Here is a 72,089-nt window from a genome sequence, read left to right on the forward strand (position 1 = left end):
TTGGCACAGGTGCAGGGCACAGTTAAGTTATAGGGGCTAAGGCACAGACTGTATATATTTCTCCGGTAGTACAGTGGTTAGCATTGTTGCTAAACAGCTCCGGGGTCTCAGGTTCGATTCCCGGCTTGGGTCACTGTCTGTGCGGAGTCTGCATGTTCTCCCCGTGTCTGCTTGGGTTTCCTCCGGGTGTTCCGTTTCCTCGCACAGTCCAAAGATGTGCAGGGTAGGTGGATTGGCCATGATAAATTGTCCTTAGTGTCCAAAAAGGTGAGATGGGATGGGCTTAAGTGGGGTGTTCTTTCCAAGGGCCGGTGCAGACTCGATGGGCCAAATGGCCTCCTTCTGCACTGTAAATTCTAAGATTCTATGATTCTCCACAATAAACACCTGTCAACACCCTTGAAACCTGCCTCGGTGCTTTGTTTGCTGTGTGTGGGGTGAGCTGGTCAGTACTGGCCTGTGTGATCCCTGACAGGTCCCCACTCAGCACCTGGAAGGACCCCATAGCATAAAGGTTGAGGGTCACCATGTGGTAAACAACGTTATTGTATTATATTCACTGTGCTGTATCGTGTATGCCTGGGCTTGTCCAGGCTGGCTCCGCCTGTGGCTCCTCCCCTCGGGGCTTCTGTATAAAAGTGGCAAGTCTCTGCCTCCAGACCCAGTTTGGGTCCAGAGGCAGGAGGCTTGCTGTTTAGTGTATTAAAGCCTCAGTTACGTTTATCACTCGTCGTGTATTATTGATGGTGTATCAATTTAATACACTAAACTTTTAAAGATGGACTCTTCACTCAAGATGAACTCCTCACTCAAGCCTGATTGCTTGGAACTGGACCCACAAGCAGCCAACGGTATAGAAACGTTTGAACACTGGCTAAGCTGCTTCGAGGCGTACCTCGCATCCTTCAACGAAGACTTCACAGACCTCCAGAAGAAGCAGGTCCTCCTCGCACGGGTGAGCCCAAGAGTCTTTAACCTCATCAGGGACGCCCCCTCGTACGCGGAGGCAATAACGCTGCTAAAAGGACAATACGTGAAATCCGTTAACCAGGTATATGCCAGGCACCTCCTCGCCACGAGACAGCAACGCCCTGGGGAATCACTCGCAGAATTCCTGTGTGCCTTGCGCATCCTCTGCCGGAACTGTGACTGCCGGGCGATATCGGCTACCCAGCACGAGGAGTTGCTGGTCAGGGACGCTTATGTCGCGGGCATGAACTATAACGATATCCGCCAGCGATTATTAGAAGGGGGGACACTCGGCCTCCCAGAGACAGTACAACTCTCCAGCTGACAGGAGGTTGTCTCCCAGAACATGGGGGCCTACACCTCCGACCGCGTGGCACCCTCATGGGCCTCGTAGGTGCAACCATCAGCCGGCCCGGGTGCGACGCAAGCCTGCGCTGCGCAGCGGCCCGCCAACGCTGGAGGCCCGAAGTGCTACTTCTGCAGCCAGAGTAATCACCCCCGACAACACTGCCTGGCACGGAACTTGGAACGGCTGTGGGAAAAAGGGCCATTTTTCAAAAGCCTGCCAGGCACGAGCTTTCCCTAAATCTTCTAGGCCCAACAGCGCTGCCTGCTGCCTGTCGGGGCCACCCCCGGCTGCCGCGCCACCCGCCGTGAGTGACCCGTGGGTGCCGCCACCTTTAATTCTGGCCGACACGTGCGACCCATGCGGGCCGCCATCTTGGACGCCATCTTGCACCTCACCCGACACGTGCGACTCATGGGGGCCGCCATCTTGGGACCAATCCGCAGCCTCCCGGGAGCCCAGCTCACCCGACCAAACGCTGGCCGCCGCTACCTCCGACCGCCTTGCGACACTAGCCTCCGTTACGCTCGACCAGTCCCGGCCGCACCACCTCGCGAAGTCCACGATGACCGTCCGGATCAATGAGCATGAGACGGCCTGCCTTTTCGACTCCGGGAGCACAGACAGCTTCATACACCCAGATACGGTAAGGCACTGCTCCCTCCCCATCCTACCCCCGTCCCAGAAAATCTCCCTGGCTTCCGGATCCCACGCAGTAGAAATCTGGGGGTACTGTGTCGCGGCCCTCACTGTGCAAGGCATAGTGTACACCAACTTTAGGCTCTACGTCCTCCCCCATCTCTGCGCTGCCCTATTACTGGGGCTCGACTTCCAGTGCCATCTCCAGAGCCTTACTTTAAAGTTCGGCGGACCCCTGCCCCCCCTCACCGTCTGTAGCCTCGCAACCCTTAAGGTTGCCCCACCCTCCCTCTTCGCAAACCTCACCCCGGACTGTAAGCCCGTCGCTACCAAAAGCAGACGCTACTGTGCCCAGGACAGGACCTTCATCAGGTCGGAGGTCCAGCGACTCCTGCGAGAGGGGATCATTGAGGCTAGTACCAGCCCCTGAAGAGCCCAAGTGGTGGTCGTCAAGACTGGGGAGAAGCACCGGATGGTCATCGATTACAGTCAGACCATCAACCGGTACACGCAGCTCGATGCGTATCCCCTCCCCCACATATCTGATATGGTCAATCAGATTGCACAGTACCGAGTCTTCTCTACAGTCGACTTGAAGTCTGCATACCATCAGCTCCCTACCCGCCGGAGGACCGCCAATACACTGCCTTCGAGGCAGATGGCCGCCTCTACCACTTCCTTAGGGTTCCCTTCGGCGTCACCAACGGGGTCTCGGTCTTGGAAATGGACCGAATGGTTGACCAGTACGGGCTGCGGGCCACGTTCCAGTACCTAGACAACGTCACCATCTGCCGCCGTGACCAGCAGGACCATGACGAGAACCTCCAGCGCTTCCTCCACACCACTAAACTCCTGAACCTAACTTACAATAGAGAGAAATGCGTCTTCCGCACAACTCGCCTGGCCATCCTCGGCTACGTCGAGGAACACGGAATCCTGGGGCCCGACCCCGACCGCATGCGCCCCTCCTGGACCTCCCCCTCCCCCACTGCCCCAAGGCCCTGAAGAGATGCCTGGGGTTCTTCTCGTACTATGCCCAGTGGGTCCCCAATTATGCGGACAAGGCCCGTCCACTGACCAAATCCACCGTTTTTCCCCTGACGGCTGAGGCCCGACTGGCCTTCAACCACATCAAGGCAGATATTGCCAAAGCCGCGATGCACTCTGTGGACGAGTCCACCCCTTTCCAAGTGGAGAGCGATGCGTCGGACTTTGCTCTGGCCGCCACCCTCAACCAGGCGGGCAGGCCCGTGGCTTTCTTCTCCCGTACCCTCCATGCCTCCGTCGAAAAGGAAGCCCAAGCCATCGTAGAAGCTGTGCGGCATTGGAGGCATTACCCGGCCGGGAGGCGATTCTCTCTCCTCACTGACCAACGGTCGGTTGCCTTCATGTTCAATAACACACAGCGGGGCAAGATCAAGAACGACAAAACCCTGAGGTGGAGGATCGAGTTCTCCACCTCCAGCTATGATATCTTGTATCGACCCTGGAAGCTCAATGAGCCCCCAGATGCCCTCTCCCGCGGTACATGTGCCAGCGCACAAGAAGACCGACTCCGGGCCCTCAACAATGACCTCTCTCGCCTGGGGGTCACCCAGGTTTTCCACTTCATCAAGGCTCGCAACCTGCCCTACTCCATCGAGGAGGTCAGGACCGTGACCAGGGACTGCCAGATCTGCGCGGAATGCAAACCGCACTTCTATCAGCCAGACAGAGCACATCTGGTAAAGGCCGCCCGCCCCTTTGAGCGCCTCAGCATGGACTTCAAAGGGACCCTCCCCTCCACTGACCGTAACGTGTACTTCCTCAACATCGTTGACGAGTACTCCAGATTCCCCGTCGCCATCCCCTGCTCTGACATGATCTCTGCCTCCATTATCAAGGCCCTGCACAGTCTTTTCACCCTGTTCGGGTTTCCCGCCTACATCCACAGTGATCGGGGCTCCTCCTTTATGAGCGACGAGTTGCGTCAGTTCCTGCTCAGCAAGGGCATCGCCTCCAGCAGGACGACCAGCTATAACCCCGGGGAAATGGACAGGTGGAGAGGGAGAACGCGACGGTCTGGAAGGCCGTCCTCCTGGCCCTACGGTCAAAAAGTCTCCCAGTCTCCCGCTGGTAGGAGGTCCTCCCCGACGCGCTTCACTCTATCCTGTCGCTCCCATGTACAGCCACTAACGAGACTCCTCATGAACGTATGTTTGCCTTACCCAGGAAGTCCAACTCCGGGGTCTCGCTTCCGTCCTGGCTGACAGTTCCGGGGCCCGTCCTTCTCCGCAAACATGCAAGGAGCCATAAAACCGACCTCCACGTCGAGAAGGTCCATGCAAACCCCCAACATGCCAACGTGACACACCAGGACAGATGGCAGGACATGGGTGTCCCTTCGGGATTTGGCTCCTGCAGGCTCCCCGGCGACCATCAGGTTGCGCAGGTCTCAACGCCAGCGCCCACACCACAGCCGGGACTGAGGCGATTGTAGTGGAAGGTCAATGCCCCCGACAGACTTGACCTTTAAGACCACTTCACCTCCGCCGGACTCTTTTTTAAACAGGGGGTGAATGTGGTAAACCACGTTATTGGTGTGGTAAACCACTGTGTTCTGATATTAGAGGTTATACAGTAGAACCTGCACTGCAGGTTCACCTGTGGTCCCTGCATGCTAGCTCCGCCCAGGAGGCAGGGTATAAATATGCGTGGCCTCCAGCTCGCAGCCATTTCACCAGCTGCTGTGGGAGGCCACGCATCTGATACTGATAAAGCCTCAGTTTGGATTCAACTTCGTCTCCATACCCCTCCGGTGCCAGGTGTCATCTGGCAGATGTGTCGCACAGTCCCTATGCTCATCTGCAGTCTCCATCGGCATATCCGGTCCGGCAGGTCCTCGAATGACATCGGCGCCGGTACATGCAGCGCCTCCTCCTCAATCTGTTGGGCGGCACGCCCTCCAGCCTGTGCGGCCGCCACCTGCCCCTCTGCAGCCCGGTCCTCTGCAGCCCGGCCCTCTGCAGCCCGGTCCTCTGCAGCCCGGCCCTCTGCAGCCCGGTCCTCTGCAGCCCGGTCCTCTGCAGCCCGGTCCTCTGCAGCCCGGTCCTCTGCAGCCCGGTCCTCTGCAGCCCGGTCCTCTGCAGCCCGGTCCTCTGCAGCCCGGCCCTCTGCAGCCCATTCCTCTGCAGCCCGGTCCTCTGCAGCCCGGTCCTCTGCAGCCCGGTCCTCTGCAGCCCGGCCCTCTGCAGCCCATTTCTCTGCAGCCCGGTCCTCTGCAGCCCGGTCCTCTGCAGCCTGGTCCTCTGCAGCCCGGTCCTCTGCAGCCCGGCCCTCTGCAGCCCATTCCTCTGCAGCCCGGTCCTCTGCAGCCCGGTCCTCTGCAGCCCGGTCCTCTGCAGCCCGGTCCTCTGCAGCCCGGTCCTCTGCAGCCCGGTCCTCTGCAGCTCATTCCTCTGCAGCCCGGTCCTCTGCAGCCCGGTCCTCTGCAGCCCGGTCCTCTGCAGCTCATTCCTTTGCAGCCCGGCCATCTGCAGCCCGGTCCTCTGCAGCCCGGCCCTCTGCAGCCCATTCCTCTGCAGCCCGGTCCTCTGCAGCCCGGTCCTCTGCAGCCCGGCCCTCTGCAGCCCATTCCTCTGCAGCCCGGTCCTCTGCAGCCCATTCCTCTGCAGCTCATTCCTCTGCAGCCCGGTCCTCTGCAGCCCGGTCCTCTGCAGCCCATTCCTCTGCAGCTCATTCCTCTGCAGCCCGGTCCTCTGCAGCCCGGCCCTCTGCAGCCCATTCCTCTGCAGCCCGGTCCTCTGCAGCCCATTCCTCTGCAGCTCATTCCTCTGCAGCCCGGCCCTCTGCAGCCCGGTCCTCTGCAGCCCGGTCCTCTGCAGCCCGGTCCTCTGCAGCCCGGCCCTCTGCTGCCCATTCCTCTGCAGCCCGGTCCTCTGCAGCCCGGCCATCTGCAGCCCGGCCCTCTGCAGCCCATTCCTCTGCAGCTCATTCCTCTGCAGCCCGGTCCTCTGCAACCCATTCCTCTGCAGCCCGGTCCTCTGCAGCCCGGTCCTCTGCAGCCCATTCCTCTGCAGCCCGGTCCTCTGCAGCCCGGTCCTCTGCAGCTCATTCCTCTGCAGCCTGGTCCCCTGCAGCCCGGTCCTCTGCAGCCCGGTCCTCTGCAGCCCGGTCCTCTGCAGCTCATTCCTCTGCAGCCCAGTCCCCTGCAGCCCGGTCCTCTGCAGCCCGGTCCCCTGCAGCCCGGTCCCCTGCAGCCCGGTCCTCTGCAGCCCGGTCCTCTGCAGCCCGGTCCTCTGCAGCCCGGTCCTCTGCAGCCCGTTCCTCTGCTGCAGCTTCCCCCTCCACTCTGAGCAGCCCTCGCTCACGTGGCTGCAGGATATCTCGCAGGGCTGCGGCCATCACCACAGAGGTCAGCATCGCCGTGTCTGCAGGGCGTGAAAGGCGAACATGTTAGCATGGCGCATACTCCCGTGCCGATCCATGTACCATGGGCTATATGGTGGCCCCGGATGGCACTGCAGGCCCCGCCCACACATGCCCCCCCCCCTCCCCCCCCATGCACCCCTGCCCCATCGGTATCTGACCCTGGTCCTGGCACCTGTCCCTGCTGCCAGGGGCATCGTTGGCCATGGGTATGGCCCTGGGTGGACCCCCAGTGGGCGGCTGCTGGTTTGGTTGGGTGCACGGGGCCTGGGGGCAGGGAGGGTGGGGTGCACTATGGCGGGGTGGAGTGCGGGGCTGGGCGCATCCATACGGCCGGTGCCACTGTGTAGAACCAGGGGCCGTATTGGGTGTGTAGCAAGATGGTGGTCGGTGCCTGGCTCTGCCCCAGTTGTGTGGGGGGGCACTTCGGCTGCTCGGCCCACCCTCCCCCTCCCCCTCTCCCTCTCCCCCTCTTCCTCCCCTCCCCCGGCCATGGTTGGGGTCCTACCCCACGGCAGCCAGCACGGCTGGTGTCCGGGCCGGCAGCCCACAGTCACTCCATGTCAGTTCCTACCTCCTCTCTCTCGATCAGCAGCCAGGACACCGGTTCACAATTTTTAAAATCACAATGCTGTCGGTAAATTGGTCCATCGGAGGCGGTGAATCCCGGATGCCCCGGAGCATAGGGTGTCAGGCCCGTTAATGATATGCCTACTGTACTTTCTCCCCGTGCAGCGAACGAAGCATTTACGCCATTTTTAGGATGCCAGAGTAAATCGATTTGGCGTCAAACCGGCACCTACCGGGGCTGGTTTAGCAGAGTGGGCTAAACAGCTGGCTTGTAATGCAGAACAAGGCCAGCAGCGTAGGTTCAATTCCCGTACTGGCCTCCCCGAACAGGCGCCGGAATGTGGCGACTAGGGGCTTTTCACAGTAACTTCATTGAAGCCGACTTGTGACAATAAGCGATTATTATTATAACCGTGATTTCGGCGTCGGAAGCTGTTCTCCGTCCAATCACGTTTTGGGATTTCGGCGCCGGCAAGCGGAGAATCCCGCCCTCGGTAAGTTGCTGTTGCAGAGACCCGGCATGGACAAAAATGGGAAGAAAAGCCTCCTCCTGTTTTGTAACCATTCTATGACGCAACTCCATGGGTGATGACTGAGGAACACACCTCAGAAAGGTAGACAAGCAATAGCTCAACCAACTGATTGAATCCTTATACCTGGGTAAACCTTTAAAAGGGCTTTGCAATAAAAACATTCGACTGGACATCATTATAAAATATATTACTCCCAAATGTTACGCCGACAGATTAGATGAATGTAAACAGTGATAATTGAAACCCTTGGCTTGATGCCCAAATCTGCATTGTCTGTGCACTAATTATAAGTGTAAACTACTTTTATTATATGTATATATATTTAATTTTACAGATTTTGATTCAGCTCTGGAATATGTAAAATAATCCTAGAACAATTCTTGTCTTTTGTGGACCAATATGACACAAATGTTTTATAAATTATGCAAGCTGGATGATCTGAACTCTTTTAAGTTCTTCATTATGGGAGTTTATTTATATCTGTTAGATTGACATAATAAAGATAACTTTACATATATTTAACTAATAGACCAGTACGACAAGCTGTCTCTTTTGATACTTCTATTTAATGAAAAATGTCACAAGATGTTTAATAGAAGTATTTTAAAAATGGATGTGACTTCCGGAGGCGACCATGGAGTGAGTGGTCGCACATTTGATGGCTCCCGCTCGTGGCGGATTTTTGGACCTTTTGCCCGGTTAACAGGTGGATGTGAGGCAGAATATAGATGCAGGACAGTGAGGGAAAGAGATTGACCCTCTGGTGTATGGAGCTGAGGGCCAGATGCGGTCAAAAAAGAGGGAATCAGCCGGTTGGGGCTGGTGCGGCGCCTGTGACGCACATGAGATGGCGGAGGGGCAGGGAGCGATATTTAGGTATCCAGGTGGCACGGGAGTGGGAACAGCTGCATAAACTGAATTTGGAGCGACTGGTAGAACAGATGAGGGGGAACTTTCGGAGGTGGGATGTGTTGGCGGGGCGGGTACAGATAGTGAAAATAACCGTCCTCTCGAGGTTTTTGTTTTCCAGAGCCTCCCAAATTTTATTCCCAAGACGTCTTCAAAAAGGTGAATGCAGAGATCTCGGGAATTGTTTGGGCGGGTATAACCCCGCAGGCGAAAAAGGTGCTGCTGGAGCGGGGGCGTGGTGGGGGGTGGGGCGCTGGCTCTTCCGAATTTTATTAACTACGACTGGCCAGCAAACACTGCGATGGTCAGGAGGTGGGTAGTGGGGGAGGAGTAGGTATGGGAGCGGGTGGAGCTGGCCCCATGTAAGGACACAAGTTTAGGGGCACTGCCACGCTCGCCGGCTCGGTACGCCACATGCCCGGTAGTAGTGGCAGCCCTGAGGGTGTGGGGACAGTGGAGGCAACACATGGGGTTAGAGGGGGGGGCGGGGTCGGTGAGGGCACCGATATTCGATAACCACCAGTTCGCTCCGGAGTGGGCTGGACGGGGGTTTTTGGAGATGGCAGCGGGCAGGGATCGAGAGATTTGGGGATCTCTTTATTGATGAGTGTTGCCCAAGCTTGGAGGAGCTGGAGGAGGAGTTTGAGGTGCCAGGTGGGAATGGGTTCCAGTATCTATAGGTGAGGGATTTTGTGCGGAAGAAGGTTTTGACCTTCCCGCACCAGCCACTCCAGGGCCTACAGGATAAGGTGGTGTCGAGAACAAGAGTAGGAGATGGGCAGGTCTCAGAGATCTATACAAGAGCTGATGGAGTGGTGGGGGGGGGGGGGGGGGGGTGCCCCATTAAGAGAAAGTGGGAAGAGGAGCTGGGTGGGGAGTTGGAGGCCACGTCATGGGAGGAGGCCCTTAGGAGAATTAATGCATCCTCGTCATGCACCAGGCTCAGCCTGATACAGTTTAAGATGGTCCATAGGGCACACATGACTGTGGCCCGGATGAGCAGGTGCTTTGAGGAGGTGGAGGATAGGTGTGGGTGCTGTGCGGGGGTCCTACGAACCATGTCCATATGTTTTGGGCGTGTCTGAGGCTGAGGGTTTCTGTCAGGAGTTTTCTGATGTCATGTCAGAGGTCTTAAAGGTGAGGGTGGTTCCGAGTCCATAGGTGCCGATTTTTGGTGTGTCGGAAGACCTGGGAGCCCAGTGGGTGAGAGAAGCCGACGTCGTGGCCTTTGGCTCCCTGGTGGCCCGGAGACGGATCTTACTAGGATGGAGGGACTCGGAGCCCCAAGGCGGGAGTGTAGGTTCGTGACATGGCGGGGTTTCTCAGACTTCAGACACAAAAAAATGTAATTTGTCTTGAGAGGTTCATTGCAGGGGTTTGTAGTGGAGGTGGTAGCCATTCTTTTGAGGAAAATTAAGCTGTCAGCAGGCAGGGGAGAGGGGGGGGGGGGGGGGGGGGAGGGAGGGGGAAAGGGGAGGCATGGGAGAGATAAGTACGGAAAGAAGAACCAACGGAGGGGGGATTGGGGAAGGTGACATTGTTTGTTTAAGCCATGAGTCTGTGCCTGGGCGGTTTGTTGGTTATATTGTTGTGTTTTTATTTTTGTTGAAATTTGATGTTTAAAACTGTTAAGATTATAAATTCCACAATAAAATATTTTCTTTAAAAAAAATGGATGCACTGCCAATGAAAGAAAAACTATGAGGGCCAAAAACTTAGGCACAGATGGATTTCAAGGAGTGTACACAAAGCGAAGGTAATCCCATGCCTGCAGATAATGTCACAGAGCAAGTTGGCGGCATCGTGGCACAGTGGTATCATAGAGTCTATGGCACGGAGACAAGCCCTTCCGCTCAAACTGGTCTATGCGAAACCACCACAGATGTTAGGCTTACCGGTCTTTAATTCCCAGGTTTTTCTTTGCAGCACTTTTTAAATGAGGGCACAACATTTGCTACCCTCCTGTCTTCTGGTGCCTCACCCGTGGCTAACAATGATGCAAATATCTCAGCCGGGGCGCCCGCAATTTCTTCTCTAGCCTCACGCAGTGTTCTTGGATATACCTGGTCAGGGCCAGGAGATTTATCGACATTCATACATTTTACTACGTCCATCACCTCCTCTTCTATAATGCGAACTGTCCCAAATATATCGCCACTAACTTTCCCTGGTTCCCAAGTCTTCATGTCTTCCTCCACGGTAAACACAGAGGAGAAATATTCATTCAGAACCTCGGCCATCTCCTGCGGTTCCACACATATGTGTCCACTTTGGTCTTTGAGGGTGCTATTCTCTCTCATTATTCTTTTTCCTTTAATATACTTAAAGAATCCCTTTAGATTCACCTTAATCCTCTTAGCCAAAGTTACCTCATACACCCTTTTTTCCCTCCTAACTTCCTTCTCGAGTATACCCCTGTAACCCCTGAACACCTCCAGGGAATCCCTTGATTCCAGTTCCTTGTACCTGAGCCATGCCTCCTTTTTCCTGGCCAAAACCTCAATATGTTTTGTCTTCCAGGGTTCCCTACTCCTGCCAGCCTTGCCCTTCACCCTAGCAGGAACATATGGACCCTGAACTCTAGCTATTTCACTTTTAAAAGCCTCCCACTTGCCGGAGGTCCTTTTGCCCTCAAACAAGCTGCTCCAATCAACCCCTGCAAGCTCCTGTCTAATTCCATCAAAATTTGCCTTGTTCCAATTTAGAACTTGCACCTGTGGACCAGTTTGTCCCCTTCCATAACGATTTTAAAATTAATAGAGCTATGGTCACTGGTCCCAAAGCAGTCCCCCACTGTCACCTCAATCACTTCCCCTGCCCTATTTCCCAAGAGTAAGTCAAGTTTTGTCCTTTCCCGAGTAGGACCCTGCCTGAGGAAGCTTTCCTGAATGCACTTAACAAATTCCACCCCATCTAAGCCCTTAACACGATGGCAGTCCTAGTCTATGTTAAGAAAATTAAATTCCCCTACTATGACAACCCTATTACTCCTGCAAGTCTCCCCAATCTCCCTGCATATTTGTTCTTCTAATTCCCATTAACTATTTGGGGGCCTATAGTACAACCACAATAAGGTCACCATCCCCTTCTTATTTCTTAGTTCCACCCACAAAGTCTTGCTGGATAATCCCTCGGTTATTTCATCTTTGACTACTCCGTGATGCTTCCCTTAATCAAAAATGCAACTCCCTCCTCTCTTTCCTCCATCTCTTACTGTTCAAAAATCTATATTTCTTTGCCTTAAAATCATTTAATGAAGGAGCCTCAACTGCTTCACTGGCAGAGAATTCCACAGATTCACAACCCTTTGGGTGAAGAAGTTCCTCCTCAACTCAGTCCTAAATCTGCTTCCCCTTATTTTGAGGCCATGCCCCCTAGTTCTAGTTTGACCCACCAGTGGAAACAATCTCCCTGCTTCTCTCTGATCTATTCCCTTCATAATTTTAAATGTTTCTGAAAGATCCCCCCTCATTCTTCTAAATTCCAATGAGTACAGTCCCAGTCTACTCAGTCTCTCCTCATAAGCCAATCCTCTCAACTCCGGAATCAACCTAGTGAATCTCCTCTGCACACCCCTCCAGTGCCAGGACATCCATTCTCAAGTAAGCAGACCAAAACTGTACACAGTACTCCAGGTGTGGTCCCACCAGCACCCTATACAGCTGCAACATAACCTCCCTGTTTTTAAACTCCATCCCTCTAGCAATGAAGGACAAAATTCCATTTGCCTTCTTAATTACCTACTGCACCTGCAAACCAACATTTTGCGAGTCATGCACAAGGACACCCAGGTCCCTCTGCACAGCAGCATGCAGCAATTTTTTACCATTTAAATAATAGTCCAATTTGCTATTATTCCGACCAAAATGGATGACCTCACATTTACCAAAGTTGTATTCCATCTGCTAGACCCTTGCCAACTCATTTAAACTATCTATATCCTGCTACAGACTTTCAGTGTCCTCTGCAAACTTTGCTCTGCCACTTATCTTAGTGTCATCTGCGAACTTTGGCACATTACACTTGGTCCCCAACTCCAAATCATCGATGTTAATTGAAAACAATTGCAGCGCCAACACTGACCCCTGAGGCACACCACTAGCCACTGATCTGATCGCCAACCAGAAAAACACCCATTTATCCCCACTCTTTGCTTTCTGTTAGCATGGAGGTTCTACCCTTAATGCTGTGCATCTTTATCTGATGCAGCAGCCTTTTGTATGGCACCTTGTCGAATGCCTTCTGGAAATCCACATACACTACATCCACTGGTCCCTGTTGTCCATCAAATGTCCATCACATTGTTCATAATGTCCTCAAAGAATTCCAATAAATTAGTTAAACATGACCTGCCTTTCATGAATCCATGCTGCGTCTGCCCAATGGGACAATTGCTATCCAGATGTCTCGCTATTTCTTCTGTGATGGTAGATTCAAGCATTTTCCCCACTTCAGAAGTTTAGCTAGCTAGTTACCCACCCTTTGTTTAACTCCTTTTTTAAACAGTGGTGTCGCACTTGCTGTTTTCCAATCTGCCGGAGCCGCTCCAGAGTCCAGCAAATTTTGGTAAATTATCACAAGCACATTTGGTATTTCCCTCACCATCTCTTTTAGTACCCTGGGATGTATTCTATCAGGGCCCAGGAGACTTGTCTATCTTTAGCCCCATTAGTTTGCCCGACACCACCTCCTTAGTAATAATGATCACTTCTGGGTCCTCACCTCTCGTAAACAGTTCCCACCTAATTATCCCTCCTATTCTACTCCAATCTACCTGCGCACCCGCCCCCCCCCCCCCCCCCCCACACCGCACCCCCTCCCTGCTGACATTTGATTCCCCGCGAAGAAGTCGATGAATAGTTGCCACCTTCGGGGGAACCCTAATACAGATTCTCTTAAGGCGAACTTAATTTTTTCCAGCCCCAAAAAGCTCGACATGTCCGAGAGCAATGCTTCGGTCTTCGGGGGCTTTGAGTCCCTCCATGCCAGCAATATACGTCGCCGGGCTACCAGGGAAGCAAAGGCCAAGACGTCGGCCGCCCTCTCCTCCCGGACCCCCGGGTCTTCCGAAACCCCAAATATTGCCACCACTGGACTCATCACCACCCTAGTTTTCAGTACCTGGGACATGACGTCCGCAAATCCCTCCCAGTAAGTTTTGGGCATGCCCAGAACATGTGGACGTGATTCGCTGGCCCTCCCGCACACCTACCGCAATTGTCCTCCACCCCAAAAAATGTACTCATCCGGGCCACCGTCATGTGGGCCCGGTGGACGACCTGGAACTAAATCAGGCTGAGCCTAGCACATGTTGCAGTTGAATTTACCCGAATTTCCACCCATACCCCCTCCTCCATCTCCTCGCCGAGTTCCTCCTCCCACTTGAGCTTCAGTTCCTCTGTCTGGGACTCCTCCCCTTTCATTATTTCACGGTAAATATCCAAGACTTTCCCCTCTCCAACCTCTCCCCTAGAGACTACTCTGTCCTGGATCCCATTTGGCGGGAGATGTGGGAAGGATGGGACCGGTCTACGTATGAAGTCACGCGCTTGTGAAAGTCATTCCCCCTTGCTAGCCCGAATTTCTCTTCCAAGGCCCTCATGCTTGAGAAGCTCCCCCCAAGAACATATCGCCCATCCTTCCCACCCCCGCCCACCGCCACGCTCGGAATCCACCATCCATACTCCCAGGGGCGAATCGGTGGTTGTCGCATATTGGAGACCAGACCGATGCTCCCACCTCCCCTACATGCTTCCTCCACTGGCCCCAGATCCGCGGGGCTGGCACCACTACCGGGCTGGTGGAGTACCTGGCAGGTGGGAGCGATAGGGGGGCCATGACCAGGGCTGCCAAACTGGTGCCCCTGCACAAAGCCGCCTCCACTCGCCCCCAAATAGACCCCGTACCCACCATCCAACTCCTTACCATGGCTATGTTCGCCACCCAGTAGCAGTTGCTGAGATTCGGCAGCGCCATCCCCCCCCTCGCTAAGGTTCCTCTCGAGCATCGCTTTCTTCACCCGCGGGGACTTCCCCGCCCAGACAAAGCCCATAATAATCTTGTTGACCCTTTTGAAGAAGGACCACAGGATGAAAATCGGGAGGCACTGAAAAATAAACAGGAATCTTGGGAGGATTGTCATCTTTACCGTCTGCACTCTCCCCGCAAGTGATAGTGGGAGTGCATCCCATCTCCTGAACTCGCTCTTCATTTGCTCCACCACTCTAGTCAAATTTAGCTTATGCAGCCTGCCCCAGTCTCATGCCATCTGTAACCCTAAGTATCGGAACCTTTCTCCCACCATCCTAAATGGCAGCCCCTTCAACCTGTTCTCCTGGCCCCTCACCTGCACTACAAACATCTCACTCTTAGCCATGTTCAGTTTGTACCCTGAAAACCTGCCAAATTCTCTCAATATTCCTAGTATACTGTCCACCCCAGCCAGCGGGTCCGATGCGTACAGGAGCAGGTCATCCGCGTACAGCGATACCCTGTGCTCCACCCCTCCCCAAATCATTCCCTTCCACCCCCTCGCAGCTCTCAGGGCAATCGCCAGAGGTTCTATGGTCAGTGCAAACAGCAACGGGGAGAGTGGACATCCCTGTCTGGTCCCCCGGTGTCGTCTAAAGTACTCTGATGTTGTCCTATTCGTCCTCACGCTAGCTTTTGGGGCCTGGTACAATAGTCTAACCCAGTCAACAAAGCTCTCTCCGAACCCAAACCGTCCGAGAACCTCCCACAAATAGTCCCACTCCACCCGGTCAAAGGCCTTCTCGGCATCCATTGCCACCACTGCCTCTACCTCTCTGCCCGCCGGGGGCATCATGATCACATTGAGTAGATTTCTCAAGTTGGCTACCAGCTGTCTGCCTTTAACAAACCCTGTTTGGTCCTCCCCGATCACCTCCGGGACACAGTCCTCAATTCTAAGCGCCAAGACCTTAGCCAGGAGCTTGGCGTCGACGTTGATCAGGGAGATTGGTCTGTATGACCCGCACGCTTCCGGGTCTTTATCCCGTTTTAATATCAGCGAAATGATAGCCTGTGACATTGTCGGGGGTAGTGTACCTCTGTCCCTCGCCTCGTTAAATATCCTAGTCAGCACCGGCCCCACTATCTCCGAGAACTTTTTGTAGAACTCCACTGGGTATCCATCCGGCTCCGGGGATTTACCCGACTGCATGGCCTTCAAGCCCCCCAGTACTTCCTCAGCTCTGATCGGGGCCCCCAGTCCGTCTACCAGCCCCCTACCCACTTTTGGGAAGGTCAGTCCGTCTAAGAAACGCTTCATCTCCTCCGGCTCCCCAGGGGAATCCAAGGTACAGAGCTTGCTGTAAAACTCCCAAAACACCCTGTTCAGTCCTGACGGGTCATCCAATCTGTTCCCCATACCGTCCACTACCCTGCCTATGTCTCTGGCTGCCTCCTTCCTCCTGAGTTGCTGCGCAAGCATTCTACTCGCTTTCTCCCCATGCTCATAGACCACACCCTTTGCCTTCCTGAGTTGTTCCACTGCTTTGCTCGTGGACAACACTCCCAACCCGGCCTGCAGTCTCCGTCTATCTTTAAGTAGGTCCTCCCTCGGGGCCTCTGCGTGTTCCCTGTCTGTCCGGTGGATCTCCTTGACCAGTCTGTCCATTTCCGCTCTGTCCGTTCTATCTCTGTGGGCCTGAATTGAAATTAGCTCCCCCTTACCACCACCTTCAGCGCCTCCTACAGGGTCGCTGCTGAGACTTCCTCTGTGTCATTAACCTGCAGGTAGTCCTGCATGCACTTCCGCAGTCTCTCGCACACACCCTCCTCCGCTAGCAATCCTACGTCCAACCTCCATTGCAGTCGCTGGTAGCTCCCTTTGCAGACCTGCAGATCAACCCAGTGTGGGGCATGATCCGAGATGGTGATCGCCGAGTACTCCATGCTTTTTACCCCGCCTACACAGTCCCTGCTCATGATGAAACAATCGATTCTAGAGTATACTTTATGAACATGCGAGTAGAACGAATATTCCCTTCCCGTCGGCCGTCTGGCTCTCCATGGGTCGACCCCTCCATCTGCTCCATGAACCCCCTCAGTTCCCTTGCATCGCTGGGAGCCTACCCGTTCTGGAGCATGACCTGTCTAGTCCGGGGTCGAGGACCGTGTTGAAGTCCCCACCCATGATCAGCTTGCGTGAATCTAAGGCTGGGATTTTCCCCAGCACCCTTTTAATGAAGTCCGCATCATCCCAGTTTGGAGCATATACATTCACCAGGACTACCCTCGCCCCCTCAAGCGTACCCCGGACCATAGGAAATCTACCCCCTCCGTCTGCAATTGTGCCCTCCGCCTCAAATTGAACCCATTTATTGATCATGATTGCCACCCCCCTGGACTTAGAGTCCAAGCCCGAGTGGAAGACCCGGCTGATCCAGTCCTTCCTTAGTCTGGTCTGGTCAGTCACTTTCAGATGTGTCTCCTGCAGCATGAATACGTCCGCCTTCAGAGCCCGCAAATGCGCGAACACACGTGCCCTCTTGACTGGCCCGTTCAGTCCCCTGACATTCCAGGTGATCAGCCTGGTTGGAGGGCACATGCCCTCCCCCCCCTTTCCGTCAACCATCCCTTCTTGGGCCCGCCCCCAGTCCATGTACCGCGCCCCTCCCAATTCGCCTCCTGGTAGTTCCCACCCCCGGCCTCCGCTCTGTTACCTACTTTAGATCCCTCCCATGTCAGCAAAATAACTTCCCCCCCCCCCCCCTCCTCCCCCCAACAAAAACACCCCTCTGTAACCCGACCTCTGCTATATACTGGCTGTATGCATCCCCCCCCACCTGACTCCCTTGACTAGCTTCCCGTTAGCCCGGTGACTCATCCCTCCGGCGCCCACTTGTCTCGCTCCCATTGTTCCCCAGAGCCCATCCCCCCACCCATCCACACCCATCCCCCTGATGTGTCCTGCTCGAGCAGTCTCTCTCTCTCTGCAACAAAAAACAAGGACAATCAAACAAAGAGCCCAGCCCGCTCCAGCTGTAATGCTGTTCCCTTTGTGCAAGCAGATGAGTGATACCGATCACCCCTTTCTGCGCATTAGTAATAAAAACACACAGCAACACAGTACCCGCGTCACCCCCCTACATCCAATACCTTTAACCCCCATTGCTTCCCGGCCAAATTTCTGTTCCGTTGGAAGATCCAAAAAGAAAAAAACACAAAGAAAAAGCAAAAAGAAAACCCAAAAGAGAGGGGGGGCACGCCCCCCCCCACACCCACACCCCCCACCCCACCCCCCACCCCCACCCCCCACCCCCACCCCCACACCCCCTCGTCCATTGTACCCATAGGCAGCGGAAACGGAAAACAGAAACCACAAAGTACCTGTGAAGCAGCAAAAAAAATAGAAAGTCAGTCCAAGGAAACTAGAAGTCTCACAAACAATAGTATACCGACTCTGACTCTGGCCCGTGAGCCCTCAGTTCGGCACCAGTCCCTGATCCTTGGCGAACTCTATCGCCTCATCAGGGTCCATAAAGTAGTAATGGGGGGGGTCGCGGCTGCCTCACCTGCACTCTGTGTGCCCCATCCAGCTCCAGAGGTCGCGGAAAGGTGTTAGCCCCCATCAGCTGCTGCAACAGGTCTGCCACAAACGTTGTGGCATCCGCACCTTCGGCTCCCTCTGGAAGGCCAATAACTCTCAAATTTTGTCTGCGAGCTCTGTTTTCCAGGTCTTCAAGCCTGTCAAGCAGCCTTCTCTGTCGCTCCTTCAACCCATCCATCTCTATTGCAGCGATCGTCTGTGTGTCCGCCTGTTCCTCCACCGCTTGCTCCAGCTCCTTGACCTTTTTGTCCTGGGCCTCTAGCCTTTGGTTCACTTGCTCCACCGCTTTCTGCAGCGGTTCTAAGTTATCCCGCTTCATATCTTCAAAACTTCCTTTTTTGACCTGCAGCATATTGTCCAGTACTGCTTGGATCGTCTGGTCCGCGATCCGTACATCAGCCATCTTTGGTCCCGGGTCAGCTCCCACACCACTTTGTCTTGTTTCCATACATCTCCACACTCTTCAATCAGCAACTTTGTGGCCATCTTTTCTAGCGCTCAAAAGTTCCGAAAAGTCTGGAAACCGGGTCCAAAAAGCCAGTCGGAGTGAGAGCCGCCGAATGTGCGACTCACTCCCTCATAGCCACCACCAGAAGTCCTAGTTTCCCACTAACCTTTGCCACTTTTCAGGCCTTTTTTTTCAATTTAATACCCTCCTTTATTTACATAAATATCCATGGCTGATTGTCCTTTTCCTCGTTCTTCCTTTTCACTGGCATATACTTTTTCTGAGCACTATGAAAATCTCTTTGAAAGGCCTCCACTGTTCCTCAATTGTCCCACCATAAAGTCTTTGCTCCCAATCTACCTTAGCCAAATCCTCCCTCATCTCATTGTAATCTCCTTTGTTTAAGCACAAGATACTGTGCTTAAATACAGTTTGGTATTGGATTTTACCTTCTCACCCTCCATCTGTATTTTAAAATCAACCATACTGTGATCGCTCCTTCCGAGAGGATATCTAACTATGAGATCATTAATTATTCCTGTCTCATTACACAGGACCAGATCTAGGCTAGCTTGCTCCCTCGTAGGTTCCATTACATATTGTTAAAGGAAACTATCGTGGATACATTCTATGAAACAAGGCTGCCTTGACGGACCTGGTTTGACCAATCGACATGTAGATTAAAATCCCCCATGATAATTGCCATACCATTTTTACATGCATCAGTTATTTCTTTGTTTATTGCCCGTCCCACCATGATGTTATTATTTGGTGGCTGATAGACTATGTCTATCAGTGACCTTTTCTCCTTACTATTTCTAATTTCCACCCAAATGGATTCAAGCTTTTTCTCCAGAGAATCTATATGTCCGTCCGAATAGTCTGATACTCCTGGATATTTAACTCCCAGTCATGACCACCCTGAACCATGTCTCTGTAATGGCCACTAAATCATGCTCATTTACGATGATTTGTGCCGTCAACTCATTTACTTAGTTTCAAATGATACGAGCATACAGGTAAAGTGCCCTTATGCTAGTATTTATATGTTCATTTTGAATCCTAACACCTCCATTAATACCATCGCCTGACTTCTTCCCTTTAACTTTTTTCATAATTTTCCATGTAGTGGAACCCACCTTCCCATGTGTTAACCTGCTGCTTTGCTTTGCATTAACCATTATCATAGAATTTACAGTGCAGAAGGAGGCCATTCGGCCCATCGAGTCTGCACCGGCTCTTGGAAAGAGCACCCTACCCAAGATCAACACCTCCACCCTATCCCCATAACCCAGTGACACCACCCAACACTAAGGGCAATTTTGGACACTAAGGGCAATTTATCATGGCCAATCCACCTAACCTGCACATCTTTGGACTGTGGGAGGAAACCGGAGCACCTGGAGGAAACCCACGCACACACGGGGAGGATGTGCAGACTCCACACAGATAGTGACCCAAGCCGGAATCGAACCTGGGACCCTGGAGCTGTGAAGCAATTGTGCTATCCACAATGCTACCATCCTGCCCTAATTATACTTCCCGTAGTTTTACCCTTCCCTCCCACCCCACCCCCACCCGCCCACTTGCTCGTTTAAAGTCCTTGTGACCACCCTATTTATCCTTTCCGCGAGAACTTGTCCCAGATCGGTTCAGGTGAAGACTGTCCCAACTGTAAAGATCCCTCCTGTTCCAATACTGATGCCAATGCCTCACACCTCTTCCCCACACCACTCCTTGAGCCACATGTTTACTTCCCTAATTTCTCATCCCTATGCCAATTCACACATGGCTCGGGTAATAATCCTGATATTATAATCCTTGAGTACCTGTTCTTTCATTTAGTTCATAGTGCCTGATAATCCCCCGACAAGTCCTCTTTCGTAATCTTGTCTATGTTATTTTTCCCTACGTGGACCACAACTGGATCCTCCCCCTCCCACTCCAATATCCTTTCCAGCTGGTCAGAGCTGTCCCTCACCCTGATACCGGGCAGGCAACATAACATCCGGGACTCTCGATCCTGCTTACAAAAGATACTATGAATCCCCCTAATTATAGAATCCCCTATAGGGGCTGTTTAGCACAGGGCTAAATCGCTGGCTTTGAATGCAGACCAAGGCAGGCCAGCAGCATGGTTCAATTCCCGTAACAGCCTCCCCGAACAGGCGCCGGAATGTGGCGACTAGGGGCTTTTCACAGTAACTTCATTGAAGCCTACTTGTGACAATAAGCGATTTTCATTTCATTTCATTTTTCATAACTACCACTTGTCTTTTTGCTTCCCCCCCGCTTGAATGGCCTCCTGTACCATAGTGCAGTGGTCGGCTAGCTCATCGTCCCTACAGACTGGAGACTAGGCCACAAATTCTTGAGATAAGTTACTTCATACTCACCGAATTCAATTCTCCGCCCTCCGAGACTGCTCCCTGGAGACTAGGCCATGAATCCCTGAGGTAAGTTACTTTATACTCACCCAGTTCGATGCTCTGCCCGCTGAGACTGCTCCCTGGTGACTTAGCCACATCCTGGTCTACTGGATTGGATTGGATTTGTTTATTATCCCGTGTACCGAGGTACAGTGAAAAGTATTTTTCTGCGAGCAGCTCAAACAGATCATTCCATTCATGAAAAGAAAAGAAAATACATAATAAGGCAACACAAGGTACACAATGTGAATACATAGACACCAGCATCGCGTGAAGCATACAGGAGTGTAGTATTAATCTGGTCAGCCCATAAGAGGGTCGTTCAGGAGTCTGGTAACAGCGGGGGAGAAGCTGTTTTTGAATCTGTTTGTGCGTGTTCTCAGGTTTTTCTATCTCCTGGCCGATGGAAGAAGTTGGAAGAGTGAGTAAGCCGGTTAGGAGGGGTCTTTGATTATGCTGACTGCTTTCCCCAGGAGGTGTAGATAGAGTCAATGGATGGGAGGCAGCTTCGTGTAATGGACTGGGCTGTGTTCATGACTCTGTAGTTTCTTGCAGTCTTGGGCCGAGCAGTTGCCATACCAGGCTGTGATGCAGCCAGATAGGATGCTTTCTATAGTGCAGCTGTAAAAGTTGGTAAGAGTAAGTGTGGACATGAAATGATATGAAATGAAATGAAAATCGCTTATTGTCACAAGTAGGCTTCAAATGAAGTTACTGTGAAAAGCCCCCAGTCGCCACATTCCGGCGCCTGTTCGGGGAGGCTGGAACGGGAATTGAACCGTGCTGCTGGCCTGCTTTGGTCTGCTTTAAAAGCCAGCGATTTAGCCCAGTGTAAACCAGCCCCACCCCGAATTTCCTTAGTTTCCTGAGGAAGTATAGGCGCTGTTGTGCTTTCGTGGTGGTAGCGTCGACGTGGGTGGACCAGGACAGATTTTTGGTGATGTGCACGCCTAGAAATTTGAAGCTGTCAACCATCTCCACCTCAGCCCCGTTGTTGCAGATGGGGTGTATACAGTACTTTGCTTTCTGAAGTCAATGACCAGCTCTTTAGTTTTGCTGGCATTGAGGGAGAGATTGTTGTCGCTACACCACTCCACTAGGGTCTCTAGCTCCCGCCTTTATTCTGACTTGTCGTTTTTCGAGATCCGACCCACTATGTTCGTTTCGTCAGCAAACTTGTAGATGGAGTTGGAACTGTTTGTGAACATGAAGACAATCAGCCTGTTTGTTTCAGGGGGAAAAAACAGGAATGTCTTGAAGGACTCAGTATTGGTCTACTTAGTCTAGAATGTATCTCTTTATCCTTGTGAGACAGTGATCAGGTAGTTTTTGAAAACACAATCCAGGTCACCTGACCTTTAACAGCTAACTTTACACACATTTACTTCTTGTATAAAAGAAAAGTCAATTTCAAAGAGTCCACATTAGAAATAAGTTCATAACTTGAAAGCTAGGAATATAGTATGTCATTACTGAGCATAACAGGAGGCTCAGGAGAGACCGTATTGAAGTGTATTAAATTACCACGGGTCTGAATAAGAAAACTTTGTTTGAGAGATTACTTTGTTGACTTGGGGTAAGAGGTAGGAGGTTTAGAGGAGTTTAAAAGGAAATCTGCGGGATTCGCCGTCGGTGAAATCCTCCGCTTCCCCGGCAATGTACCCATACCTGTGGGTTTCACGATGACGTGGGGTGGCCACAATGGGAAACCGCATTGGCCGATTGCGGAAACGGAGAATCCCACACCGGAAAACGGGGCTGGCAGGACGGAGAATACCACCAATATTTTTCATCCAGCTGATTCTGGGAATCTGAGACTCTGCCTGAGAGGGGGTTGGGGGCTGAAATCCTCATAACAATTAAAAGGTACTTGGTTATGCACTTGAAGCGTTGTAACCTGTAGGGCGACCTACTAAAGATGGAAAGCGGGATTATCTGGATTGCTCCTTGTCAGCTGATTCAAACAGGATGGACTAAATGTATCCTTCCACACAAATGTTTATTAAATGTCTGTAAATGTCTTACTGAGACAATGGCCAGGTGGATTAGGGCGGTGGAGATTTTTTTTTTTAGTGGTCAACACTGTCCTTATCAGTAATCAAGACTGTGGTAGTACATAGTACATGAGAAATGGCCAGACCAAGGGAGTGAATATAACTTGATGAATTTTATATGGAGGACAATGTTTGAGGAGAGCAGCATATTCCGAGGACAGAGGGTAAGGGACATTGAGATGATATTAAAACCACTGAGGATGAAGGATGGGAAGCATCGGTGGCTTTGGTGGTTCTCATGTGTTTAATCTGCTCCAGGGATCCTCCCTTTCTGAGACGAAGGGTTGGATGCTCCGATTTTGCGGCAATGTCCGGAGAAAGTGTCTGGTTTTACGCCCGATGAGGAGCTAGCAGCCGCACCACGTAAAGCCCGGCTTTACCTGCAGATACGGACGGAGAATGGCCGTGTCTGTGGTGGCGCATGCTGGCAACCTGCAGCAGTCCCCTGTAACCACCCTCGCCTCACCCGGACCACCCCCCACCAGTCGTCCAGCCCCCGCCGAAGCCCTCCTGCCAGCGGAATGGCTCCCCCCGTTCCCCCACCCGACTGTGGCAGCCCCCACCACCCGACTTTGGCAGCGCTGGACACAGTCCGCAGCCGCCACGCGAGGTCCCCGAAGACTGAGAGGACACTCGACCGATGCCGTCGGGAAGTCGGCCCATCGAGGAGAGCTTCAGGTGACGTCCTGAGACCGTCCCAATGGCGTGCGGCGTACTCAGCGATTACGGCATTTTTGATGGGTCGGAGCATCCAAAAAACTCAGCCGCCGTCCCCGATTTTGGCGTAAAAACGGATTCTCCGGCAAATCGGCGAACGCGATTTCGGCAATCGGCAATTGAAAAATCCAGCCCTAAGTGTTGACACCAACGCAGAATTCTTGGACTTCTACGACACCAAAACTGGCGCCTCACCCGGACCGATTTCATTACCGCTGAGGTGCTAGCACCGGCGCCATGTGGAGCACAATCAATTCCAATGAAAAATGGTGCCGGATTCGCTGGGTCCACAATTGACACTTGGGAGGCTGACAAGCTGGAGCCACACATACACACATTACACTCCTCACACACTCAACCCAGCCAACAAGGTGGCACTGGTTGTGCTGGGGCATGTCCATACAGCTGATGAGTCGGCTGGAGCCAGAGGGCACCCAGAGGGGTTGCCAGGGGAGATATCTGTACAACCCGGAGCACTAAGTTCAAAGTGGGCAGTCAGCAGCATGCACAGCTGCATGGCTGCCTTGCCGGCTGCGACAATGGTGTTCCATGCCTGTCCACCCTGACCGCACAGTCCACCTCCTGGCCACCCTCCGCTAATCCCCCTGCCTTGGCAGAAGCACCCGGCGAGCAACGCAACTGTCAGCAAACTATGTCGACGTTGGACACTTTCCATACCCCCCTCCCTCTCCTTCAGCAGCCATGACGCTGATTTCCATACCCCTCCCTCTCCTTCAGCAGCCATGACGCTGATTTCCATATCCCCTCCCTCTCCTTCAGCAGCCATGACGCTGATTTCCATACCCCTCCCTCTCCTTCAGCAGCCATGATGCTGATTTCCATACCCCCTCCCTCTCCTTCAGCATCCATGACGCTGATTTCCATACCCCCTCTCCTTCAGCAGCCATGACGCTGATTTCCATACCCCCTCCCTCTCATTCAGCAGCCATGACGCTGATTTCCATACCCCCTCTCTCTCCTTCAGCAGCCATGACGCTGATTTCCATACCCCCTCTCCTTCAGCAGCCATGACGCTGATTTCCATACCCCCTCTCCTTCAGCAGCCATGACGCTGATTTCCATACCCCCTCCCTCTCCTTCAGCAGCCATGACGCTGATTTCCATATCCCCTCCCTCTCCTTCAGCAGCCATGACGCTGATTTCCATACCCCTCCCTCTCCTTCAGCAGCCATGACGCTGATTTCCATACCCCCTCCCTCTCCTTCAGCAGCCATGACGCTGATTTCCATACCCCCTCCCTCTCCTTCAGCAGCCATGACGCTGATTTCCATACCCCCTCCCTCTCCTTCAGCAGCCATGATGCTGATTTCCATACCCCCTCCCTCTCCTTCAGCAGCCATGATGCTGATTTCCATACCCCCTCTCTCTCCTTCAGCAGCCATGACGCTGATTTCCATATCCCCTCTCTCTCCTTCAGCACCATGACACTGATTTCCATACCCCCTCTCCTTCAGCAGCCATGACGCTGATTTCCATACCCCCTCCCTCTCCTTCAGCAGCCATGACGCTGATTTCCATACCCCCTCTCTCTCCTTCAGCAGCCATGACGCTGATTTCCATACCCCCTCTCCTTCAGCAGCCATGACGCTGATTTCCATACCCCCTCTCCTTCAGCAGCCATGACGCTGATTTCCATACCCCCTCCCTCTCCTTCAGCAGCCATGACGCTGATTTCCATACCCCCTCCCTCTCCTTCAGCAGCCATGACGCTGATTTCCATACCCCCTCTCTCTCCTTCAGCAGCCATGATGCTGATTTTCATACCCCCTCTCTCTCCTTCAGCAGCCATGACGCTGATTTCCATATCCCCTCTCTCTCCTTCAGCAGCCATGACGCTGATTTCCATACCCCCTCCCTCTCCTTCAGCAGCCATGATGCTGATTTCCATACCCCTCCCTCTCCTTCAGCAGCCATGACGCTGATTTCCATACCCCCTCCCTCTCCTTCAGCAGCCATGACGCTGATTTCCATACCCCCTCCCTCTCCTTCAGCAGCCATGACGCTGATTTCCATACCCCCTCCCTCTCCTTCAGCAGCCATGACGCTGATTTCCATACCCCCTCCCTCTCCTTCAGCAGCCATGACGCTGATTTCCATACCCCCTCCCTCTCCTTCAGCAGCCATGACGCTGATTTCACGATTTTTAAAAACACAAGTGAACTGCGCCATGTAGCCATCTGGGATGGCCACTTCCAACTAGGTACAGAGAAACCCGCATACCCTAGTGGGTAAAATGGACAAGCCAAGACTCAGGCAGGCTCAGAGCCTGAAATGTATATTTGCAAGCAAGAAGTCCAGACGATATTGAAACTCCGACCAATTAGCATTTTGATGGGCCGATTAGCATTTGATGGCCCATCTCCACCAAGACAAAGGACTGGTAGTCGTGCGACCGGGACAGTCCCAGACATTTCGGCGCCACTCCCTGTTCAAGGGAAAGGCAAACAACGGAGTCTGTGACCGCTTGGGACACGCCCAGCCATCCAGATCCCCGCCCACCTATTGGCTAAAGAACCGAACAGAGTGATCAGGGATCACCCAATTAGTAAGGCCCAAATCGAAGGACTGCCCAAAAGAGCGCGAAAACCCCTAAGTATAAGAAGAAGAGCCCGCCACATGTTCCTCCTCTCTTGGTCCTGGTACCCCGGTCACGGTCATCTCCAAGTGCAGCAACACCAGAAGCAAGTACAAGTTCAACGCTCACTACCAGATGGATGAGCCCAGCTGAGCAGAATTTACTCCTTCGGACCCGAGAAGATCAAGAATCGAACAGCGGCCACTGTTTTCTGACCTAAGCCGGGTGCCCGAAGTTAAGTACAGGGTGTCTTAGGCGATAGGTGTAGTTAACGAGTAGTGTTTATGTTGCATCACTAATTGTGTGTAAATAAAGTACCCTTGACCTTGAAATGACTAACTGGTATTTGGCTTTTTGATCGATAGCCGGTTGAAACTTGTGGTGGTATCATTTGATACCTGGCGACTGTAAGCATTAGGACATAGGTAACATAGAAAGAAGGGCAAATTCACTGAATGCCATAATTGGAACAGAGCCACAGAAAAGACAAGTAAAAGAAACTCGCAACTGTTATTGGCGACATCTGATGGGACTCGACCCAGAAGTGACCGTGTCACTCCGAGAGAACCCACAAAAGCATTTGAATTAGAATCCAAATTTGCAAAGTAAAAGAAACCACAAGCGAAACCAGTATCGATCAAACCCCCAAAATTCGGAAGTGTGTGATTTGCATGCGTACTAACAAAGGCATATAAGGTAACCTCGATAGATTTTGTTGTGTGAAACTTTCGGGAGTTGCGTAAACCGGAAAATAGCTTGAACTGTACCCATGTTTGCACCACCGCTTTATTCCTCCTTGTCCCAAATTCCCGGCAGACAGAAGTAATTGTAGGGATGGCCATGAAGGCAATGGAACACCTTATGCATCCACAAGAGCCCAAGGTCGCAGCGACCAATAGATCAGAATAGTGTCCCGTATGGGAAGAAGAGATTAGGAGATACCTAAAGGGGAAAGGATGGCCCCTATGGTCGGAATTTTGCTCAAATGAAGAGACAGGTCCTGGCAGCATAGGACAGACTTGGTGGGACAGCCTGACCGAGATCCATAAAAAGAGTTTGACTAAGGTTCGTAAGCCGATGGCAATCGTGTCCTGTCTGCCACAATTGTGAGGCACAGAGGAGGTCGTGAGGACGCTCCGCAAGCAGCTTGAGGAGAAGGAGAAAAGTAGAGAGGAAGATTTAAGTAAAAGCGAGAGATTAAATGTACAGCTCCGGGAGCAGTTAGCGGCGAAGGACAAGGAAATGGATGATGTCAAGAGGGCACATCAATCCTCTCTTGCCCATCTTAGCAGCTTCCAAATCCAGTACTATAAGGCCTACCAGGGCACACAACGTCCTGCAATGGTAAGAGAAGAGACAGAGAATCAGGTACAACAGTTAAAGAAACAGTGCGATGATCTAAAGGCAGCCCTCCGAGCACTCCGCAATTCCACCACTGATATGCCATCAATGAACACACGCCGAGTGGTGAACGTAACTGAGGCTTTAATACACTAAACAGAAAGCCTCCTGGCCTCTGATCACGAACTGGATCAGAGGAGGAGACCGGCCACCTTTATACATGAGTCTGAGGGGAGGAGTAACAGGCGGAGCCAGCATGGACAAGCCCAGGCATGTAACAATACAACAGTACAATACAATACAATACCATACATTGGTTTACCACAGCCATAGAACAGAGGCAACGTTCGGTGGATCATGCCAAATGCAGGCAGCAAATTGCAAAGTTGCAATCACTGCTATCAGTTCAAAATGTGTTTAGAGACACCTTTGGCCCACAGCTAGACCAGGAAGACGGCCCCGATTGGCAGGAACGCAGTGAAACGGTCCAACGGTACGTAAGCGAGACCGAGAATCAAAATCGAGCCCCCCAGGCCCCGAAGAGAAAAGCACCCGCATCACCGACAGCACAAGCAGCACCCAACCCAATGAACCCCATCACCACACAGCGCAGGGTTACCACGGAAGGCCAACCCGATTTTGTGTACACCACCCCATTATCTATCACCCAGTTACGAGATGCCCGTGAGAAGATAGGTACTTTCCACCCCACATCGGACCCACATCACTTTTTCGAGTTAGTGAAACAACAAACCCTCATGTATGGGTTAGACGAGCCGGAACAGGTAAAGCTCATAGTTATGTGCTTAGGCCCCTCAGTTAGTTCAGCCCTTCCTGACCCACAAAATGTAGGAGGAGGTAGCCTCCAAGAAATGAAAACGGCCATTTTAGACGCCATAGGATATAACAGAGGAGATCCGGTAGACGGACTCAACCGGTGCAGGCAGAAAAAGGGAGAGCATCCAACAGCGTTTGCTGGACGCCTTTAGATTTGTTTTACTGCGGTATTCGGTGAGTTAGCTCGCGCCCATTTATCAGCAGACAATACGGCCAAATGGACCCGTACGTTAGTATCCCAGCAGGACAGAAAGCATGTGCCAGTTACGACCCCGCGGACCCAGCACACAATGAAGTGTGGGTTCTAAAGCGATTGTCCAGAGCTTGGGAACAGTCTGTACAGAAAAAGACAGAGTAGGAGAGAGTAAACGCCACAATGAATGAAGGGCACACCAAGACCCCGCATGGGTAAATGAAGGCAGAGGTACAGCGCAACACCCCAAGACACAAGAATGTTATAACTGTGGACAGAAAGGACATTACGCCCGAGTATGTCAAGCCCCATCTGAAGCAGCAAAGGAATCAGCACCCAAACCCCCCCCCCCCCCCCCAGAAACAATACCCAACTCATACACAGTGTTAGCGCCCGACAAGATAATTCGGCCATGAATGGCACCGACCTACGATGTTTGGGCGCCGCAACTTGGGTCTGCGATACCCTTTGGGATAAGTCTGGAAGACCGGTCATTGCAGGCACAGTCCGGGGACACCCCGTAGAGTTCCTTTGGGACACAGGAGGGTCCTGAACCATGTTAAACTCCTCCATCATGTACCAGAAAGAGATATGGCCCACTACAGATACCATTATCCTTAGTGGCTTTAAGGTCACCTCCAGCAGGGACACATCACAGTCCCTGTGGATGCTCAGCTCGGTAATATCAGAGCAAAACACTCGGTCGTTTTAGTAGATCTACCCCAGGCAGCGGAGTACATCCTAGGCATCGATTTCATGAGCGCACACAACCTTTCACTCGAGCCAATCAACCGATGGATAGGGAAAATGGCTAGAGCAGCGCGAGCCCCTGCCACGCTCACAGTAGGAGATTATGCCCACAGAATCAGCTCAGTAGGAGAGTACTGGTTTGATCCACAAACCATTACCACAGACAAAGCGGTTAGAGAGGTCTTGAAAAGACATAAGACAGCATTTGTCCAGCACAAGTACGACTGCGGCAAAATCCCAGGTGTAGTAAACATTACAGTTCCCAATCCCAAGCTCCAGAAACAGTACGGCTTCCCCCAGCAAGCCGAGGGAGAGATAGCCAAGGTAATTCAAAGTTTATTGAATCAAGCCGTGATTCGTCCCGTTGCATTAACAAATAATGCCCCGATTTGGCCAGTAACAAAACCCGATGGATCATGGCGACTGACCATCGACTACAGAGAATTGAACAAAGTGAGTCCCCTAGCAGCCCCCACCGTTGCCATGAGCCCCGAGACCATGTTGAGACAGGGACTCCAGTTGCAATTTTTTACAGTATTGGATATCAGTAATGGCTTTTGGTCCATACCACTGGACAAAGCAGGCCAGTATAAATTTGAGTTTACCTTCCAGGGTCAGCAGTACACGTGGGCGTGCCTTCCACAACTCCCCCTGCATTTTTCACAGACAATTGGCAAACGGATTATCTAAATTTTCCCGCCCTGAATGCCTTCTTCAGTATGTGGACGACTTGCTCCTACAGACGGACACTAAGGAGGAGCACATTTCATTTCTTTCTGAGTTATTACAACTGCGCACAATGATTGGATACAAAATTAACTCCAAGAAAGCCCAAATCCTCCAGGAAAAAGTCACATATTTAGGCACGGTCATCACGCATGGGAAGCGTGAAATAGAACTCAAACACTTTGATTCCATTGTAAATTTGCCCTTGCTCCAAAACGTTACAGCACTCCAGTCATTTTTAGGACTGGTTGGACATTGTAGGAACCACATAGATGGATTCGCCACAAAAGCAGCCCCACTTTCTGAGCTCCTAAAGAAACAGGCCCCATGGAAATGGCTTCCACAGCACACGGATGCCGTGGGTACATTGAACCGTGCCCTGAGCACAGCCCTAGCTTTGCAAGCCCCAGATCACACTCCCCATTCGCAATAGAGGTAGCGACCACAGACCGAACCTTTTCGGCTGTACTCCTACAGGAAAGGCACGATCGTTTAGGACTCGTAGCCTATGCCTCGTGAGTCTTAGATCCTGTGGAACAGGGATTTTCAGCCTGCAAGAGGCACCTGTTAGCAGTTTTCTGGGCGGTACAGTACTTCTCGTACATAACCGGACTCAACCTAGTAACCATTTTGACCGAGCACACCCCGACACAGCTTTTATTGGACGGCAGACTAAAAGACGGCACAGTAAGCCAAATTCGAGCAGCACGATGGACCCTACTCCTACAGGGACGCGACATCACTGTAAAATGGACAAAAACGCACACGTTTCTGGCCGATAATTTGCACTATGCAGGGACCCCACATGAGTGCGAGATCATAGCCCCAAAGCATACCACAGGACCCTTTGTTCCCAAGTCGGTTCCAAGAAAGACAGGTATCGGACCCCAGCCCACAGACAAAGCACTGAGAAGAGCTTTAGAAGAGATAGCTTTAAAGTTGCCTGAACACATGGGTTCACAGGCAGCCGAGTTAGCAGCCATTGCTTACATTGTCCAGCGCCCCGATTCGTTCCCGACTTCTGCAGACATATATTCGGACAGTTTCTACTGCAACAGCCTAACAGAATTCCCTCCCCTGTGGGAATCTAGAGGATTTATTTCCGCCGATGGAAAACCTCTACCCTCAGCCTCACTGCTCAAACATATCCTTCAGACAGTTAAGGCAGGAAATATGGCATAGTTAAAGTAAGAAGTCACCATCGTTCCTCCCCACCCGGTAACGTGAAAGCTGACGCCCTAGCGAAGGCAGGCTCACAACATGACCACTTTTGGCAACCCCCCGAGAGTGCCCCAGTACACGCAGTTCAGGTCCCACAGACCAACATTCAAGACTTAGCCCAAGCACAGAAAGAAGACGAAGCATAAAAAGAAATTTTAAAAGGAAACTTCCCAGCTCCCTACGAAAAGTTTCAGAATTCTATGACGGTCCATGAGGGAATCGTTTTAAAAGATGGAATTTATGTAGTTCCCACCCAGGACAGAAATGAGATAATTCATAAGTTCCATGACGGACATGGACCCCAAGGGATTGAATCAATCCTTGCCCACCTCAGACCCCTCTGCTGGTGGCCTGATTTGAAAACCAACGTGTCCCATTATGTCGAAAACTGTTTAATTTGTGCTCAAAACAACCCCGAAAGGTATGCGAAAAAAGCCCAACTACGACACACCCATGTAAATGGCCCGTGGACAAACCTTCAATTAGATTATATTGGTCCCCTCCCCCCCCCCCCCCCCCTGCAGAAATGGATTCAGGTATGTGGTAGTGGTGATAGACACATTTACAAAATGGGTCGAGGCGTCCCCCTCAAGAACAAATACAGCCAAGTCGACGGCGAAGATCTTAACAGAGCAAATTTTTACCAGATGGGGACTCCCCCGTAGTATTGAGTCAGATCAAGGTTCCCACTTTACGGGAAGGGTCATGAAAAATGTGATGACAATATTTGGGATTAAACAAAAGTTTCACGTTGCCTATCTCCCGCAGTCCAGCGGCATTGTGGAGCGCATGAATTGGACACTAAAGGCCACACTTAGAAAAATGGTGCAGCAGCACAACACAACATGGAACACATTCGCACTGATGTTTATTAGGAACACAATGTCGAGCTCAACAGGATATACTCCCCCATACCCTCATGACCGGACGACCCACGAAGGGTACCGAATACTTATTCGGACTTCATTTGGCGAGCCCCGCAATCACCACCCTGACCCATGAGAAAGCAGTCCAGCACATGGTAGAAATTATTAAAGCAGCACAGCTCGCTGCAGCTGTTCGACTAGGCGCTAAACGAAAGCAGAGTAAGGCCTGCTTTGATAAGACAGTATACCCGACAGAGTATACAGCCGGACAGCAAGTAATGATCACCTTACACAGCCCCAGCTCATTCCTCGTCCCTAAATTCGCAGGACCCTATTCAATATCGGACAAAGTAAGCCCGTCAGTTTATAAAATCACATATCCTAATGGAAAATCTGGATGGTTCCATGTAAATCAGCTTAAGAGTTATGGAACGCAGTGCAGCCACTCACACCACCACTCATTGGCGATGGCAGACAATGAGGACCCGCCCACTGACAACCCAAGTTCCTCCTCCCCCAGCAGCAGCAGCACGTCCACAGACACGACCTTGACCACGCCCCCAGAATCAAATTTCACCCTGACGCTTGATTCGGCTGCTAGTGACAGCGACAGCAACAGCGACAGCACAACTGAAGCCCCTGAGAGACCAGAACAAAGATCCCACGAACCAGGCCCCAGTCACTACAGGCCCAGAGACCCCGACCACGATACGCTCAGCCTCTTTGAAACAATTTATTTGCCCACACCGGAACCTGACCCGCCACCCGATGATAGCGACACCCCCCTTGCAACCTCCCTACGGAACATGAAACACTGGCACCGTGATAATTCCTGTCGCCTGACAAGGAATGATGAAATGGACCCCACATCGGCACACGCCGCGTTAGCACGCAAACTCCATGAGCGAGTTTGGCATCCGGGAGATGGTGATGACTCCGAGTCTGACTCCCACCATGGTAACCCCTTTGAAAATCTTTTTGGAATGGAACCTTGAGGTGTCCAGATGATGAGAGTCAGGAACCGATTGAGATTTACTGTGTCCTACACTCTGATGGAACCTGCCCGCTTTTATGTTTAGTTTGTTTTAAATGTTGTTCATTCTCTCTTGTACGATTTTGTGTGTCGTCCTCACGGGCGCTTTCTTGATGCAGTCATAATTACTCTTCCGACACCACATGGCAGTTAAAGAAACACGTTTGGCTGGAGCCCATATATTTACAAATTCTTACCGCTCTTGGAAGGTCACTCAGGCAGTGGAGTAACGGCACTGATCCCCGCCCTGCCTGGGGACCCCCTATACATTTGGTCAGCCAAGCTCAGGTAGTGGAGCAACGGCACTGACCACCGCCCAGCCCGGGGACTCCACCCATTCTTGCCCTTCTGCGGATCATACGCACCACCCCATTCGGATACTTGTTTTCAAAACTCTTTTGCTGTTCTTTTCTAGTCCTGTGGTTTAAAGAATGGTTTTTGCCACAACTTTTGCCCTTTCCAGCAACACGTGTACCCAACACAACACCCACAGCCCGGACACTACACCACACATACACCCAGCCACCGATATCCCCACATGGTGTGAGAATCTCGTTAAGTGGTATTCACTGTCCTACACAGTGGAAGCCTTACTAGTGATAGCCATATTGTACAGTGTCAGTCAGACAGTTAGATTGCGGAAGTGGAGAAGGAGAGCCTCCCACCTCCAGTATACACCTTTAGAGCCCCCTTCCTCGGACTCCAGCAAACCCCACACTCTCTCTGAACCTTCCTCTTTAATAAATTCCGCGGTTGTTGTTTTGTTAATAAAGCTTATTTTTCTGCGTATGAATGTTAGTAATAAGAAGAAATGTGATGCTGCTATCGGAATTTTGTAATGTAAGATAAGTTCTTTGATTGTTAAAAAGCAGCATGAGTGTAGTCTAGTTAGAGACAGTTACTGAATGTTAAATGGCCCCTTTAGGCATTTTTAGATATGTGTTGTTTAGGGAAAATTAGGTAAATGTTTTGGACCCATAGGACAGAGTAGAGTAGAACCTGTCCTTGGTTAAGGGTACCAGGCATTTCTGAGAACAAAGAAGACCCAGGATTGTGATCCTTCACGCTTCGCGTTGAGGATCAAGAGGACGGAGTGTAGCCATCTGGGATGGCTACTTCCAACTAGGTACAGAGAAACTCGCAAAGCCTAACGGGTAAAATGGACAAGCCAAGACTCAGGCAGGCTCAGAGCCTGAAATGCATATTTGCAAGCAAGAAGTCCAGACGGTATCGAAACTCTGTCCAATGCGCATTTTAATGGGGCTGATTAGCATTTGATGGCCCATCTTCACCAAAACAAAAGACTGGCAGTCGAGCGACCGGGACAGTCCCAGACATTTCGGCGCCACTCCCTGTTCAAGGGAAACGTAAACAACAACAGTGACCGCTTGGGACACGCCCAGCCATCCAGATCCCCGCCCACTTATTGGCTAAGGAATCGAACGGAGTGATCAAGGATCACCCAATTAGTAAGGCCCAAATCGAAGGACCACCCAAAAGAGCGCGAAAATCCCTAAGTATAAGAAGAAGAGTTCGCCACATGTTCGCTCTCCCTTGGACCTGGTACCCCGGTCATGGCCATCTCCAAGTGCAGCAACACCAGAAGCAAGCACAAGTTCAACGCTCGCTACCAGACGGATGAGCCCAGCTGAGCAGAAGTTACTCCTTCGAACCCAATAGATCCAGAAGCGAACAGCGGCCACTGTTTTCTGACCTAGGCCGGGTGCCCAAAGTTGAGTACAGGTTGTCTTAGTCAATAGGTGTAGTTAACGAGTAGTGTTATGTTGCATGACTAATTGTGTGTGAATAAAGTACCCTTGACCTTGAACTGACTAACTGGTATTTGGCTTTTTGATCGATAGCCGGTTGAAACTTGTGGTGGTATCATTTGATACCTGGCGACTCTAAGCATTCGGACATAGATAACATAGAAAGAAGGGCAAATTCACTGAATGCCATAATTGAAACAGAGCCACAGAAAAGACAAGTAAAAGAAACTCGCAACAGCCATCAGAAACGTGGGCCATCGGAGGAGGAGGATCGCGGAGGATCCGGAGAATACCAGGTCGGGGCCCCTAACGATATGCAAGTTGTGTTTGCTGTACGTGTGTTCTGGAACGCATTGACGCCGCTGTCGAGGTGACGGAGAATGCAATTTGGCGTCAAATCTGTGCCCACTGCGATTTTGGCGTTGATTTCTATTCTCCAACCAATCATGTTTCGCGATTTTGCCATCGGCCAATGGAGAATCCTGCCCAATACCTTTAACAACCCAAAGATGTGCTACATAGGTGGATTGGTCCTGCTAAATTGCCTCTTAATTCGAAAAAATAATTGGGTCCTCTAAATTTAAAAAAAAAAGAACACTTCAGAAGAAAGGGTATTCTGGATGCTTTCAGATGGGTCAATATAGGGTGGTATTTTATCCCTGTTAAAATAAACAAGGGATGGGACCACTCCTGAATCCTGGTCCCACACATAGTCAGGAAGATTCCACCCATAACATGCCATGATAAACAACCTTTTTCTTTACTTTCTGTCACTAAAATTCATGATCCAATATTCAAACAAGTAGAGACTAAAGAGAAACTGACAAGAAAAAGCAAGTGAGAATATTTAAAGTGATGGGCCCTGACACTATCAGCTTATGAATACATAGAATCCATACAGTGCAGAAGGAGGCCATTCAGCCCAACGGGTCTACACCGACCCTGGCAGCACGTTTGTGCAGTGGTTAGCACTGCTGCCTCACAGAGCCGAGGTTCCAGGTTCGATCCCAGCTGTGGGTCTCTGTCCGTGTGGAGTTTGCACATTCTTCCCGTGTTTCTGTGGGTTTCGCCCCCACAACCCAAAGATGTGCAGGGTAGGAGGATTTTTATTTTTTAAATTTAGAGTACCCAATTCATTTTTTCCAATTAAGGGGCAATTTAGCGCGGCCAATCCACCTACCCTGCACATCTTTGGGTCGGGGGTGGAGAAATCCACGCAAACACGGGGAGAATGTGCAAACTCCACACGGACAATGACCAGGGCCAGGATCGAACCTGGGACCATGGTGCCGTGAGGCAGCAGTGCTAACCACTGCGCTAACGTGCTGCCCCAGGTTAGGTGCATTGGCCACAAAAAAGAGTCCCTATGAAAGAGTACCCTAACCAAGCTCACCCTCCCACCCTTTCCCTGTAACCCTACCTAACCTTTGGATACTAAGGGTAATTTAACATGACCAATCCACCTAAACCGCACACCTTTGGACTGTGGGAGGAAACCGGAGTTCCAGGAGGAAACCCACACAGACGCGGGGAGAACGTACACAGACAGTAACCCGAGGCCGGAATTGAACCAGGGTCCCTGGTGCTCTCAGGCAACAGTGCTAACCACTGTGCCACCATGCCACCCTGGCTTGTACATTGCAGTCGCACTTAGTGGTCTTCCATTACTGGGCAGTCCTGCCAAAACACCCGTTTCATGGGAGTTATTGTTTATTTTTAATTTCTTGGATTCATCACCTGTAAACTCTGAACATATGAAGAATTGGACAGGCAAAGAGTCAGTACTATCAAAAATTAAAGGTTTTGTTTTATAAAGCTGGCTAGGTACTGTTGTGTCTGATGAGCTGCACCTCTTTTCTTCCAGGAGCACAGAACGGAGTTGCCAGATTGGAATCATGCTGTGGAGTCCTTTCCCAGGGCAGAGATGAGCTCCACAGCACACACCCAGGCATGTAGGTATGTTGAACGGCCAGGATTAGACAGTGACACAAAGAACATGTTCTCTTTTGCCGGTAGCAGCAGAAGCAGCCTACTTCAGCTCCATGGGAATTGTCCTGCCATCCATGGGTCAAAGAATATTGACCATGTGTAGACCGTTTCAGGGCACCATGTTCCTGTTACCCATCAATACGCGTTCAAAGTGGCTTGATGTCCATGGGATAAAGACGCCAGCTTCAGCTGCAACTATTGAGAATCTACATTGCTCCTTTATTATACATAGTTTGCCTGAGATTATGGTCCCTGACAATGGAACAGCTTTTACCAGCATAGAATTTTAGAGGTTCTCAGACCTGAACGACATTCATACATAAAGACTGTTCTCGGACATCCTTTGTCAAATGATTTTGCCAAAAGAGCTGTCCCAACCTTTAAAGCCAGCATGAAGAAGTTGTCTGGAGTTACTTAGAGTCCTGTCTTTCCAGATTTCTTCTGAGTTACTACACAACACCCCAGACTACTACTGACTCCACATCATCAGAGCTGCTCATGAAATATTCTTTGCACATACGTCTGGATTTGATGTTTCCCAATGTGGAGGGGAAGGTTAGACAGAAAACGAACGTTCAGAAACTGAACCATGGCCTACACACCTCATATGTTCAAAGTAGATGATCCTGTATCTGTGCATAACTCGGGAGTGGACTATGCTGGACTCCAGGAACCATCGTTTCAGAAACATGTCATTTTGAGTTTGAGTTGAGAACAAAGTAGTGCACAGACATGGGGATCACATTCGAGCAAGAGAAATATCCCAACGAGCGCAAGGTCAACCTGGGATTGATGTTTCACTGTCACCCTCTGAAGTGTGTGGTCACCGTACAGCTGTTATTCCTGACACATCCAACCAGCTGTTGAATGCGGAATCACCCAAATCCAGTGACACATCTTTTTGTACAGCTGAAAACCCCATTGTTCCTGTTCCAGGCCTTCCTCAGTAGAGCTGTGTCGCTCTGACTGTTACTGCAGAGCACCTCAGAGTCTCCATTTGTAAAAGAAGAAAGGATGTTCCATTCTTTGTTTCCAAGAGAAGTTAAAGACAAGAGACACAACAAACGTTTGATTAGTTTCCAGGCATGTTGTTGTAGTAAACGTCTAAGGAACTTGAGGAGAAAATGTAGTAATTGGATTGGTTGCCTCTCCGTTCTGTCACTCAACCTTTTTCCAAGCCTATGCTGACCATGCTGTCCGCCTAACCTAAAACCTACTACACTTCCGGGGTCTGTATCCCTCTACTCCCGTCCTATTCATGTATTTGTCAAGATGCCCCTTAAACGTCACTATCGTCCCTGCTTCCACAACCTCCTCCCGCAGCGAGTTCCAGGCACCCTCTGTGTAAAAAAACTTCCCTCGCACAACTCCCCTAAACTTTGCCCCTCGCACCTTAAACCTATGTCCCCCAGTAATTGACTCTTCCACCCTGGGAAAAAGCTTCTGACTAAACACCCCGTCAATGCCCCTCATCATTTTGTAAACTTCTATCAGGTCGCCCCTCAACCTCCGTTGTTCCAGTGCAAACAAACTAAGTTTATCCAACTCTCCTCATAGCTAATACCCTCCATACCAGGCAACCTCTTCTCTATAGCCTCCACATCTTGTGGCGACCAGAATTGAACACTATATTCCCTGTGCGGCCTAAGGTTTTCTACAGTTGCTACATGACTTGCCAATTTTTATACTCAATGAGCGGCCGATGAAGGCAAGCATACCGTATGCCTTCTTGACTATCTTCGCCACTTGCATTGCTACTTTCTGTAACCTGTGGACCTGTACACCCAGATCCCTCTGCTTGTCAATACTCTTAAGGGTTCTGCCATTTTACTGTAAATTTTGCCACACGGCAAACTCAGTGGCAACCTTCAAATACTGGCTGGCGTGCTTCAAAGAGTACCTCAGGACGGCCACGACTGCACCCACGGAGGACCAGAAACTGCAATTCTCCACTCGTGGGTGAGCCCAGAGATCTACACCCTCATCGAGGATGCGGACGATTTCGAGGCCGCGGTGGCCCTGTTGAAAGGACACTACATTCGCCCAGTAAACCAGGTTTATGCCCGACATCTGCTAGCGACAAGGCAACAAATCCCGGGGTAAATTGCTGGATAAATTCTACCGCGTTCCTGGTACTGGGTAGGAACTGTGAGTGCCCGCAAGTTTCAGCCAGCGACCACACAGAACTTTTAATCCGGGACGCATTCGTTGCAGGTATGCTGTCCTCCCAAATCCGTCAGCAGCTGCTGGAAAAAGAGACACTAGGCCTCAAGGAGGCACGGGCCCTTGCTAGCTCCCTGGATGTGGCCTCCCGAAACGCCCATGCTTACGTCCCCGACCGCACGGCAGCCCCTTGGGCAGTGTGGAACCAACCCGCGGTCGACCCCGATGCATCCCCCATCTGCCCACAAGCTTGTGTCACGTGGCTACCAGTCAACCCCGGGATGCCCCGCTGTTATTTTTGCGGGCAAACCAAGCACCCCCGGCAGCGCTGCTTGGCCCGCTCCTCCACCTACAAAGGTTGTGGCAGAAAGGGCAATTTTGTGGCAGTATGCCAGGCCCGGGCGGTCGCCGCTGTCTCCGGGGGCGAACCGGGGCCGCCACCACAACTTTCAGCACGGGCCATGTGGGGGCCGCGGGCGCCGCCATCTTCTTTTTCCCCAGCCATGTGTGGGCCCCGAACACCGCCATCTTGTTCCCCAAGGACCACATGCGATGCGTGGGTGCCGCCATCTTGCCCACCCCCAGCCATGTGCGACCTGTGGGCGCCGCCATCTTGGCTGGAGTCTCAGGACCTTGATTCGGATGACCACACACCGCCCGAGGAAAATCTCCAATTTGTACCACGACTCGCCTCGGTGTCCCTGGACCAGTCTCGGCCCCGAACACTCTCGACCGCGACGACGACCATACTCATCAACGGGCGCAAAACATCCTGCCTGATCGACTACAGGAGCACAGAGAGCTTCATACACCCAAACACGGTAAGGCGCTATTCTCTTCCCATACACCCAGTTAACCAAAAAATCTCCCTGGCCTCCGGGTCTCACTCTGGAGAGACCAAGGGGTTCTGCTTAGCAAACCTCACGGTCCAGGGAAGAGGATTAAAAAATTTCCGACTTTATGTCCTCCCTCACCTCTGCGCTGCCACGCTCCTGGGATCAGACTTCCAATGCAACCTCCAGAGCTTAACTTTTAAATTCAGCGGCCGTATACCCCCCCTCACTGTCTGCAGCCTCGCGACCCTCAAGGTCGACCCGCCTTCCCTTTTTGCGAACCTCACCCCGGATTGCAAACCCATCGCCATCAGGAGCAAACAGTACAGTGCCCCGGACCGGACCTTCATTAGGTCGGAAGTCCAGCGGCTACTGAAGGAAGGTATTATCGAGGCTAGCAACAGCCCCTGGAGAGCTCAAGTTGTGGTTGTAAAGACCGGGGAGAAGCACAGGATGGTCATTGATTATATTCAGACCATCAACAGGTATACGCAGCTCGACGCGTACCCTCTCCCCCGCATATCTGATTTTGTCAATCAGATTGCACAATACAAGTTCTTTTCCACGGTGGACCTCAAATCCGCCTACCACCAGCTCCCCATCCGCCCGGACGACCGCAAGTACACTGCATTCGAAGCAGTTGGGCGGCTCTACCAGTTCCTAAGGGTTCCCTTCGGTGTCACAAATGGAGTCTCGGTCTTCCAACGGGAGATGGACCGAATGGTTGACCGGTACGGTTTGTGTGCCACGTTTCCGTACCTCGACAACGTCAACATCTGCGGCCACCACCAGCAGGACCATGACACCAACCTCAGCAAATTCCTCCATACCGCAAAAACCCTCAACTTGACCTACAACAAGGACGTGTTCAGCACCGACCGTCTAGTCATCCTTGGCTACGTAGTGCATGATGGAGTCATAGGCCCAGATCCTGAACGCATGCGCCCCCTTATGGAGTTTCCCCTCCTCCACTGCTCCAAGGCCCTGAAACGCTGCCTGGGATTTTTTCATATTACGCCCAGTGGGTCCCCAATTATGCGGCCAATGCCCGCCCACTAATCCAATCCTCAGTTTTTCCCCTGTCGGCAGAGGCCCGCCAGGCCTTCAGCCGCATAAAGGCGGACATCGCAAAGACCACAATGCACGCAATCGATGAATCCCTTCCCTTCCAAGTCAAGAACGATGCTTCCGACGTAGCTCTGACGGCCACCCTCAACCAAGCGGGCAGACCCTAGGCCTTCTTCTCACGCACCCTCCATGCTTCAGAAATCCATCATTCCTCCGTTAAAAAGGAGGCCCAGGCAGTACGGTAGCATTGGGGTTTGCACAATTGCTTCACAGCTGCAGGGTCCCAGGTTCGATTCCCGGCTTGGGTCACTGTCTGTGCGGAGTCTGCACGTTCTACCCGTGTGCGCGTGGGTTTCCTCCGGGTGCTCCGGTTTCCTCCCACAGTCCAAAGATGTGCGGGTTAGGTGGATTGGCCATAATAAATTGTCCTTAGTGTCCAAAATTGCCCTTAGTGTTGGGTGGGGTTTCTGGGTAATGGGGATAGGGTGGAGGTGTGGGCTTGGGTAGGGTGCTCTTTCCAAGAGCTGGTGCAGACTCGATGTGCCAAATGGCCTCCTTCTGCACTGTAAATTCTATGATAGTAGAAGCTGTGCGGCACTGGAGGCATTACCTGGCCGGCAGGAGATTCACGCTCCTCACTGACCAACGGTCGGTAGCTTTCATGTTCGATAATGCGCAACGGGGCAAGATAAAGGACGATAAGATCTTACGGTGGAGGATCGAGCTCTCCACCTACAACTATGAGATCCTGTATCGTCCCGGGAAGCAAAACAAGCCTCCTGATGCCCTATCCCGCGGCACATGTGCCAACGCACAAGTGGACCGACTCTGGGCCCTCCATGAGAACTTCTGCCACCCGGGAGTCACTCGATTCTTCCATTTTATCAAGACCCGCAACCTGCCCTACTCCCTCGAAGAGGTCAGGACTACCACCAGGGACTGCCAAATCTGCGCGGAGTACAAGCCGCACTTCTACAGGCCAGAGAAAGCGCACCTGATAAAGGCTTCCCGTCCATTTGAATGCCTCAGTATGAACTTCAAAGGGCCCCTCCTCTCCACCGACTGCAACACGTACTTCCTGAACGTGATTGACGAGTACTCCCGGTTCCCATTCGCCATCCCCTGCCCCGACATGACCGCAGCCACCGTCATAAAAGCCCTCCACAGTATCTTTACCCTGTTCGGTTTTCCCACCTACATACACAGCGATAGGGGGTCCTCCTTCATTGGATTGGATTGGATTGGATTTGTTTATTGTCACGTGTACCGAGGTACAGTGAAAAGTAATTTTCTGCGAGCAGCTCAACAGATCATTAAGTACATGAGAAGAAAAGGGAATAAAAGAAAATACATAATAGGGCAACACAACATATACAATGTAACTACATAAGCACTGGCATCGGATGAAGCATACAGGGTGTAGTGTTAATGAAGTCAGTCCATAAGAGGGTCATTTAGGAGTCTGGTAACAGTGGGGAAGAGGCTGTTTTTGAGTCTGTTCGTGCGTGTTCTCAGACTTCTGTATCTCCTGCCCGATGAAGAAGTTGGAAGAGTGAGTAAGCCGGGTGAGAGGGATCTTTGATTATGCTGCCCGCTTTCCCCAGGCAGCGGGAGGTGTAGATGGAGTCAATGGATGGGAGGCAGGTTCGTGTGATGGACTGGGCAGTGTTCACGACTCTTTGAAGTTTTTTGCGGTCCTGGGCCGAGCAGTTGCCATACCAGGCTGTGATGCAGCCCGATAGGATGCTTTCTATAGTGCATCTGTAAAAGTCGGTAAGGGTTAATGCGGACATGCCGAATTTCCTTAGTTTCCTGAGGAAGTATACGCGCTGTTGGGCTTCCTTGTTGGTAGCGTCAACGTGGGTGGACCAGGACAGATTTTTGGAGATGTGTACCCCTAGGAATTTGAAACTGCTAACCATCTCCACCTCGGCCCCCTTGATGCTGACAGGGGTGTGTACAGTACTTTGCTTCCTGAAGTCAATTACCAGCTCTTTAGTTTTGCTGGCATTGAGGGAGAGATTGTTGTCGCTGCACCACTCCACTAGGTTCTCTATCTCCCTCCTGTATTCGGACTCGTCGTTATTCGAGATGTGGCCCACTATGGTCGTATCATCAGCAAAATTGTAGATGGAGTTGGAACCAAGTTTTGCCACGCAGTCGTGTGTGTACAGGGAGTAGAGTAGGGGGCTTAGTACGCAGCCTTGCGGGGCGCCGGTGTTGAGGACTATTGTGGAGGAGGTGTTGTTGTTCATTCTTACTGATTGTGGTCTGTTGGTCAGAAAATCGAGGATCCAGTTGCAGAGTGGGGAGCCAAGTCCTAGGTTTTGGAGCTTTGATATGAGCTTGGCTGGGATTATGGTGTTGAAGGCGGAGCTGTGGTCAATAAATAGGAGTCTAATGTAGGAGTCCTTGTTTTCGAGATGCTCTGGGGATGTGTGTAGGGCCAGGGAAATGGTGTCTGATGTGGACCGGTTGCAGCGGTATGCGAATTGCAGTGGATCAAGGCGTTCTGGGAGTATGGAGGTTATGCACTTCATGATCAACCTCTCGAAGCACTTCATTACGACTGAAGTCAGGGCCACTGGTCGGTAGTCATTGAGGCACGTTGCTTGGTTCTTCTTTGCTACCGGTATGATGGTGGTCTTCTTGAAGCAGGTGGGGACCTCGGAGTGGAGTAGGGACAGGTTAAAGATGTCCACGAATACCTCTGCCAGCTGGTCCGCGCAGGCTCTGAGTGCACGACCAGGGATCCCGTCTGGGCCCGTCATCTTCCGAGGGTTCACTTTCAGGAAAGCCAATCTGACTTCGGAAGCTGTGATGGTGGGTATGGGTGAATTATGGGCTGCTGGGGCACTCAACAGCGGATTGTTGGTTACCTGCTCGAACCGAGCATAGAATGCATTGAGTTCATCGGGGAGGGGTGCGCTGCTGCCAGAGATACTGTTCGGCTTCGCTTTGTAGCCCGTTATGTTGTTTAGTCCTTGCCACAACCGCCGAGAGTCTGTCTGTGACTCTAGCTTGGTTTGATATTCTCTCTTGGCATCTCGGATGGCTTTGCGGAGGTCGTACCTGGATTTCTTGTATAGGTCAGGGTCGTCTGCCTGACGAACTGCGTCAATTCCTGCTCAGCAAGGGCATCGCTTCGAGCAGGACGACCAGTTATAACCTCCGGGGAAACGGACAGGTCGAGAGGGAGAACAGAACGGTCTGGAAGACCGTCCTACTGGCCCTACGGTCCAGGAATCTCCCAGTCTCCCGCTGGCAGGAGGTCCTTCCCGATGCACTCCACTCCATCCGATCACTGCTGTGTACCACGACAAACAAAACACCTCATGAACATCTTCTTGTCTTGCCTGTGAAGTCCTCCTCCGGGACCTCGCTCCCAACATGGCTGGCAGCTCCGGGACCCATTCTGCTCCGCAAACACGTGCGGGCGCACAAGTCGGACCCATTGGTAGAGAGGATCTACCTCCTTCATGCTAACCCTCAGTACGCCTATGTGGCATACCCCGATGGCCGGCAGGATACGGTCTCCCTACGGGACCTGGCACCCAATTGGATCCCCGATCTACCCCCCCCCCCCCCCCACCAAACCTACCCTCCCTCCCGCCGGCGCACCCCACGGCTGCCTCCTTTCCAGGTGGATCAGTTCTTCCACTGGTCCCACCCAGGGGTGATGAAGCTACCGAAGAAGCCGAAGTCACGCTCCCGGAGTCACGGATGCCCGAGCCGGCGCCTGTATCACCGCCGAAACTGCGACGATCACAGAGGACGACCAGGGCCCCCGATCGACTAATTGCTTCAGTCTGATATGTACATGTAAAATGAATACTGTAAATAGTTGTGACATGTAATAAGGCAAAACACTGTACCACCGACGGGTATCACCATAACCTCTACCACTGTATGACGCGAGACCACCACCCTGCCGGACTCTTTTTTAACAGGGGGTGAATGTGGTCGCCTGTATTAGGGGTATTACGGTACCTAGGTTGAGGCTGTAAGAGGTACCTGAGACAAGAAGATCATTGGTGAAGCCTGCCTGCTGGTTCCGCCCAGTAAGGCGGAGTATAAGAGTCTGTGTCTCCTTAGCAGCCGCATTCTGTACATGCGCTGCTGGGGGAAAACATCTAATCCAATAAAGCCTTCAATTGTCATCCAATCTCGCTTCTGGAGTTATTGATTGAGCATCACACTGCGAAGCTGGTACTAGCAACATGAGGAACTGCAGGCCTCAAATTGGCCAGGAGCTCTCGCCCAGTGGAGCTTCCAATCTGAGGACTGCAATTGCAGGGAAGGCCAAATGGTGGCTAATTAAGTGCTTGAAAGGCACTTGATTTCATTAGGTCTGCCCCAGAGAACTGACTGGTTTTCCCCATCGACCCGTCGGCCGGACAGAAATCCGACATTATTTCTCTCTCCACAGATGCTGCCAGACCTTCTAAGCATTTCCATCATTTTCTGTTTTAATTTGGATAAAGTCGTTTCAACAAGTCATATTTGGGAATGCTTCAAAATGAAAATGGCTCCTGTGCAAAACACCCAATGAGATGTAGCCATTATATGGAGTGTGCGGTATAATTATAGGAGATGGCATTTAGCTTTCTCGCAAGTTCTTCTTTGGATTGCACCATTTCTTCATAAATTATTTGTGTAAATCGATTTTGAGTGTTCTGTATTATCATGTATAAAATAATGATTGCCGAGTGACTGAAATATTCATGGTGAATTATGGATATCCAGGAAGAAATGAGAAGTTAGTCACCTAACCACAAAGTTAAGATGGAATAATAAACCGTAACAATTAAGCTTAGTCAGTCTATGAATATTACTTTTGTACTGTGATTGGATTATTACCTCTAATTCCAGGGGTGATTTTGTTTGTGGTATGCCTGCAGGCCTAAAACTGAATACCCGGTTTTATTGCTCCAGGTATTTTGAGAGTACTTTTTCATTCCATGCGACTGAGATATGGTAGGACGCAGAAAAAAAATACATTTGTGTTCCATTTTCAGTTGTAATTTCCCCATCATTCGTGAACCCTGAATATTTTAATAATGCTTTGAAGTGAAGGAGATAGTAGCCAATTCTTTGATGTGTGTATGGGGTGGCAGCGGTGCAATTCTGATCTTGAAGATTAAAGTAAAATTGCTTGACATATGGCATGAGGTATAGCAGAGGATAGTGACGCACAACATAGGATATTGTTGCTGACAGTGATGTAGGGCCTGTCATATGGCAAGGTTATTTCTGCAGTAGTTTACAGGCCTATACACTTGTTGATATATGAGGTGGAACGAGGAATGAGAGAGAGCAAAGGAGAGTTAAAGATTGGCCTCACAAGATATAAATGATACCACAAGGTAGTGTTCTAGGCTGATTCCCGCCCACCCCTCACCCTGCGGACGTGAGGCGTCAGACAATGAAATGGCAACTCTAGTCCCAGAACAGCCACCTTGTAAAGGAGGTACCCCCTTTCCCCGCTACCAACCAGAGCAGTGATAGCTGCTGGGCTCTATACTTGACACCAGCGTCTGCCTGCCATGGGTTAAATCCTATGAGCAGCACAGAGGTTCCTCAGTGGCCTTCAATTAGCCACTTTCGAGCCTTAAATATCCCATGAGTAGACAGGCTTCCCAATAACACCAGGTTAGGTGGATTGGCCATGCTAAATTGCCCTTAGTGTCCAAAATTGGCCTTAGGGTTGGTTGAGTGGGGTTACTGGGTTATGGGGAGGTGTTGACCTTGGGTGGGGTGCTCTTTCCAAGAGCCGGTGCAGACTCGATGGGCCGAATGGCCTCCTTCTGCACTGTAAATTCTATGATTCTATGATAACTCCCCTGCTATGGGTAAAATTGCGGCATAGTGGGGCAGCCAATAGGCTGAGAATGGCGCCCATGGCATTGTGTCCAATTTTACAGCCACCTTTCCAGCAGGTTGACAAATCCAATATAGTGATAGAGCATGAAATTCTGCCAATGAAAGGTTCCAGAGTGTAAGAGGGAGACGTTAGCTTGCATGGTGTTCCTTCAAGTGGCTTAACATGGGTTGTGTTGATACCCCATGGGCAAAATGGTGTCACAGGTTGTGACTTGTGACAGTCCACATAGTATTCCATGTTGATATCACTGAAGAAACCTCTGTGGGTTGTGTAGGTCATGGTCCACACTGGTATCTAAGGTATCTGCGCTCACTTGAAGCTCTATGTGAATACACTTAAAATAAGCAATAATAATCTTTATTATTGTCACAAGGGGCAGCACAGTAACATTGTGGATAGCACAATTGCTTCACAGCTCCAGGGTCCCAGGTTCGATTCCCGGCTTGGGTCACTGTCTGTGTGGAGTCTGCACATCCTCCCCGTGTATGCGTGGGTTTCCTCCGGGTGCTCCGGTTTCCTCCCACAATCCAAAGATGTGCAGGTTAGGTGGATTGGCCATGATAAATTGCCCTTAGTGTCCGAATATGCCCTTAGTGTTGGGTGGGGTTACTGGGTTATGGGGATAGGGTGGAGGTGTTGACCTTGGGTGGGGTGCTCTTTCCAAGAGCCGGTGCAGACTCGATGGGCCGAATGACCTCCTTCTGCACTGTAAATTCTATGATGATGAAGTAGGCTTACATTAACACTGCAATTTAGTTACTGTGAAAATAGAAGTACAATCGCAGCTGCGATTAGATCATGGGTAACACCTTTCAAACATGCGACTCAGACAGATAAGTGATGGTAATTGTTTTTCAGCATGGACTGAAGTAAAGGAAAGAAGGTAAATTTGGCAGGTTACTAGAAAGGAACTGCCATATAAATTAATGTGCAGGAAAGGGGTCATTTAAAAGGAGGAAAGGAAATTTTCTGGTTTGCTAAGGACATAGTAGTGGGAGGTACTACAGTGAGAGATTGCATACCTACCTTTGTTATACTCTATCTGCTAATCTATCTGTATACACAATGGCCAGAACTTTCCAAGCCTCTCGGGGCGGGGGGGGGGGGGGGGGGGGGCTGCTATGGGAATCGACAACGCCCTTTCCAGAGGTAGGCAGCCAATTAGGCAATTAAGGCCCCACTTAGGAGCCATTTTCAGAAGGTGATGGCATCAAACAGGCCCCCTGCTGAGTCCAGAGGCTAGCAGCAAAAATTCAAGGCAGCCCTTTTTTAAATTAATTCATGGGACATGGACATCCCTGGCTAGGCCAGCACTGATTGCCCATCCCTAATTACCCTTGAGAAGGTGTTGGTGAGCTGTGTTCTGAATTGCTGCAATCCGTGTGGTGTAAGTACACTCACAGTGATGTAAAGGAGGGAGCTCCAAACTTTTCACCGTGAAGAAACGGTGATGTACTGCCAAGTCAGCATGGTGAATGACTTGGTGGGGAACTTCCCAGTAGTGATGTTCCCATGTAACTGGGCACTTGTCCTTCTAAATGGTAGTGGTCATGGGTTTGGAAGGTGCTGCCTCAGGAACCTTGGTAAGTTCCTGCAGTCATCTTGTGGATGGTGTACACGGCTACTACTGAGCGTTGGTGGTGGAGAAAGTGCCAATCAAGCAGGCTTCTTTGGCCTGAATGGTGTCAAGCCTGAGTGTTGTTGGAGCTGCATTCCTGACCTGTGCACTGTGAATGGTGGACAGCTTTTGGGGAGTCAGGAGACGAGCTACTCATTGCAGGCTGCCGAGCTTCCGTCCTACTCTTGTACCCACGGTATTTATATGGCTAGTCCACTTCAATTTCTGGTCAATGGTAACCTCCCAGGACGTTGAGAGTTAGAGAATTGTTTGACGGGGTTCAATTCCCGGCTTGGGTCACCGTTTGTGCGGAGTCTGTACGTTCTCCCTCCAATCCCCATTGACTTGTTTTGCTCAGGCTCCTTGATACCACACTTGGTCAAATGCAGCCTTGAGGAGCCTTCTGGTGGTGGACGAGAGGGCTATCGTGTCTCCGCTATGGGCCAATGAAAGCTGCAAATATGAAAAGAAACTCCAACTTCACATTATGGCCATTGGCTTTTAAAAAATTATATTTTCACCAAACCGTTTGAGATTGAATCCATGTTGAGCTCGTCTTGTGCTTCGCTGTCTGTCTTCACCACTTTGATGCTGTTACCGGCTGGCCAGTGCTGCACATCCTCTTATTGGGCCTTCTGCCTTAGAATCCTGCTGAAGGGTGAATATTGTAAGGTTTTCGGGCAATTCGGCCCTTTTGGAGAAACTCAGAGACTGTAAACTGACTTTTCAGCCAAGAGAACAGAACCAGTTTTCCCAGCAGGCTTGGTCCGCTGAGCTGAGTAGGGACATAAGTACATAAATATTTACAAACACCCCCCTAGGAGCTACAAGGAAGAAGGAGCCAGACAACAAGATAACATCAAAACACAGACAAAGGGGCACGGGAATACACAGGAGGCTTGCATGCAAGCAGGACAATGGGATGGTCATAGCCCCATGCAAATGTAAATGACCTGGCCTCCACCAGAGCAGAATCCAATCAACACCCCATCAACATAGCAGCTATCTCCGGAGCAGATGGAAGTCTTTGAAAATCTTCAAGGGAGCTCAACCTCGTTATCTCAAAAAACAGACTGGAGGCGGACCTAGGGGAGGTACTCCCATCTCGACAGGTCTGACCGGCTCAAAGGGGGCGGGACCAGCGGGAACTTTAAATCTTACCTTTTTCAATGCAAAAGGGGCTGGCCGATCACAGGACAAAGCCAGGTAAAACAATATAAAAGGGGCTGTGTTTTCGATTGGGGGTCTCTTCGTTCTTGGCTCGACCTCTGCACCCCTGACTTGACCTCTGCAGCCTGTGACCGTAAGTATCCTGCAGCAGCTTGCGAAACTCCCTGACTTTAATAGTGGTTGAGGCTTTGGGGAAGGGAACTTGTTTTGTGCCTTGTGATATTGCTAAAAACTGTGTAATCATAAGAATTTTCGTTGTGTCCGCTGTATTACTTTTGAATAGACTTAGTGTGTATTAGAGCATAAGATTTTATTGTGTTTCTTCTGTTGATGATTTTGACCTGGGTTTTGCAATAAACCTTGATTTGATGATAATTGGAGTCGTTTAAATTCTTCAATCTTTCACCAGCGATCTCTGACCAAGTCATTGTTAAAATACTCCTCACCTTAATTCCGGGTTCAAGAATCGAGGGTCATCTTGAGCGATTCACTCAGGACAGACTGCTGGTTAGGAAATAAACAGCAGTGTCCTATTCTCTCTCTTGGGAAAGCTACTCTAGTGGAGTAGGAACCGGGTGGGTGTTGTACCACCGGCAAGAGAGAGAATCACCTGGGTATTGGTAGGGGTCTGGAGATCTGTGTGATATAAGTCTCAGGCTGTCGGTTAGGAATAAACGGCAGGCTTGAATCAGTGCTCTCTTCAGTGGAAGTGTCCCAGTGCGACATCCCCTGGCCTCTGAAGTTTCAGTGCCAGCTGGAGAGAGACACACACAGATATTCAAACCCCAGATATCGGCCCAGTAGTGGAGTAGCGGAGATGGCACCCTCTACAATATGGAGGCAGGTAATTAAGAGACCACTGTAGCGCACAATGACTCACGAGAGACGAATAGAGATGAAGTCAATGAGGCTTTATTAAGCGTGACTTGTTCCCCGCAGTTCAGCAACAGACTGGATCTGCGGGGAGAACTCCTGGTTCTTATACTCCGCCTTCAGGGCGGAGCTAGAGATCAACAGCCAACCAGGACCCGGGATCTGTCAGCCAATGGCATCACGGCTTCACAGTCCCACATGACCCCTAATGCATACTACCACATTCACCCCTTGTTAAAAATGAACCCGGCGGGGTGGTGCTTCGCATGGTGGTAGGGGTTTACAAGGCTGGTCCTGGGAGGAAAAAAAACTTTTGCATGTCATTACAGTGCCCTACACTTTGCCCTACACTGGGCTATGTACAGGGTTTGTGAACTATTTACAATATTCGTAGGAAGAACAAAAAAAAACATTCTCGTTAAAGTCCATAACATTCTTGTGTTACACCGATGCCACGAGTCGAGCGGGCGGTCTGGTCTCCCTTGTCGATCGCCTCAGCCCCGGTGGTGGTGCAGGTGCTTGTTCCAGCGTTGTCGTCTCCGGGAGCTTTACGGTGTCTGCTTCTGCTTCACTCCTGGTCGGACATGGGAGTAGGACCGATCCTCCCGGGAAGGGGGCGGTCGCGGTGTGCGCCGGTGGCAGGGAGGGGGTGATTGGTGTCGGGGGGGTGTGCGTGTTGCCGGCGGGCGCCAGGTCTCGCAGGGAGACCGTGTCCTGTCGGCCGTCGGGGTACGCCACGTAGGCGTACTGCGGGTTCGCGTGGAGGAGGTGAACACTCTCGACCAATGGGTCCGACTTGTGCGCCCGCACATGTTTCCGGAGCAAGATGGGTCCTGGGGCCGCCAGCCAGGTCGGCAGCGACGTTCCAGAGGAGGACTTCCTGGGGAAGACAAGGAGGCGCTCATGAGGCGTTTGATTAGTGGTAGTACACAGCAGCGACCGGATGGAGTGGAGAGCGTCCGGGAGGACCTCCTGCCACCGTGAAACTGGGAGATCCCTGGACCGTAGGGCCAGTAGGATGGTCTTCCAGACCGTGCCGTTCTCCCTCTCTACTTGCCCGTTCCCCCGGGGGTTGTAGCTGGTCGTCCTGCTCGAGGCTATACCCTTGCTGAGCAGGAACTGGCGCAGCTCGTCACTCATGAAGGAGGACCCCCTGTCGCTATGGATATATGCGGGGCAACCGAACAGTGTGAATATGGTGCTAAGGGCTTTAAGAACTGTGGCCGCTGTCATGTCGGGGCAGGGGATGGCGAAAGGGAAACGAGAGTACTCGTCCACCACGTCCAGGAAGTATGCGCTGCGGTCAGTGGACGGGAGGGGCCCTTTGAAATCCAGACTGAGGCGCGATCCTCCACCGTAAGATCTTATCGTTCTTTATCTTGCCCCGCTGTGCATTATCGAACATGAAAGCTACCGACCGTTGGTCAGTGAGGAGAGTGAATCTCCTGCCGGCCAGGTAATGTCTCCAATGTCGCACAGCTTCCACTATGGCTTGGACTTCCTTTTCCACTGGGGAGTGGCGGATTTCTGAAGAGTGGAGGGTTCGGGAGAAAAAGGCCACGGGTCTGCCCGCTTGGTTCAGGGTGGCCGCCAGAGCTACGTCGGAGGCGTCGCTCTCGACTTGGAAGGGGAGGGACTCGTCGATGGCGTGCATCGTGGCCTTTGCGATATCCGCTTTGATACGGCTGAAGGCCTGGCGAGCCTCTGTCGACAGAGGGAAGGTCGTGGTCTGTATTAGGGGGCGGGCATTGTCTGCGTACTGGGGGACCCACTAGGCGTAGTAAGAAAAGAACCCCAAGCAGCGTTTCAGGGCTTTGGAGCAGTGGGGGAGGGGAAATTCCATGAGGGGGCGCATGCGTTCGGGGTCGGGGCCTATTATCCCATTGCGCACTACGTATCCCAGGATGGCTAGCCGGTTTGTGCTAAACACGCACTTGTCCTCGTTGTATGTGAGGTTCAAGGCTTTCGCGGTCTGGAGGAATTTTTGGAGGTTGGCGTCATGGTCCTGCTGATCGTGGCCGCAGATGGTTACGTTGTCGAGATACGGGAACGTGGCCTGCAACCCGTGTTGATCAACCATTCGGTCCATCTCCCGTTGGAAGACCGAGACCCCGTTTGTGACGCCACATGGGACCCTTAGGAAGTGGTATAGTCACCCGTCTGCCTCGAAGGCTGTGTACATGCGGTCACTTGGCCGGATGGGGAGCTGGTGGTAGGTGGACTTGAGGTCCACGGTGGAGAAGACCTTATATTGGGCAATCCGATTGACCATGTCGGATATGCGGGGGAGAGGGTACGCATCTAGCTGTGTGTACCTGTTGATGGTCTGGCTATAGTCTATGACCATCCTTTGCTTCTCCCCCGTCTTTACTACTACCACCTGTGCTCTCCAGGGACTATTGCTGGCCTGGATTATGCCTTCCTTCAGCAACCGCTGGACTTCGGACCGAATAAATGTCCGGTCCTGGGCGCTGTACCGTCTGCTCCTAGTGGCGACGGGTTTGCAATCCGGGGTGAGGTTTGCAAACAAGGATGGGGGTTCAACTTTGAGGGTTGTGAGGCCGCAGATAGTGAGTGGGGGTATTGGGCCGCCGAATTGGAATGTTAGGCTCTGCAGGTTGCACTGGAAGTCTAATCCCAGTAATGTGGGCGCGCAGAGTTGGGGAAGGACGTAGAGCCTGTAGTTTTTAAACTCCCTCCCTTGCACCGTTAGGGTCACTATGCAGAACCCTTTGATCTGTACGGAGTGGGATCCTGCAGCTAGGGAAATCTTCTGCGTACTGGGACGGATGGTCAAAAAACAGCGTCTTACCGTGTCGGGGTGGATGAAGCTTTCTGTGCTCCCGGAGTCGATCAGGCATGGTGTCTCTTGTCCGTTGATGAGCACCGTTGTCGTCGTCTGGAGCGTCCGGGGCCGTGCTTGGTCCAGCGTCACCGAGGCCAGACGTGGTCGCAGTGTCTCAGCGTCTTCTTCGAACCCCGTGGAGCCGTCGATGCTGGGGTCCATTGTTGTCGTCCAAGATGGCAGCGGGGGTGAACAAAATGGCCGCCCCCATGCATCGCACATGGCTGGGGGGTCCCAAGATGGCGGCGGGGGTGGACAAAATGGCCACCCCCATGCATCGCACATGGCTGGGGGGTCACAAGATAGCGGCGCCCATCCTCCCCTCGTGGTGGCCGGGACCCAAAATGGCGGCGCCTGCGGGTCGCACATGGGGCGCTGGGGGGGGGGGGTTGGGGAGCGTTTGGGATGCGCTGGACTCTTTCTTCTCCGGGGACAGCGGCGACCCCCCGGGACCGGCACACAGCCGTGAAATGGCCCTTTTTGCCGCAGCTCTTGCAAATCGCTGCGCGGGCCGGGCAGCGCTGCCGGGGGTGTTTCGCCTGGCCGCAGAAATAGCAGCGGGCCCCCCCGGGATGATCTGGTGCTTTAACCACGCAAGCCTGTGAGGGGAGGGGGTTTGTCGCGACGGGGGTCCACGGAGCCCAAGGGGCTGCCGCGCGGTCGGGGCCGTACGCGCGGGCGTTTTGCGCGGCCACATCTAGGGAAGCTGCAAGGGCCCGTGCTTCTGAGAGTCCTAGCGACTCTTTTTCTAAAAGTCTTTGGCGGATTTGGGGAGAGTTCATACCTGCCACAAACGCATCGCGAATTAACATGTCCGTGTGTTCAGCCGTGTTTACTGGCGGGCAGCTGCAGGCCCGTCCCAAAATTAGCAGCGCGGCGTAGAATTCGTCTAGCGATTCTCCGGGACTTTGCCGTCTCGTTGCGAGTTGGTAGCATGCGTAGACCTGGTTCACTGGGCGAATGTAGATGCTCTTTAGTGCTGCGAACGCCGTCTGGAAATCCTCTGCGTCTTCTATTAGAGGGAAAATTTCCGGGCTTACCCTCGAATGCAGGACCTGCAGTTTCTGGTCTTCTGTGATCCGGCCGGGGGCCGTTCGGAGGTAGCCTTCGAAACAAGTCTGCCAGTGTTTAAAAATGTTGCTGAGTTCACTGCATGGGGGCTGATCCTCAGGCATTCCGGGACGATCCTGAGCTCCATAGTCCTTTAAGCACGCTTAATAAATTGTAGCGCACAATGACTCACGAGAGACGAATAGAGATGAAGTCGATGAGGCTTTATTAAGCGTGACTTGTTCCCCGCAGTTCAGCAACAGACTGGAGCTGCGGGGAGAACTCCTGGTTCTTATACTCCACCTTCAGGGCGGAGCTAGAGATCAACAGCCAACCAGGACCTGGGATCTGTCAGCCAATGGCATCACGGCTTCACAGTCCCACATGACCTCTAATGCATACTACCACAACCGCCTTATGTAAAGTTGCATTTGCAGGTACCTTGACACCAAGTATGGGCTCGCTATCCACATACAGTCCTGACGTCATGTTCCCGATGCCCATGAGAGATCTCAGTACTTTGACTCCTGTTACGTTGATGAAGAGAAATCTCAAATTGCCAACGGGCTTACTGAACTTCAGAATTCTCAGCTGGTATGGCATTGATGAGACTTGCGTTTTTCAGAATGGACAGAAAAGCCAAGGATGGCTGTGGAAGTAAATTCTGAGAATGTAAATTCAGCCACTGTCTGAGTTGCTCTGGTGTGAATGATAGGTACTAAAAGAGACACTATGGGATGTTACACCCTGTCTCAGACAGATTGAAAGGAAGAACATAGAACATTACAGCGCAGTACAGGCCCTTCGGCCCTCGATGTTGTAGAGGGTGCCATCTCCGCTACTCCACTACTGGGCCGATATCTGGGGTTTGAATATCTGTGTGTGTCTCTCTCCAGCTGGCACTGAAACTTCAGAGGCCAGGGGATGTCGCACTGGGACACTTCCACTGAAGAGAGCACTGATTCAAGCCTGCCGTTTATTCCTAACCGACAGCCTGAGACTTATAGCACACAGATCTCCAGACCCCTACCAATACCCAGGTGATTCTCTCTCTTGCCGGTGGTACAACACCCACCCGGTTCCTACTCCACTAGAGTAGCTTTCCCAAGAGAGAGAATAGGACACTGCTGTTTATTTCCTAACCAGAAGTCTGTCCTGAGTGAATCGCTCAAGATGACCCTCGATTCTTGAACCCGGAATTAAGGTGAGGAGTATTTTAACAATGACTTGGTCAGAGATCGCTGGTGAAAGATTGAAGAATTTAAACGACTCCAATTATCATCAAATCAAGGTTTATTGCAAAACCCAGGTCAAAATCATCAACAGAAGAAACACAATAAAATCTTATGCTCTAATACACACTAAGTCTATTCAAAAGTAATATAGCGGACACAACGAAAATTCTTATGATTACACAGTTTTTAGCAATATCACAAGGCACAAAACAAGTTCCCTTCCCCAAAGCCTCAACCACTATTAAAGTCAAGGGAGTTTCGTAAGCTGCTGCAGGGTACTTACGGTCACAGGCTGCAGAGGTCAAGTCAGGGGTGCAGAGGTCGAGCCAAGAACGAAGAGACCCCCAATCGAAAACACAGCCCCTTTTATATTGTTTTACCTGGCTTTGTCCTGTGATCGGCCAGCCCCTTTTGCATTGAAAAAGGTAAGATTTAAAGTTCCCGCTGGTCCCGCCCCCTTTGAGCCGGTCAGACCTGTCGAGATGGGAGTACCTCCCCTAGGTCCGCCTCCAGTCTGTTTTTTGAGATAACGAGGTTGAGCTCCCTTGAAGATTTTCAAAGACTTCCATCTGCTCCGGAGATAGCTGCTATGTTGATGGGGTGTTGATTGGATTCTGCTCTGGTGGAGGCCAGGTCATTTACATTTGCATGGGGCTATGACCATCCCATTGTCCTGCTTGCATGCAAGCCTCCTGTGTATTCCCGTGCCCCTTTGTCTGTGTTTTGATGTTATCTTGTTGTCTGGCTCCTTCTTCCTTGTAGCTCCTAGGGGGGTGTTTGTAAATATTTATGTACTTATGTCCCTACTCAGCTCAGCGGACCAAGCCTGCTGGGAAAACTGGTTCTGTTCTCTTGGCTGAAAAGTCAGTTTACAGTCTCTGAGTTTCTCCAAAAGGGCCGAATTGCCCGAAAACCTTACAGATGCCCCTTCGATACGTCCCTACCTGCTTGGACCGTATCGACACAGGTGAAGGGCAATTGTTTCCTTTTGTGTGGACCGTAGGTCCCCCCCTCAGCAACATGCGAAATTACAATTCCCAAGACAGTTCCCTTAATCTAGGCTACCCCTGGTTTCAATGAAAGGGAAAGACAAGACCATATCTAATTTAAACACACAGTAACATATACACATTTCACCGGAACCCCAAACGTAAGGGTCCCTGTACATATATTACAATCAAATAACTGAAACCCGCGCTGCACACAACTATTTACACTACGACTTTTCTTTTGTGGGCTGCACTCCGCGTCTTCCCGAGGACCCGATGAAGGCTCTTCATTTTCCTCAGTTGTCGGTACCTGCAGCTGAGGCAACATAAATATAAAACTACGAACACTTGTAACACTACTAACAAATGTGAGGCTATTCGGATCCAGGCTGGGATCACAATCCATGATCCCATGTTCCACCAGTCCGGGGCTTTGAGATCTGTAATTTCACGATCAATGTTTTGGGTTTTTTGCTCTAAGGAGAAAAAGTGTCTTTGTGAGACTTCCACAGCTTGCAGTAATACCCTTAGGTCTTCCTTAAACGGGGGAATATCGTACCCAAAACGGGCCACATATTCTTGTATGTTAGTAATGTTTTCCCGTACCGAGAGGTGAACTGAGGAGGGTCGTGGAATGGGCAGTATTCGTTGCTGTGCTACCTGGACCTCTGCTTTGGGTTTAAAACAGAAGCTGCTGTGCAGTATCGGACACCACTGCTGTGGCCCATGTTGATACTGCTGGGCTCCAGTGGTGACACAGTATGTCCCACTTCCTATATATGCTACCTGGGGCTGGACATGGCTCGCTGCCATTGCCTCCATGGTGCAGTTAATAGGTTCTGCCCCAACAGTCCTGAACCCGCACTGGGGTCGCGCCTCAGTGCCCAGGTGCTGAGGGCACAGGATTACCTGCGCTCCCCGGCTCCGGCAGCCCGAGAGGTCAATGCCTGCCACAGCTCGCTCCCGCACTATGACATACGGCGGGACCTTTCCAAACCGAATGTGTACCCCCCCACGAATGACCCCCACATTCTCCACTCGGTACAGCGGCACCGGCTGTGCTGAATTTCCCAAGATTGGGATTCTCACGATGACCCCCAAGATTGTGTGGTTTGACCTCCCACAATCGACCGGTACCGGGTATGCCTCTGAGGCTGCACGGAGCTGGCAAGGACTCAAAACCCTGTGGAATGGGTGCAGCGCTGCCAAGTGCCTGTTGCTAATCCACGAGGGGACCTGACCCTGTCTCAGGTCCTCCAGATTACTTCTCCCCTCTCCTAGCAACCAGGCACCATACAGCCCACACACTTCATTCTGGGCAGCCTGATCCGATGAATTTCGATCTTCTTTAATTAGCGCGTTAATGGCTTTTGCATGCCCTTCCAATTGCGCGATTATTTCTTTTAGATGTAGGGTCATTGCCACCTCCTCGTGCAAACCCGACCGCACTACTGTGTTCTCATCCTTCAATACCTTTCTCAGCTGGCCTTTTAGCTGATTGATTTGCAAGGCCAGCTCTACAGTATCCATACTGTTGACAATGGATGTCCCCGTATTGAAGGCAGTGAACCCATCATTGACTAGCCCTCTACGTTGTCTACTGGAGTCCCCATTAAATTCCCCTGCCCTATTGTACAAATCTTCCACTTCAACGTCCCCAAAATCCAAATTGTGGAATTTCTGGAACATGTCCTTCAGCAGCGCCTGGTACAATAGTTCAGTCTTGCGAGGGCACCACTCTGGTAACTTCACCTCGGTTAGGTTTAGCACCACCGAGGCAACCGCGTAATGTACCCCCTGGTATAATAGTTTCTTTGTTGGGACGAGCAGCAAACCATTTTCGGGCCCCCGGGTGGTGATTGGACAGTTGTGAGGGTCGATTGGTTGGGCTGTGGGTAGGGGCCTCTTTACCTGAACCAGCAGTTCGGTAGCTCTCACGGTTTCTTCCCCTCCGGGGGTTACACATCCCTTCCCATTATGATCCCAATTTATCCCATGCCCGGTGTCTTGCCACCACCTTACAAAGGTGATTGATGCCCCTTGTGGACATGCCTTGGCCGACCCCCACAAACATAGATACATGCCCTGGTCGGAAGCCCACCACTTATCCCAGCAAACGGTGATCCTACCCGGTGACCCCGTGATGGTTCGGTAGGTGTTATTGTCCATTCGTTCCCAGTCCGAGGATCGATCCCTCATGTCCAGGCTCAGCTTCCTGAGCCACCACCATCTCCCCACAGGAACGTCCCCCTCACAGGTTAAACACACCCGCCTGCCCTCAGTCACCCTAACCCGGTCAGTCGCCACCTGTATCTCCTCGCAGAGTACCGAGGCCTCTCCATAGGTGAAGCTCTGGTGGCTGGAGTACCTGGTCGAGTTCGACCCCAGCCACCCAGGCCACCTCCCTAGGTGTGAGTAGCGGGCCTGTTCTATGGCCACCTGGTTTCCCTGTCCGGTAGTGACCAGGGGGGCTCTGCTGCCAGAACACCCATAGACAAAGGACTCTTCTGTCTCGCCTCTGCGGAGTTCTCCCGGTCCCACCATCGCCAGGATCAGCAAACTCCACATCGTCGGGTTCCCCATCTGTAAGACAAACAAAACACATCCTTGCCTCCACAGAACTACCTACCTTGAAGTGCATGGGTGCTATCCAGCGGCGGCAGCAGCTCCTGCTTTGAAGTTGCCGCAGCCTGTCTGTGATTCTGTGTTTACAGCCCGGCTCCCCAGGGTCCTAGTGCCTGCCGCTATCCGGTGGCAGCAGCAGCTCCCGCTTTGAAGTTGCCGCAGCCTGTCTGTGATTCTGTGTTTACAGCCCGGCTGCACCAGGGTCCTAGTGCTTGGTGCTTCATCATTTTACCCTTGCACCAGGCGCTTCTGTGTTCCCACGATCCTAAATGCTTCACACACAACTACACACTAATTAAAACTAGCAGGGGGAAAGAAAAAGGAATATGATATATACAATGCCACCCGTCTCCGGGTGGCCAAATTAAAACTGTGCCCCGCTAAACTGGGGCAGTCCGCCTGTTTGGTCGAACGGCTCGGGCCAGACCGTCCCCTCCCGGGGGTTCGGGCTGCCTCTTGCCTCTCCTTCCCCAACAGGGTTCGGGGATCCCTCAGCGCTCCCTCCTTCCCGGGCCCCCTTACTGCGGGACCGGGTTCTAGGGAGTTGTGAGGGTGACCATCTTAGAGGGGGCTTGGAGACCCGATTGCTCCTTCGTCCCCTGACTGGTTCCCAAACCCAAGGTGATACCTCCACTTCCTCCGCCTCCTTAGCCTCTATACTAAGGCAGGCCACCTGACCCACAGGTAAGGGCTTGGGAATCGTTCCTGTCCCTGGGCTGGGTGCTTGCAGCACTGTCGGTCTCTTTGGGACTGCCCCTTCGGGACAGCACCTTGTCACCGGTTGTGTGACCGTGGAGTCAGGGACCTCCCCCACCGTCGTTAATTCTACGGGGGGTTTCTCCACTACCACCCCCCGTCTTCCCCCCACCTTGCTCTTTCTTGCCCTTATGGGGTGGAACAATTTAAATTGACTGATGTGGCGTTCGCATGGGTCCCACCTTAAGGGATTTAAACTGCAAATAGCCCCTGAGGCAGCCTCCAGAATGGGACCCTGCACCTGGACCGGACCAGGGTCTGGGGCTAGAACTACCCCTGCGCTCCCTTTTTCCTGAGGCTGCTCCCTGGGTAGTCATACGGGTTCTTGTGGTGTGGGTGCGGGCAGGCCCTGGCCCGTTGCCATTGCCACCTGTCCCGACCCAGCTGCTAGGCTTTGCAAAAAGGCTAAAAGTTTCTTTACCTCGAAGGTTTCCGGGGCAGCTGCTCCTGCCGCCGGGGTCTGACTCTCTACTGCGGGAGCCCTCTCCTGCTTGCTGGGGTTTTTACATTCCCTCTTGAAATGCCCGGCTTTCCCACACCCGTAGCATACCGGTTTCTTGTCCGAGGTCCGGGTGCCCTCATGCTTCCACTCTCTCTTAAGGGCTGCTGGCACGATTTCGTGCACTTTACCCTTAAGGGGCTTGTCCTCACCCCTCTCCCCATTACGATATGCGAGGGTAAGTTTCCTGAGGACCTCTTCCTCGTTAAGGGCCGGGGTCTGCGGGTCGAACCAGTGTTCGGCTTTTGCCCTAACGTTAGGGAGACAATTGGCAACTAGGGTCTTCAGCCAGTGGGCGGTTCTTTCCCCTAAATTCCGTCTATCCGCTTGAATCCCGCATGCCTCCATATAGACAGTCCACAGTCTGTCTGCGAACATGGTGGGAGATTCCCCTGGTTGCTGCTTGGTTTCCCCCACCCTCATGAAAGGGCTCCCCAGATTCAAGCCCATTGCCTCCAGAACAGCAGTCTGTGCTGCCGCCCAGGTGTCAGGTCTTCCCCCATTCCCAGAGGTCACTGTCCTGCATAGCTGGGCATCTAGGGTTATCAGGAGCATCTTTATTTGCTCCCCTTCGTCGCAGTCATTGATGTTGGCAGCCTGTTCCACCTCCATAAAATGCAGCGACGGATCCCCCTTTGGAGTTAGTCTGGGAACGTGGGCCACCATCCCCCTGAGCGCGGATGCCCCATGAGGAACGATAATGTCGCCCTCAACCGGTCCCCTATTTGCCATCCCCGCCGGGGGACCATACCTCCTTTGCCTGACAGGGCACATCTGCCCTACCTGGGGTTCCTGCTCCTCCTCCCCACTGTCCAGCTCTCCTGCCTCGTTGGGTAGCCCCCCTGTCCCCGGGCTAGCTACCCATATAGGAGACGCCGCTATCTGGGGATACACCACTGACCCCCCTTGGACCTGCCCCTGACCGGGCGGTCCAAACCCTACCTGCTGACCCGGCCCCATCACCGGCATCCCAGGCAGCGGTCTGTCCCCATCCCATGGGGACCCACATACGAAACCAGGCGGACACGCCTCCAGCTGGGGGTACCCTGCCGACCCCCCTTGGACTTGCCCCTGAACGTGCAGTCCGTTCCCCGCCTGCCGACCCGGGCACGATCCCGGTGCCTCAGGAGGCGGTCTATTCCCCTTGGCCTGTGGGGAATCATCCGCTGCGAGGAGCACCTTGCCCCTTTGGAACCCCCCTGGACCTACCAGGTGTACCTGTCCCCTGACCTTGGACAAGGCCTCCTCCAACTCCGTTATTCGTGCCTGGCACGGCCCATGGGCACAGTCCCCTTCTTCCTCGCGAGCCACTCGGTACGCTGCCTGGATGTCCCGGAACTTCCCCTCCAGCTTCCTACATTGCTCTGTACTCCGAGCATAGAGTTCCTGGAGCCTCCGTTCCTTTTCTTTACCCTCCACTATCTGGCAGTGGAGATAGTCCTTCTCACACCAGTTAGACTCGCTTTCCTGTTTCATTTCTGCCATTTCTTCCCGCAGTCGTTCCGCTGTGCTAGCGCTGTCCCCTGCGCTGGCCCTCACTTCTCTCAACTCCTGCTCTAACTCTTCGACCCTATCCTCTGTTTTGACTACCTGCTCGGACAGGCAAACCAGCCAAACTGCCTTCTCCAAGTGCCTTTTGTGCGCCTTACTGTCTGTCCATGCAGCCGCTGCCATTACCGGTTGCTCCGCATTGATTAATTCTGAAACCCAAGGTTTGGTGAGGTTGACCTTTTGCCACAAATACGAGGATATTCTCTCCTCCATTTTGCTTCGTTCCCTCACCCCCTCTGCCAAGTCACATACTCCAAACCACCGGGCTCCTGCCTGACTCGCCATTGTAGAGGGTGCCATCTCCGCTACTCCACTACTGGGCCGATATCTGGGGTTTGAATATCTGTGTGTGTCTCTCTCCAGCTGGCACTGAAACTTCAGAGGCCAGGGGATGTCGCACTGGGACACTTCCACTGAAGAGAGCACTGATTCAAGCCTGCCGTTTATTCCTAACCGACAGCCTGAGACTTATATCACACAGATCTCCAGACCCCTACCAATACCCAGGTGGTTCTCTCTCTTGCCGGTGGTACAACACCCACCCGGTTCCTACTCCACTAGAGTAGCTTTCCCAAGAGAGAGAATAGGACACTGCTGTTTATTTCCTAACCAGCAGTCTGTCCTGAGTGAATCGCTCAAGATGACCCTCGATTCTTGAACCCGGAATTAAGGTCAGGAGTATTTTAACAATGACTTGGTCAGAGATCGCTGGTGAAAGATTGAAGAATTTAAACGACTCCAATTATCATCAAATCAAGGTTTATTGCAAAACCCAGGTCAAAATCATCAACAGAAGAAACACAATAAAATCTTATGCTCTAATACACACTAAGTCTATTCAAAAGTAATATAGCGGACACAACGAAAATTCTTATGATTACACAGTTTTTAGCAATATCACAAGGCACAAAACAAGTTCCCTTCCCCAAAGCCTCAACCACTATTAAAGTCAAGGGAGTTTCGTAAGCTGCTGCAGGGTACTTACGGTCACAGGCTGCAGAGGTCAAGTCAGGGGTGCAGAGGTCGAGCCAAGAACGAAGAGACCCCCAATCGAAAACACAGCCCCTTTTATATTGTTTTACCTGGCTTTGTCCTGTGATCGGCCAGCCCCTTTTGCATTGAAAAAGGTAAGATTTAAAGTTCCCGCTGGTCCCGCCCCCTTTGAGCCGGTCAGACCTGTCGAGATGGGAGTACCTCCCCTAGGTCCGCCTCCAGTCTGTTTTTTGAGATAACGAGGTTGAGCTCCCTTGAAGATTTTCAAAGACTTCCATCTGCTCCGGAGATAGCTGCTATGTTGATGGGGTGTTGATTGGATTCTGCTCTGGTGGAGGCCAGGTCATTTACATTTGCATGGGGCTATGACCATCCCATTGTCCTGCTTGCATGCAAGCCTCCTGTGTATTCCCGTGCCCCTTTGTCTGTGTTTTGATGTTATCTTGTTGTCTGGCTCCTTCTTCCTTGTAGCTCCTAGGGGGGTGCTTGTAAATATTTATGTACTTATGTCCCTACTCAGCTCAGCGGACCAAGCCTGCTGGGAAAACTGGTTCTGTTCTCTTGGCTGAAAAGTCAGTTTACAGTCTCTGAGTTTCTCCAAAAGGGCCGAATTGCCCGAAAACCTTACAATGTTGCGCCGACCTGTGAAACCACACTCAAGCCCATCTACACTATTCCCTTACTGTCCATTTGTCTATCCAATGACCATTTGAATGCCCTTAGTGTTGGCGAGTCTACTACTGTTGCAGGCAGGACATTCCAGGCCCTTACTACTCTCTGAGTAAAGAACCTACCTCTGACATCTGTCCTATATCTATCTCCCCTCAATTTAAAGCTATGTCCCCTCGTGCTAGACATCACCATCCGAGGAAAAAGGCTCTCACTGTCCACCCTATCCAATCCTCTGATCATCTTGTATGCCTCAATTAAGTCACCTCTTAACCTTCTTCTCTCTAACGAAAACAGCCTCAAGTCCCTCAGCCTTTCCTCATAAGATCTTCCCTCCAGACCAGGCAACATTCTGCTAAATCTCCTCTGCACCCTTTCCAATGCTTCTACATCCTTCCTATAATGCGGCGACCAGAATTGCACGCAATACTCCAAATGCGGCCGCACCAGAGTTTTGTACAGCTGCAATGTGACCTCATGGCTCCGAAACTCAATCCCTCTACCAATAAAATATAACATACCGTACGCCTTCTTAACAACCCTCTCAACTTTCAGGGATCTATGTACATGGACGCCGAGATCTTTCTCATCATCCACACTGCCAAGAATCTTACCATTAGCCCAGTACCCTGTCTTCCTGTTATTCCTTCCAAAATGAATCACCTCACTCTTTTCTGCATTAAACTCCATTTGCCACCTCTCAGCCCAGCGCTGCAGCTAATCTATGTACCTCTGTAACTTGTAACATCCTACCTCACTGTCCACAACTCCACCAACTTTAGTGTCATCTGCAAATTTACTCACCCATCTTTCTACACCCTCCTCCAACAGCAGTGGCCCCAAAACAGATCCTTGTGGTACACCACTAGTAACTGGACTCCAGTCTGAACATTTCCCATCAACCACCACCCTTTGTCTTCTTCCAGCCAGCCAATTTCTGATCCAAACTGCTCAATCACCTTGAATCCCATGCTTCCGTATTTTCTGCAGTAGCCTACCGTGGGGAACCTTATCAAATGCTTTACTGAAATCCATATACACCACATCAACTGCTTTACCCTCATCCACCTGTTTGGTCACCTTCTCAAAGAACTCAATAACGGGCGGGATTCTCCGATCCCCCCGCCGGGCCCCCCCCCCCCCGGTGATTCTCCGGCCCGGATGGGCCGAAGTCCCGCTGCTGGAATGCCTGTCCCGCCGGCGTGGATTAAACCACCTCTCTTACCGGCGGGACAAGGCGGCGCGGGCGGGCTCCGGGGTCCTGGGGGGGCGAGAGGCGATCTGGCCCCGGGGGGTGCGCCCACGGTGGCCTGGCCCGCGATCGGGGCCCACCGATCCACGGGCGGGCCTGTGCAGTGGGGGCACTCTTTTCCTTCCGCCTTCGCCACGGTCTCCACCATGGCGGAGGCGGAAGAGACCCCCTCCACTGCGCATGCGCGGGGATACCGTGAGCGGCCGCTGGCGCTCCCGCGCATGCGCCGCCCGGCAATGTCATTTCCGCGCCAGCTGGTGGGGCACCAAAGGCCTTTCCCGCCAGCTGGTAGGGCGGAAATCAGTCCGGCGTGGGCCTAGCCCCTCAAGGTTAGGGCTCGGCCGCTCAAGATGCGGAGGATTTCGCACCTTTGGGGCAGCGCGATGCCGGACTGATTTGCGCCGTTTTTGGCGCCTGTCGGCGGACATCGCGCCGATTACGGAGAATTTCGCCCAAGGTTTGTGAGGCACGACCTACCCTTCGCAAAACCATGTTGACTATCTCTAATCAAATTATTCCTTTCCAGATGATCATACATCCTATCTCTTATAAACCTTTCCAACATTTTGCCCACAACAGAAGTAAGGCTCACTGGTCTATAGTTACCGGGGTTGTCTCTACTTCCCTTCTTGAACAAGGGGATAATATTTGCTACCCTCCTGGCTTCTGGCACTATTGCTGTAGACAAAGATGACTTAAAGATCAAAGCCAAAGGCTCAGAAATCTCCTCCCTAGCTTCCCAGAGAATCCTAGGATAAATCCCATCTGGCCCAGGGGACTTATCTATTTTCACACTTTCCAGAATTGCTAACACCTCCTCCTTATGAACCTCAAGTCCTTCTAGTCTAGTAGCCTGAATCTCAGTATTCGCCTCGACAACACTATCATTTTCCTGTGTGAATACTGACGAAAAATATTCATTTAGCACCTCTCCTATCTCCTCGGACTCCACGCACAACTTCCCGCTACTGTCCTTGACTGGCCCTACTCTTACCCTAGTCATTCTTTTATTCCTGACATATCTATAGAAAGCTTTAGGGTTATCCTTGATCCTACCTGCCAAAGACTTCTCATGTCCCCTCCTGGCTATTCTTAGCTCTCTCTTTAGGTCCTTCCTAACTAACTTGTAACTCTCGAGCGCCCTAACTGAACCTTCATGTCTCATCTTTACATAAGCCTCCTTCTTCCTCTTGACAAATGTTTCGACTGCTTTAGTAAACCACGGTTCCCTTGCTCGACCACTTCCTCCCTGCCGGACAGGTACATACTTATCAAGGACACGCAGTGGCTGTTCCTTGAACAAGCTCCACATTTCTATTGTGCCCATCCCCTGCAGTTTTCCTCTCCATCCGATGCATCCAAAGTCTTGCCTCATCGCATCATAATTGCCTTTCCCCCAGATATAACTCTTGCCCTGCAGTATATACCTATCCCTTTCCATCACTAAAGTAAATGTAATCGAATTGTTGTCACTTTCGCCAAAGTGCCCATCTACCTCCAAATCTAACACCTGTCCTGGTTCATTACCCAGTACCAAATCCAAAATGGCCTCGCCTCTCATTGGCCTATCTACATACTGTGTCAGGAAACCCTCCTGCACACATTCAACAAAAACAGACCCATCTAAAGTACTCGAACTATAGCGTTTCCAGTCAATATTTGGAAAGTTAAAGTCCCCCACAACAACTACCCTGTTGCTTTCGCTCCTATCCAGAAGCGTCTTTGCAATCCTTTCCTCTATATATCTGGAACTTTTCAGAGGCCTATAGAAAACCCCTAACAGGGTGACCTCTCCTTTCCTGTTTCTAACCTCAGCCCATACTACCTCAGTAGACGAGTCCTCAGCAAACGTCCTTTCTGTCACCGTAATACTGTCCTTGACTAACAATGCCACCCCTCCCCCTCTTTTACCAACTTCCCTGAGCTTACTGAAATATCTAAACCCCATCACCTACAACAACCATTCCTGTCCTTGCTCTATCCATGTCTCCGAAATGGCCACAACATCGAAGTCCCATGTACAAACCCATGCCGCAAGTTCACCCACCTTATTCCGGATGCTCCTGGCATTGAAGAAGACACACTTTAAACCACCTTCCTGCCTGCCGGTACACTCCTGCAACTTTGAAACCTTGCTCATGACCTCACTACTCTCAACCTGATGTATACTGGAGCTACAATTCAGGTTCCCTAGCCCCTGCTGAACTAGTTTAAACCCTCCCGAAGAGCATTAGCAAATTTCCCCCCCAGGATATTGGTACCCCTCTGGTCCAGGTATAGACCATCCCATTTGTAGAGGTCCCACTGACCCCAGAATGAGCCCCAATTATCCAGAAATCTGAAACCCTCCCTCCTGCACCATCCCTGTAGCCACGTGTTCAACTCCTCTCTCTCCCTATTCCTCATCTCGCTAGCACGTGGCACTGGTAACAACCCAGAGATAATAACTCTGTTTGTCCTAGATCTAAGTTTCCACCCTAGCTCCCTGAATTCCTGCCTTACATCCCTATCCCTTTTCCTACCTATGTCGTTGGTACCTATGTGGACCACGACTTGGGTCTGCTCCCCCTCCCCCTTAAGGATCCCGAAAACACGATCCGAGATGCCATGCAAACATGAACTGCCATCTCCTGTGGCGATAATGGAAGTTGAATACCATCTCAGCAGGAATTATACCTGTAATGTCCTGCTCCTTTTTGTGGATTTTTGTCTTCCAGTAATATAGGAGTGATTGGGATAAAGGCCAGCTGAAAACTGTGGATTGGTGCTGGGTGTGTCAGATTGTGTTATACAAAAACAAAACAACCGCAGGCTACCCCTCTGCCCTGGCAGTTAAAAAATATAAGTCTTACTCTGATTGCTGAAGCAAGACAAGCCAGCAAAATTACAGTTGAAAAGGAAGCAGGACAACTTCTGAGTTAAATTGCAGGACAATGGAATGTCAGAACCAACTACTCAATTGCTAAAGTCAGCGCTACTGGAAATCCAAATCTAAGAAGGTCACAACATTTTTCCATCTACTCCTCATTGACAAGTCGAAGACTGATTTGTATATCTTCAAAACTTACTTTTGGACTCACTTCTCATTTGTGCATTTGTTTTATTATATTCCTCATGTTTAGTAGCTAATAAGCTCACACTTAAGTCAAAGTCCGGTTAAATTGACTACTTTTCAAACATTAGAAATTGGGACTGGGAACAGGTATCCGCAACAGAAGTGATCTTTTTGAAGTAATCTTGTTGCGACCAACTGACGGGGTTAAATAAAGAAAGGGAGATAGTTCATCACCCCTGTGTGTACCATCTGGAAGATGCACTACAGCAAACTCACCAAGGCTTCTTCAACAGCACGTTGCAAAGCCGCAAACTCCATCTAAGGTCAAGGCAGTCAGCACATGTGAACACCACCAGTTCCAATCCCCCTCTCAGTCTCACACCCTCCTGGCTTCAAAATATATTGCAGTTCCTTCATCGTCATTGTGTCAAATCCCTGGAAACCCCTCAATAACAGAACTGTGGGAGTGCCCTCACCATACAGACTCCAGTGGTTCAAGATGCCGATTCAGCATCACCTTTGCAAGGCCAATTAGGCAAGAAATATTCACCTTACTGACAATGTTCACATTCAGAAATGAATAAAAACAGTTAGAAAGTCTTGATGTCTCAACCATCATTTTCTGAAATATTAGACTTACATGTGATGAGATAACGCTGCAAAACAAGCTCATATTATGCTTTCAACTATCAGAAGTTGTTCATTATATTTGATTAGTATTATCCACAGTAGCCAACTTCCTGTTCATAATTGCTTTTAGCGTAACCTTCAATTGAACATCAATATGCTCTCACTGTTGGTACTTCAGTGGATTGAGCATTTAGAATGGAAGATTACGAGGTTCTTTATTGGCATCATAAAATACAGGCAACATCAACAGCAGAAATGGTTATCAGTGAATATCTGGAATTATATTATCCATCGCAATGATGCAGAATTTACTGTGAAAGTAACAGTAAGATTAGCAGTTACTTCTGTGCATATCAGAAAACTCACCTGGCAAGTGCACATGCAGAAACTCAAAAATTAGAAAGTTGAATTCCAAAGATGCTCTGCTCCTCCCAAAGCTTTGTGAGAACAGCACCTCATCACCTGACTCACCATTCAAACACATTCAACAGAGTGAAGTCTCTGTGACCATATAGTAGATACAGATTCAATTCACCACAAAAGGTTTTGGTGGAAGATAACAGACCTGAAACATTGGCTCTATTCCTCTCTCCACAGATGTTCTGCAGAATCTTTTGTTGTGGCACAAAATGTTATGGCTTGTCCCTTCCAATCCAAGCACCCTTTTTAACAATGATTTTATGTTGCTAATAAAATTCAAAATGCACAATCCACTGAGCTAAATCCGATAGCATTACTTACCACCAAATAACCTCTCTGACAATACAAGTTAACTTTTACAAGAGCAGACTCATTCCTTCAGATTTTAATTATTGGTGGAGATTTTGTAAAAAAAAAAAATTTTTATTTAAAAAAAAACATTTTCTTTGATTCCTTTTTCCTCTCTTTATCCAATTGCTCTTTTCTTATCTTTATTTTGCTTTCTGCACCTGATTTTATTTGGGTTGGGGGTGGAATTTATGGAACAGCAGCATTACCTCCTTTGGGGCTCATTATAATCCTATCAGGAAATTGAAATGAAAAATGAAAATCGCTTATTGTCACAAGTAGGCTTCAAATGAAGTTACTGTGAAAAGCCCCTAGTCACCACATTCTGGCTGTTCAGAAAGGCTGGTACGGGAATTGAACCCGCGCTGCTGGCCTTGGTCTGCTAATCGGCTGTTTGCAGGCCTGCCATGAGATCGAGGACCCCAAGGGAGGAAAGTGCCTCCCAATCATAGGCCAGTAGCTCTTTTGTTCGGTGACACCAGGGACGTGGTGGCTCTGAGAAAAATACACCCATTGGAAGCCCAGGCTCATGGAGTGCCCCAGGCCTGAAGTAAGTGATGGCAGGAGTGATTTCACATGGAGGGAGTTGTGGGAGAGAGGGGTGTAGGAGAGTTGGCAGCAGTGTAGGTATGTGACTCTCAGCAGGACAATGCCCCCTTCCAGATGTTGGCTTCCTCGATCGGGCACTGAGTGCCTTTGAATAACCCCCCCTCCCACCCCCAGGGGAACCACAAGCAACCCACACAGGTTTGTTTGTATTTTCTGCATGTGAGCCCGTGAAGAAGGCATTATGCCATTTCCATCTTTAATTCACAGTAAATTGCAATGCAAAATATTGCAGAAATCAAATGGACAAGTGTAACGAATGATGGGGACTGTTGATTTTCTGCTCATAATAAATTCAGACCCAATACGCAGAAGTGTTTTCTCATATATCCAGAGATTTTTTTGTGCCTTTTATAACATAAGCCAGAATTACACCAAGCCTGTAATGTGACAGTCTGGGCCATTCTGCAAAGGATACAGAGGACAGGAACACTTGCTCGCAAGGAGGTAACAAGCAAAAGATGTTTGGAGAGGGAGGGCTGCAAAGAACACACAGTTTAGTAAGCATGTTTAAACCAGCCAGCACAAAGCAGACAGGAGCCTCATTGACATTCAAAAGCTGCCTTCCATCAGGCACAGGAATAAAGTGCTGGAGATCATCTTTTTTTAAATGGGAATTTATTCCCCTTGCATAAAGGATTTAAGGGGCATTTTGATTGAACTGGCACATCCTGTAGAATTACACTAAAAGCAGAGCATATGAACTTACCAGGAAGCAACATCAGACTTGCTTGTGACTTCAAATTGGTCCTGCCAGTTCAAAAATTGTTTTAAAGCTTTAAGTTTGAATTTACTGCTTTCTCAGTGGCAGGCCATCACTCTGCATTAGGCTGTGTTAGTCCATCGAGACTGAACCTGCTTCACACAGATACGCATTGCAGTGGGGCATGAAGCTAGAACTGGTGGAATTCTCGATTCGTAAAGACAACTGATGGATGATTTCAAGAGTTGCTCACCCCCAATTTGGGCAGAATTTTAAAATGTTGGGCGGCCGGCTGGGAGTACGGTACCCAGTTCTTGCCTCAGCTCAGGTTTTTTTTTTTTAATTCATTTTTACAGGATGTGGGCTTTGCCAGACAGGTCAGCATTTGTTGCCCACCCCGAATTGCCCTTGAGAAAGTGCCCTTCTTGAACCGCTGCAGTCCATGTGGTGTAGGTACACCCACTGTGCTATTAGGGAGGGGAGTTCCAGCGACAGTGAAAATGATGCTGATGTATCCCAAAGTACTTTGGATTTCAGCCTTTAAAATTACCAGCATCTGCCAACCCTGTTAATCGTTGTTGTTTCTGTAAAGATGTGAAGGAATAACTGGAAGATTCATTTTCATATACAAACCTTTGTCTGCAGCTACAGACTACACTGAACCTATCTCAGATTCTAAACATGTTGTGGCTGGAAGGATCAATAAATCTGCATTTGTTACTTTGTGTGAATCATTAAAAGATGTTACCCAGTAATTGCCCAACCATATTTGATCTTGCTCTGTTCCACTTTGTTTTAATACTCTGGGTCTCAAAAGGTCTAAATTTTGAAAAGAGGCTAACAGAGCTGAACTTATTTCCTGTTCCAGAGTTTTTTTTAAATATTGATGGGCATAAATAATGTACCGTAATAAAGGATTCAAATGCTCAATGAACAAGCTTCAACTGATACTCAAGATTTTAAGATTTTATCCAATTTTTGGACTGGGAGTTGCAATTTTAAGTCCCCTGCCAGTCTGCTGCAGTTTCCTCTTTTTTTGGCATAAATTAATCCATGCCATGGTAGATAGAATGGAACATTAAAAGTAGTTAAATGTCAGTCAGATGCAGCATGTGATTAAGCACACTGCACAGAATCATAGAATCCCTAGTGCAGAGAGAGGCCATTCGGCACATCAGGTCTGCACTGACCCTCCAAAAGATCACTCGATCCAGACCCACACCCCACCCACCCCATGTCCATAACCTACCCATCCCTGGACACTAAGGGGAAAAGTAACATAGCCAATCCATCCAAAGCAAATCTTTGGACTGTGGGAAGAAACTAGAGCACCTGGAA

This window comes from Scyliorhinus torazame, chromosome 4 (genome assembly GCF_047496885.1).
Source record: "Scyliorhinus torazame isolate Kashiwa2021f chromosome 4, sScyTor2.1, whole genome shotgun sequence".
Taxonomy (NCBI): domain Eukaryota; kingdom Metazoa; phylum Chordata; class Chondrichthyes; order Carcharhiniformes; family Scyliorhinidae; genus Scyliorhinus; species Scyliorhinus torazame.